Source organism: Sander vitreus, chromosome 13 (assembly GCF_031162955.1).
Source record: "Sander vitreus isolate 19-12246 chromosome 13, sanVit1, whole genome shotgun sequence".
In the NCBI taxonomy this organism is placed as follows: domain Eukaryota; kingdom Metazoa; phylum Chordata; class Actinopteri; order Perciformes; family Percidae; genus Sander; species Sander vitreus.
In genome coordinates, this window is record NC_135867.1 from 2,114,576 (window position 1) to 2,186,664 (window position 72,089).

Consider the following 72,089-nt stretch of genomic DNA (forward strand, 5'->3'; position numbering starts at 1 on the left):
TTCTACAAAGTCATAGCATGGTATGTCAAAGAAAGTGATGAAACAGTCAAAGTATAGTATGTTTAAAAAAAGATTTAAAAGTTATGGTATAGTATATTGAAAAAAAGTCATAGCATATAGCATGTCAAAGAAAGTCTGCAAGAACATGCAAACTCCATACAAAAAGGCCCAGCCTGGACAACACATTCTCACTCCTGTCTCGTAAAATACAGACGCTTGGTCAGGTGCCTTTGGCGTTGTTATTGATGCTAAAAGTCTTCTTTAGCGTCAGATCTAAACACGCTTTATCTAAACACGCTTGGTCGGGACTATTGGCGTCACTTTTGACGCAGTTAGGTTAAGGAAAAGGTCGTGGGTGGGCTTACGTTTCCATGACACGCGGGAAGAACGGGACGGTTGGGTTTAGGAAAAGAAGGAACGGACGGTTGGGTTTAGGAAAAGAAGGAACGGACGGTCGGGTTTAGGAAAAGATGAACGGACGGTCGGGTTTAGGAAAGAAGAACGGGACGGTTGGGTTTAGGAAAAGAAGAACGGGACGGTTGGGTTTAGGAAACGTGACACGCGGGACACAATCCCCGGTCTCCTGGGTGAAAGTCCTGTGTTGTTTGACCCATCCACCACCCCGACCAACCTCCCCTCTGCAGATTTTTGGCCTTTCATACTACTCGCTACCGTTGTCGCTCTTAGTGCTACGTCATCTTCAAACCCCATGAAGCTGCTGCTCTCCCTGGTGTGTTCTACAAACACGCTGAAGGGGGGCGCCCGGATAGCTCAGTTGGTAGAGCAGGCACCCGTATATAGAGGTTTACTCCTCGACGCAGCGGGTCCAGGTTCTACTCCGACCTGCAATCCTTTGCTGCGTGTCATTCCCCCCTCTCTCTCCCCTTTCATGTCTTCATCTGTCCTGTCAAAAACATAGGCCGAAAATGCCCCTTAAAAAAAAAAAAGAAATCTTTGAAGGGCACTTTTTTCGCCGCTTCAGACGCTGACAGCCACTGCCCAAACGTCCAGATTTTACGAGTTCAGAGTGAGAATGGGTTGGGTTGGCCTGGACTGGGAATGGAACCAGGATCCAAGTATGTAGTGCCTACTTGCTTGTGCCAGTTGGAGTAGTGCTAAGCACTAAGCCAACATGGCACCAAATAAAATAACAGGCATAGCTCGGGATCCCCCTCAAAAAATATTTAACATGACAACCCTTCCCCCAATAGAAGTAAAAATAACCGTTCAGGGGGTTGAAAATGTACAGAAAACAAGAACTGTGTCTACTTGTGCTACATCAGGGGATTAAAGAACACAACAGGAAGTGAAAAATAAAGATAGATTTATGTAGATTTAAACTTTGGAGCTTCTGGCTTTAACACGGTCTCATTCTCTGACAGACTTGTTGCGATGTACATGATTCTTAAAGAACCATCCCGAAAAACGTGTGATGTTTTGAACAATACAGGAGAACAATAATTTTCGTTACCACCTACGCCCTTGAAATAAGATACAATCGTCATTTTGTTAATGTTCAATTACACATCACAAAACCTTTTAAACATTTTGTAATTTGTATCGGAGGAGAGACATGTAAATTGCTTATCCATTTTTCCACCTTTTTTGTAGTCCTTGCTTATTTCTTTAATCAAAAAACTCCGGCAGGATGTAATAATGTGTCTTTCTTGTCCTCATCTATTTCATTATTGCTTTCTCTTTTGAATTTCTCATCATTATTGTCTGTTATTCTGCTCGTGAATTGAATTTAGAAGCAACGAAAACCTCCTTAGAGGAACCAATCTGAGGACAAGATATGAAAAAAAAAAAAGGACTCTGGGAATGGGTATTTTCTAAAGGTCACAGTGTCTCTGTGTTGTCGAGGGCCCAGAGCTTTCTGGCCTCTGCTGTTCATAATTTGGCCTTTAAGTTTCCTGCTCCTGATATGAGGGAGCTTGTGTATCTGCCGGTGGCTATACGGCCCGTCAAAGCCCCTTGTCAGCTCGGAGCAGCTTTGAGTGTATTTTCAAATAAAATGCCACCTGATGGCCCCAATTTCAGCAGACAAATGCCCTCAATCTCAGGTCGGAGGCCGGCTCGGTCCCACAGCACAAAGCAGCATTGACTTCTGAAATAAGCAAAAGTTTTTTATTTAATCTTTTTCCTGTTTTCCTTTCCCTCTATCTCCCCTAGATTTCACTACCTGACTGTCTCTCTCTTTACCCCTTATCCTCCAACTCTCTGAGCACAGACATGCAGAAAACATCTGGTGGAAAATGAAAGTGCTCACATTATGCTTTTTGGCGTCTTCCCTTTCCTTTATTGTGTTATATATCTTTTTTTTGTGCACATTATAGGTTTACAAAGTGAAAAAGCTCAAAGTCCACCCCAAAGGGGCTTACCATCTCCAACAGAAAACACTGTTCACAAACTGCTCCAAACAGCTCTATTGTAGTCCAGCCTTTACTTCAGAGACAAACGTGGTCACTTTGTAACGCACGTTATAATGCTCGCCTAGCTGCTAGCATGGCACGCCCTCATACTCTGCTTCTGACTGGCTAGTAGTCCTTACCTAGGTACTGTCAGGGCACGCCCTCCTACTCTGCTTCTGACTGGCTAGTAGTCCTTACCTAGGTACTGTCAGGACACGCCCTCATACTCTGCTTCTGACTGGCTAGTAGTCCTTACCTAGGTACTGTCATGGCACGCCCTCATACTCTGCTTCTGACTGGCTAGTAGTCCTTACCTAGGTACTGTCAGGGCACGCCCTCATACTCTGCTTCTGACTGGCTAGTAGTCCTTACCTAGCTACTGTCAGGGCAAGCCCTCATACTCTGCTTCTGACTGGCTAGTAGTCCTTACCTAGGTACTGTCGGGGCACGCCCTCATACTCTGCTTCTGACTGGCTAGTAGTCCTTACCTAGGTACTGTCAGGGCACGCCCTCATACTCTGCTTCTGACTGGCTAGTAGTCCTTACCTAGGTACTGTCAGGTTACTGAAGAGTTGACAATAAGTAAATATAATTCAACGGTACGGTTATCAACAAGGAAAGCTAGTCACGTCATTGTCCCCAAATCAATATCAAGATGTTTTTTTACGAACAAATGATGAGCCATGTGTAGCCTACTGTCGGCTACACATGGCTAAAGTTAAACAGCGGATGGAATGAGAGATGATCGCTGTGAAACAAACTAAGACTAGTAAGGACAGTCCAAGCATGGAGTCTATCAGCCAAGGTAGGTTTGGTAGGTGTGCCTTTTTTGCATCAATTTATGCTGCAAATGTCTTTATTTATGTAAAAGAAATTATTGTTGTCATGTATTGTTCAAAACTTCTGCATATTCAAAACATCACACGTGGGTTTTTTTTAGGAATCACGTACATCGCAACAACATATCTGTCAGAGAATGAGACCTTATTAAGCCAGAAGCTGCAAAGTTTAAATCTACATAAATATATCTTTATGTTTCACTTCCTGTTGTGTTATTTAACCGCCAGATGTGACAAAGTAGACACAGTTCCAGTTTTCGTGCATGTTTTGAGTGTATCCCCTGCAACCCCCCCCCCTGAAATCTACGCCTATGCCACCAGCTGTTGTTGAGGTGGAAAGAATCTTCTGAGAAAATCCATAGATGATTGGTGAGTGTCCCTTTAAAATACACTGAGACTAATTGGATGATTGGATGGGTCTAGGAAGTCGCTAAACTGAGCAATAATGCATTCAAAAAAAGTGTTCCTTCCTACCAAAGAAAACAACAAAAATACTGCTTTGACTTTTGTTTTCCACAAAAGTCCCTTTTGGTCCCTTATCTCCAACTGTAATCATGCAAAAGACAGGCTACAAACACACACACACACACACACACACAGATACAACTTGTGTAATGTCTATACCAATTAGTCAGCACTGTACAGATGACTGCCTCCGCCCGGCGGCCAATAAACCCCAGAGGCTCCTGGTCCATCTGCGCTTTCCGTCAGATAAGAGCATGTTTCTGCAAAGTGAAGCAGCAACACTGCTGAGTAATGGATGGGTGAATGTGTGTGTGTGTGTGTGTGTGTGTGTGTGTGTGTGTACGCCTGTCATCTTCTATTGAGGACACTGCAGTAGAGGGTGAACAGGACCATATCAAAACTGCATTCTCACTACATTTGCAGTATGTTGGAAAACAAAACCACTGCTTGCATCCAGTAGTTCATGGTGGTGGCTCACATATGCTATGGTCTTTGCTTCAGCCATTGTTGTGTTAAGAGGTTTGTCCAGAGTTATTTCATACTTTAGTATACTCAGGCGGTTCTTATGAACCATTCGTACATATAGCTACGAAAAGTAAAGCACTGCAATTCGTAAGCATTTCACATATTTTTTCGCTGCATGCACCACATTGACTGCTGCTTTATAAGAACGCTGTCGACCGCATAGGGAGGAAGTCGGGGTGGATGTTTGGGTGATAAAACACAGTGCTTTCAACCCTAATCTTAGTTAGTCATTTTGGTGTCTAAACTTAACTCCACAGCGCTGCGAATAAAGGGTCTGACTAGTCCACACAGCATTTCGGGATGGGAGAAAAATGTGCTTTGGTTCATTGGCATTTCTTTAAACCAATCATAATTGTCTTGGGTGGTGCTAAGCGCCGGACAGAGCAACGGTGCCGCTGCAAAATATCCTCGGGAAGGAACTTGTTTTGGTGGAACGTGTACGTTAAAAAGTTGTTTTTAGTCGTGCAACAGAAAACTCAAAATTGGAAAGTCTAGCTAGCTGTCTAGATTTACCCTGCAGAGATCTGAGGAGAAGTTAACCATAGTCCTCAGAAATCCACCGGAGTTTAGAACACCAACGTAAGGGACATCTGGCCGAAAAAAGAGGGACATCCGGCGGAATTTCCGGCGGCACCAGAGCAATCCCAGGAAGTGGAACGTCGTGGGTATCGACTAAAACTCAACTGACTCGGCCCCTGACTGAACCGTCATCTGGCGGTGCTCTGTCCCCGGCTCACAGTCACCTTTTGTCGGCTAAACTCAATTACAACGGCTACCCTGGAGCCGGAGTCATGTGACCAGTCGTAGATTATCATACAAATTGGTGTGCATACATTTGCATACGATATCATACAAACCCGTTTATGAGAACGCGTTGCTATAGCCCATTGGTTAGACCACAGCACCCCTATTCATTTTTTTTGTCGTGACCCTGATGTATTGTAAACCTTTAATGAAGAATATTAAAGAGACATTCACACACCATGCAGATGACAGTAGACTTTATTAAAACAATAAAGACTGTATTAAACCCATACCATTGCATGTAGCACACAGCCAAGCCAGAGAGAAAGTACCTTGATCAGCAATACTTTGACACAATCATATGAATTAACAATAACGTTTGGTGATGAAACTGTCAGGTTTAGGGAAATGGAAGACCCAGAAATGCAGAGACAGCAGGGCAGTGGTGAGCTTGAGGATTTAATAAAATAAAAAGCAAAACGACAAAAAGAGCCCTGAAGACAGCAGGCAAAATAGTTCCAAAATGTAGAGGAATCCGAAAGACCAGTAATCACAAAAAAAACTGGAACACCGAGACAAAGGGGGTCGACTACAAACTCTCAGAAACAATACAATGATCGGGGCGGCCTCTAGCTCACCCAGTAAGAGCGTGTGCCCCATGTAGGCTGAGTCCTTTGCTGCAGCGCAGCTGCCCTTTGCTACGTGTCATTCCGCCATCTCTCTCCCCCTTTCCTGTCTATCCACTGTCACTATCTAATAAAGGGAAAAGCCCCAAAAAATAATCTTTAAAAAAAAAAACAGTACAATGATCTGACAACAGACAAAGACAACACAGAGACTAAATACACAAGGTAACGAGGGTGAAACAAGGGACAGGTGACCAGGGCAGGGCAGACAATCAGAAAGGTGGGAACACACACAAGGCAGGAAGTAAAACAAGACATGACATGGGAGAAACAGAGACTACAAAATAAAACAGGAAACAGAAAACTAAGCAGAAACATGAAACAAACTAAAAACAAAAACTTGACACAGGGACGAGACATGACAGAAACCACAGTGACATGAAATGACCGATATATGATTGCGGATGTGGACAAGAGGCAGCACACTAGTCTTGTTTTAATTACATGTGTTAATCATGCGAATCTGTCTTCGATCTCAAGGCAAACATACAGTATAGACTAATGTGGAGAGTGTGAAGGATACCATAACTGGTACGCACAAAGCTAAAATGGAATGACCTTTTCAGCATCAAATCTGGGTTTGACCGTCGGAGAATATTTAATGTTTGCAGCATCTACCCATTTGATCATTTATTTCTGTCTGAATGCAGAAACATAATGTGTAATTAAAGTCTTAAGTCTAATAATGATTATGGTAAATCTGTCTCACTTATAAATTAAATTCTAAGTATAACTCTAATGTTTGGGAATAAGCTCAGTAAAGAAACAAATCGTGGGCCTATGTACCCCCCAAAGTAGCATCATTTTATTCTCATCCAACTGACTTACAGTGAAAGAATGATTGTCTTGTGCTATGGTTTTGGGAAATACTGGCCATGTGCATAAAAATATATGATGAATATATATGAATCTTTTTCTAATGAGGTCATGAATAAATGAATACACTTATAAAAAGGGGTTTACCTGAATAATAGGAGCAATGTTATTATTATTATTATTATAATTATTATTATTATTATATATTATTTAACTCCGCAGGCTCTATGAAGCCATCCATAAAATATGTAGCCAAACAACAGTAGTAATGTGATAAAGTAACCTTTCTCTCACTGTTACAACTCATCCATTTCCATTTCTTCTTAACATAAAAAAGCTGTTTCTATATGAGCACCCACAGACCCAAAAATGAATTCACACACACACACACACACACACACACAATGTGCAACAACTTCATTGCAGACTTTAAAAAAAATCACCCCATTTACATAGAAGACACAGAAGCGCTGCATTATGATGAGGACAAGAACACAATTATTAAACAGTGAGAGATAAAAAGCGAAGTAAATTGAGGGAAAAGTTGCAGACAGAAAATGTAACATTTGGAACCTGCATTTTTTCCCTTTACACACATTTGGGTTAATGAAAAAGAGTTATTTTCACATACATTAATTTGCAAAAGCAGTAAAATGAATGACCACTGCTTATTGAACTGGATAACTTGGCTGTGAAGTCATTGCCCATTCCCTTTATGACATTTTACATCCGCAACATTAGAATCTGAATCTTAGGCTACATTTACTTTACATTGCTACGTTTTGGTTTCTAAGCGGGCCAAAAGCGATCTCCGTGCAAACAAGTGTTTTTAGCTCCAGTAGAACAACTAATCTCCTTTTAAAGGTCCTATGACATGCTGATTTTTGAATGCTTTTATATAGACCTTAGTGGTCCCCTAATACTGTATCTGAAGTCTCTTTTATATAGACCTTAGTGGTCCCCTAATACTGTATCTGAAGTCTCTTTTATATAGACCTTAGTGGTCCCCTAATACTGTATCTGAAGTCTCTTTTATATAGACCTTAGTGGTCCCCTAATACTGTATCTGAAGTCTCTTTTATATAGACCTTAGTGGTCCCCTAATACTGTATCTGAAGTCTCTTTCCCTAAATTCAGCCTTGGTGCAGAAATACAGCCAATAGAGCCAGTCCCACAATGAGCTTTCCTTAGGATGTGCCATTTCTGTGTCTGTAGCTTTAAATGCTATTGAGGAGGAGAGAGGGGGGGGCAAGGTGGAGAGTGGGGGTGTGGCCTTGACCAACTGCCATGCTTCGCTCATTTGCAAGCCATGATGTCTCTCTCTCTCTCATGGGCGGGCCAAATTATCTGGGTGGGCAAAGCAGAGAAAGGGGAGGTAACCTTTCCCCTTATGATGTCATAAAGGGAAGATTCCAGATCGGCCCATCTGAGCTTTCATTTTCTCAAAGGCAGAGCAGGATACCCAGGGCTCGGTTTACACCTATCACCATTTCTAGCCACTGGAGGACCATAGGCAGGCTGGGGGAACTCATATTAATGTTAAAAAACCTCATAAAGTGACATTTTCATGCCATGGCACCTTTAAACTAACACGCCCAACCCAAAATATCTCATCAACATTCTCGTTTACTGGTAGTTGCCATGGTAACGTTAATAGCTTAGTCTCAGAGAACGAGACATCATGACCCAATCAGGAAGAGAAACGATGGCGTCAGTGTCGGTGCTGCCAAAGGTCTCTGTTTGTGGCCTTTGAGACTGCAACACAACCCCGCAGATTCCAAACCAAAACGGGTCAGAAGTGTTTCCAAATGTCTCCAGTTTAGAGGCTCTGAAGTGCCAGAGGAGTGTGAATACGAGACGTAAAACATATTTGTTTTTAAAACCAAAACGTAGCAAAGTAAATGTAGCCTTAGAATCTCAGCCTTAACTTTGGCACCTCATTTTTAGCATCAGAGTGGACAGCCTCTTTCTAGCCTTCTGGTTAATGATTGGGCTCCTGCAAGATCTCAAAGGTCAGCTGCGTGATGTGCCGCCATGCCTGTTGGATGTGTCTTGAGTCGGTAGTGCGTGCGCAGATGGCGAAGCGCAGGACAAAGCGGCCGGAGAGATGGCAGGGCACCAGGTGGATCTCTCTGCTCTCGGTGATCCTTTTGAGCAGGAGCTCAGTCAGCTGATTGGAGCCCTGAGAGGAGGGGGCAAAGACGAAATAAAGCTCACGTTGTTTGGATCCACAAAAGCCAGGATTTTGGTCTTGCCTACTAGACACTATACGTATACTATAGGTTACATATATTCATTGCCCTTATATGGGCAGGTGTGGGTGTTTATTTTTATATCCTTTTTTTCTACCTATTCAAATACTTGTTTTGTGCAGCGTGTGCACAGGCAAATGCAAACAATACTCCACACACACACAGGTGGGTTTAATTATACAACCAATACTGCACAGGTGGAGTCAATCATCCCCAATTAGCATATCAATCCCAATGGAGGGAGCCCCACCCAATCCAGATCAGGGTTAGTAAACACAAGCCCGGCTGGATGGCTCTATGCCTACAATTACTTCCTATCAGACACAAAAGCAGTGCAGAGATAGTTGGATGGATAGTTGGAGAACTGTAGAAATAGCAAGGATATTTGATGTTTAATCTCTGCACTGCTTTTGTGTCTGATAGGAAGTAATTGTAGGCATAGAGCCATCTCCTGGAGTACCAATGTTAAGTCTGTTCTCGTTCTGTAAAAAACAAAACAAAATGATTTGGGTCCATGTTTAAGTTTACATTATTATGTTTTTATTTTGTTTTATGTTGATTTCATTTTTCTGGTGGGTTTCTTTGGCCTAATTATGTAGTTTCAGTTTGTTTTATGTTTTTGTTTTATTCAATTTTAGATACTAAAAATCCTTTTTCACTGTTTATTTATGGCTGGCTTTGTGTTTACTAACCTTGATCTGGATTGGTTGTGGCTCCCTTTGTTGGGATTGATGTGCTAATTTGACTGGTTATTGGAATTTCGTAAAAAGACCACACTGGATTTATCAAGTAATCATAGTTCTATAACATTGGATGTGGTTACCTTGAGCCTGAAGCAGACCAGTCCCATGATGACCTCGGCACAGATCTCAAACCTCTTGTCTGCTCGTACCAGACTCTCAAACTCTTTGGCCAGGGCCACTTGCTGCAAAAGACAAAGTAGAATTTAAATGTGTTTTTTCTTTGCTAGGAAATAGGAAATCACTTCATCACATGCGTCCATTTCCATTTGGACATATTGTCTGAAAAGGACCAAAAACACTGTTCAAACTGTTTCAATTAAAAATAGAGAGTAAACCAAAAACAGGCTCAGGGTGAAGGGGGGGGTGAAGCATGGAGAAAGAGAGGGGGAAAGGATGGGCATGGGTTTGGAGGATGTGGCCTGGCTCCGCCCTCCTAATTACTTCCGCTCAATTTTCATTTTCCTTCAGTACACTGTCTGGGTTTGTGGTATTTTATTGGGTTTTCTCCACCCAAATCTTTGGCGGTCCAATCAGCGAACAGAGGGAGTGCCTGAGAATGATGATGTTGAGGTCGTGCGCTAGTTTGAGTTGTAGTTCAGTAATGGCGATGGAGAAAGATGCGAGCGAAGCCGTTCGGTCCGTTGTGGCAACGCTGCTGAATATCCAGAAGTTAAAGCCCGAGCAAGAACAATCTTTGCTGAGTTGTGTTGGTGGCCATGATGTTGTGGCCCTCCTCCCCACAGGGTTCGGGAACAGTTTGATTTTCCAGCTCGCTCTGTTAGTGGTGAAGGAGTTGGCTAAGGCTAGCGATGCTAAGCCGACGTCACGACCAAACGTTAGCGATTGGTTATGGCAGATTCTGAGTGGCTCTGGGCAGATCCAATAGTTTTAAACTTCAACAGAGTACCCGCCTTCAAGGAAGATAACACTCTCAATTGACGAGTGTCAATGGTCAGTGGCCAGACTCTCTTTACAAATGAAATGTACCAGAGTCTGGTAGGACCAGGCTAATGGACCAGAGTCTGGTAGGACCAGGCTAATGTACCAGAGTCTAGTAGGACCAGGCTAATGTACCAGAGTCTGGTAGGACCAGGCTATGGAGGATGGGCATTGGAGAAGAAATGTAGGAAAATGTTGCAATAAAAAGAAGATGCAAACCAGACATATGATGAAAAGGATATGCTAATAGAGGCAAAGATGAGGGCAGTGAAGGGACTTTAGTGGTATGGAGGATAAGTTGGGATGAGGCATGGGAGGGAGAAAGGGGATGGCATTTGCCATAAAGACCAGGCATATGCGATCATCAGAAGTTTGTTTTTTCCAGAAACAAAAGAGGAAGCCAGAATGCTCACTACTGTCAGCAATGTGCTAATCCTTTAGCCATTTATAACAAAATGGAATTGGATTAAGTTAATAACACAACAGGATTACCACACTGATATTGCTAATAGCAAACTGCTGTTTTTTTTTTTCTGTTTTTTTTTAAGATTTCTTTTTGGGCTTTTATTGTCTAATTTGATAAGAAATATTAAGACAGGAAAGTGGGAGAGAGAGGGGGAATGACACGCAACAAAGGTCCATGGGTCGGAATTGAACATGTGGCAGCTGCAGTTGAACAGAGTCTACACTCATCTGGACAAGCCTGCGAGCACTGTGAGAGTCATGTTCTTTGACTTCTTCAGTGCTTTCAACACCATCCGTCCGGCTCTACTGGGTGAGAAGATGAGTGCGATGCAGGTGGAGGACCCCATCGTGTCCTGGATTGTTGATTACCTGACGGGCAGACCACAGTATGTACGCCTAAAGAACTGTGTGTCTGACAGGGAGGTCAGCAACACTGGGGCTCCACAGGGGACTGTCCTCTCTCCCTTCCTCTTCACCCTCTTCACCTCGGACTTCAACTATTGCTATTGAGTCCTGCCACCTTCAGAAGTTTTCTGATGACTCAGCAATAGTGGGCTGCATAGAAAAGGGTGATGAGAATGAATACAGGACTGTTGTGGGCAACTTTGTCACTTGGAGTGAGCTGAACCATCTGCAGCTCAATGTGACAAAAACGAAGGAGCTCGTAGTGGATCTGAGGAGGGCGAAATCATCTGGGACCCCTGGGATTATTAAAGTATTTCTGATTCTGATTGTGCCGTGGTACATGGTGCTACCAGGTGAACTACCAGAGAGCCCCACAAATGGGTGGTTTTTCAAAGGCTAACACACATGTTTGTGGAATAATTCTCCATTTTCCCAAAATTGTAAACCAATACCTCACTCTTCTCTGGACAAACGACAAAGACTTTAAGCACCAAATTAAACACTATTCTGATAAATAACTTTAGCTTTGTCTTGTAATGTAGTGTTTTAAAACCAGTGCATGCCTACAAACACCACTCAGCAACATTAAGCACTGGTTAGAGAAATAAATAAATACTATTGAAAAAGTCATGGATCAACAATACCTATGAACTGACTTTAAAGGTCCCATATCATGCTCATTTTCAGGTTCATACTAGTGTTTTGTGTTTCTACTAGAACATGTTTGCATGCTTTAATGTTAAAAAAAAAAAAAAAAAACTTCTCATACTGTCTGTCTGAATATACCTGTATTCACCCTGAAATGCTCTGTTGGAGCGCCTGTCTCTTTAAGCCTCCCCTCCTGAAGAAGCCCAGTCTGCTCTGATTGGTCAGCGTTTCTGGGTCTTTGGCATCTGTATACTCTGCGTCTCTGCATTGCAGCCGGGGATTGACTGTTACGGCACTGTAGCGGCACTTTCTACCTATACATGTATGTAGTATAGTTGTGACATCACAACCGTACAGAAGTCCGGACGGCTTGTTTAAAGGCCCAATTTCTGAATACGGGCTGTGAGCATTTCTCTGTGGATTGAGGATTTTGATACTTTCACAGAATTTATGCATAACCTCGACCTGCTTCATAATCAAAAAAGACATGGATGTCTCACTTTTTACAATATGGGACCTTTAAATGAACTCTATCAGAGAGAAATTATTTGAATTTTAACCAGGAATTTAAGGGCAAAGATACATAGTGGCTCATGCAGTTGGTCTCCTACCTTCCATCAGACTTTTAACACCAAATAAAACACTAAACTGCTATATAACTTAAGCGGTTGTCTTGTAATGTGTCTCCTACCTTGCGTATATGAGCCTGCAGGCCTTGGATTCCATACATACGGAAGACAAACCACAGCTTAAGTGAGCGAAATCTTCTTCCGTGTGGAATCTGCCAATTCTGCAGACGAGAGGAGTGGTTGTAGCTTTAACCTTTTGGAGTTTTATGCTAACCAGAATTTAAAAAATTAAAATGAATGATGATTCATCTTACCCTATAATCTGTGACCAGTCCTGTTGAAAGAAAAAAACTGTTCAGAAATCATTACATTAACATTAAACATGACACGCTAATATTGTTAATTCCGCTTTTTCAAACTATTTTAGGGTCAGTGTGCCTTCTCGTCAGATCTGATAAATTATCGTACAAAAACGAAAGCAATTTCTCCTTTAAGGTTGCTGATGTATTTGGGATTGCCTTCCATTTAAGGCTACAAGTAAAGATTATTTCCATTGTCGATTAATCTGTGGATTATTTTCTCGATGAATCGATTAGTTGAAAATGGGGAAAAATGTCGATCAGTGTTTCCCAAAGCTCAACATGACGTCCTCAAATGTGTTGTTTTGTCCACAACTCAAAGATATTCAGTTTACTGTCACAGAGGAGAGAAGAAACTAGCCCTAACTTTTGTTGACCATGCAACTTTTGGTTTTTCGGAGTCAAAATTTTTCAAAAACGTCGAAAACTACGTCAAAAACGTTTTGGTTGTCTTTTTTTCAACACTTTTGATGCTTTTCCTGATGTTTTTGTCACTTTTTTTGACGTTTGTCACTTTCCGGGCGTTTTCGAAGCTTTTACGACATATTTTGTCACTGTTTCAGATGTTTTTATCGATTTTTTTCTGCCCTTTATTTTACATTTTTGTTGGGTTTTTTTCCCCACGTTTTTGAAGCTTTTTCCGACATTTTGGTCACTTTTTTTAACGTTCTTTTAACAATTTCTTTCAATTAAATTTTTCAAATGCTTTAAAATTTAATTAAACACCCAAATTCAATGAATGTAGTGAACTTATCGTTTATTTACTTGTGAAGAGCTTTGTATGGAACAATCCACATTATTTTTTTTGACAATTTGGTTGAAAGAAACCCGAATTTCTGATATAGAAACTTTTTGAAAATGGGTCAAATTTGACCCAAGGACAACAGGAGGGTTAAGGTCTAAAAGTCACCAACATAGAAAAACACACACCTGTCTGGTTGTCACACAGTCATCTTCATGCCTGTAATCATCTTGTTTAGACTACACACTACATTACATTTTAAAGGGGCGCTAAGCAGTTTTGGCAATTTCGCTTTTTGCTGGCAGGTTTCTCTATAGAGCCCCCCCTACAGCTTCAGAATAGATATTTGGCAGCTCCTATGTTTACTTGTGTCTGACTCCTCTCTCGGTCAGTCTGCCGTTTCCTCTCTGTTCCTCCGACAATGCTTTCCTAGCTTTCTGCTTCTTTTTTGCCGGCTCAGCCATGACGATAGTGTGAAAAACTCCATCGCTACCTTGTTCTTATAGCTAGCTAAGCTACTGGGACCTTGAATTTCCCCTTGGGGACCAATAAAGTATCTATCTAGCCGGTTCCTGTATGTGTGCAGTGCCGTGAAGCAATTCGTTACATCGCGAGACCTGATATCACGCAATATTTCCTAACGCTGAGGCCGCTGGCTCGCCGGCCGAAAGTTGCAAGGGTGGTTTTTCCGCTCACAGGCGCTATAGGGGGGAGCAAGACGACCACCATTCCAACCCGAAAAAAAGTCATATAACCATTCCAATGACTCCGAAGCTGTTCAGTTAAGGTAAATTAAGCTAAAAAATCTGCATAGTTCCCCTTTAAGACGTTGATACGAGGCTTCAGCAGTTATTGTTGAACGGGAAGTGTGTGGATATTGGCACACTAACCACCTTCCTCACAATGTGAACAGTAAACAACATCACAACAGTTTAACATTGTTGTCATGATAAGCAGTAGACCCCAGGTTCACCCACCCTGATCCGGGATCACTGATTCAAATACCTGACTCCTGGTGTTCGTGTTTCAGGTAGAACGGTTGATCACTGTGCTTGAAGACTCCAATGATGTCGTCTCTCTTCTTCACCCTGTTGATAGGTGTTGACAAGCAGCAACATAATCTTTACGGGACTATTTAATAATGCAAAAAAATCTTTTAGATTCACACGGTGTAAAACACCTTGAACTATGACATTTCCCTTAATACGTTTCCAGTTGAACCTTTTTGAATTTCCCTTCAGAACACAAGACAAAATAAGAGTTTACTTGCAAAATATAACGTGCAAAATAATCTTGATTACATTGTATTTTTGTGATCGTTGGGAAATCAAAATCACGATCAAAAGTTGTTTAATTGCGCAGCCCTGATGAAAAGGTTATAACAAAACTGTACTGATAATAAATTGTAACCATAAACTGTGACAAATATAGAAAAATGCATGTTTTGATAAAGTATCTGACACAGTAATAGTTATGCATGTGCCAGAAGACTAAAACAGGAAGATATCTCAATGGCAACAGGTATCATTTCAGCAGTGACTCTGGTTTAAAGCCCAGTTTTTCTCCCTATCCCCGAATAGCACAGCAGCGTCTTCACTTCCTGAGGATACTCAGGAAAAACAACATGAATGCGATGCTGCTGGTGTCCTTTTACAGACCCACCATTGAGAGCATCCTTTCATACTGCATCTCTGTGTGGTTTGTTGAATGTTTCCGCTGCAGACAAAAAGGCTCTGCAGAGAATTATCAAGATTGCAGAAATGATTGGTTGCCCCCTCCCCTCCCTGTCAGATATTGCACTCAGCCGCGCTCTCTCGAGAGCCAAGAACATCATCAAGGACATACTCATCCTGGCCACCATCTGTTTCAATTGTTACCCTCTGATAGGCGTTATAGGTCTATACAATCCAGCATCACCAGATTTAAAAATAGCTTCTTCCCAAATGCAATAGTTTCTCTAAACAAATGTAGTTAGACAAACCCAGTCACTCACTGTTAACTCCTGCACTTCGATACTTGCATTTATCTGATCATTGCTCTTTTACTGTTTTTATTCTGTTTTATATGTCCTGTAAGGATTATTTATTGTATTTATTGTATGCACCCAGTGGAGTAGCGCTCCTAATTTTGCTGTATTGTAAAGTACAATGACAATAAAAGCATTCAAATAGATAAACAGTGTAGCCAGAGCTATACCTACCGAGAAAGGTCTGGCAATGCGAGACTAGTGCTGAGTGACAGACTGAGCCAGAGGTGATGGAAAAAGGTTTTAAAAACACATGTCAAGGTTTGAAATATCTGTTTTCATCTTTTGCAGAGCATGGCTTGTTTTGTTTGCTGCTGACAGAAGGGGCAGATGGGAGGCGTAGTTCTATTTATCATGCAAATGATTGACGTGTAGATGGATATCAGTTTTAATCTTTGTGTTGTCTTCCCGTCAACCATAAACTTGTCCTTTCCGGGTCAAAATTGAAAATTAATTTTGTAGCCACTTTTTGTTGCTGTTTTTGTCACTTTCTTCAACATTTTTTTTATTTTAAATTCATGGTCAATCAACCTAATTTACATGACATTTTATCCTTAATTTTTTAGTTTAAAAAAAGCAGAAATTATGAAATATTTTGACTAATAGTTAAGATCAGACGATGTTGAGTGGATCACAGGCTGGTTTATGTCAAAGTTTAGTCAGGATAGTTGATCAAAAACATTGATAGACTAACTCTCCTTTTGTTAAACAGGTCTTTGTGTCACACAGTATATTAACATGCATAACTTACCACATTGTGGAGCAGTCAAAGTTGGTTAAAAGCCATTTGTGTGGGTTGAAGTTGAAAGAGTCTGCAAACTTTAAAAGAAACAAGAACAAAAAAAAACAGTTATCAAGACGCATTGATGCATTGAAAAACATGACAATTCATCAATTCATGATTTTATTAAATATCAGTGGCTTTCTGAAAGGTCTGCATATATTGTACTGCTGGATATTTTTAGGAAGATATAAGCCCGGAGTGAAATGAAATAACAATTAGTCATAGGAGTTCATTTTTCATGTAACATAAGCACCACAAAAATGTGTCGACCAAAACACTCACAATAATACAAATGTATTTAGCATTACTGATGCAGAAACAACCTTTTCACCAACAAAATTATCTGAACACAAGTAGGCACAATTTATTAGAAATAGAAAAGAGGAACATCCAGCCGACATCTTGCAGAGCTTAAGGAAAATAACCATTTCCTGGCAGGGTTTATTCAAAGAGAGACAACCCTTTCCTAATTTGTTCTCATCTGACTGTGGGCTGTCTTTTGTAAAATACTTTTCTGTCCCAGACGAAATGTCATTTTTATGTGGAAGATGCAAGATAATTTAATAATTATAATATGACCGCTTGGTGAACCTACTGTAGGAACCTAACTCACATCTAAACAACTATCGCTTTGTGTTGTTGGCCAGATAAAATGACAGGGAAAAGAAAAAACAGGCATTTTTTGAAGCACAAAGAGAGATCTACAATATTAGCCTGATATCAGTTCACACACAAAACGCTGTGTTAGTTGTAGTGGGTGACTTACTCTCCGACAAGCAATTAAACAATCTAGGTCATGATTATAATCATAGCGGACTCATGGAAAAAATACATTCGTTATCATCATTTTTTTGTCTTGATTAATTTATTAATGACTCAGCATCATCTGTATTAGAGAAAATAATCACTTCATCTGATGTTTAAAGTGAATAAAATAGCCTTACCATCCTACACATATTCTAAACAACAATTTTGGCTGTGTTATTTTGTTATTGTTGTTAAAATTGCTCTTGAGAAATGTTATGTTACATCTAACAACTGTTAGATGAACGTTATGACTATGGGTTGTCTTGTCGTTCACCAGCAACATGTATCCATGCAGGTGGATGCACACTTCAGGTTTTTGACCACCACGATCAAGGTTGAAATCCTACCATGTTCTAGTGTTCATGCACTTTATGAACGTGCATATTTGTACACACCTCAATGCCATTCAACAAAGGCCTAAATTCTGGACATATGAATGCACTCCCTGCATACGCTGCATCAATGTGCATCCACATATTTTCCTTATTACCTAGAACAGACAAGAAACATAGAGGTTAACATCTGTAAAATAAATACTTTTGTCAATCAAGATTTAAAACTATGATGCATGAATTTCAAATACTAACACATTAATCCATTAATTGAAGTTATTTTTTGCTGGGTATAATTGAAGAATCGTTAAAGCTGAATACTGAAGGAAGTTAATACTGGATATTTGGAAAACTGACTGAATGCATTCTTTTTTGTTTGTTGTTTCTCAATCACACACACTCAAGTGGAATACTTGGTTGCAGGACATTGCAGTTTCTTTCATACTCCCTGACTCCCTCTTGATTTGGATTTCCCTTCCTAGCATCCTAGTCCTTCCTAAATAATAATAAAATAACACCTTTTACAGACAAGGTCACAAAGCCTGATCTTTTCAAGGCTCCATATGTCAGTATAAAAACCTTAAAATGAATCTTGTTGATGATGATCAGTTGTAGATGCTCCAGGGATGATATGCTGAAGCATGTGAAAAAGGAATCGTAGTAGTCTAGCCGAGATGATACTGTATAAAACCGTGAATGATCATCTCTTGCTCAGACTGTGATACAACAGACCTAAGTCTTATCTGCATTGAGTTGTAAAAAGTTATTTGCCATCCAGTCCTTAATAGCCGTCAGACAATTGTGCAAAACAGTCAGTTTATCTCAGTCTCATCAGGCTTAAAATCGACATACAACAGGATATCATCAGCATAACATATAATATGAGAACAAAGTGTTTGTTGTACAGCTAATAAAGCCAACAGAGCTTTACAATCCTTTTCCTGTTGTAAAACAAAATATATATAAATATCTAGTGTGTGTTGATGCGACAGAAGACTCACATATGGGCCCCAGCTCGGTGATGTGATCAAAACCACATGAGGGTGTCGTGCCAAGGGTCGCACACAACTGAAAGACAGACAAATTACTAACACACTGAAGTGCTTTGTAACCCATGCCATTTTCTATTTTCACTCTCACAACAATGACAGTTTTAAATTCACAGTCATTGCAGCTCATGTAACATATTGCTTTTATACAAGCAGACACAGATGTCATTTTTTATTCAAACTTAGATCTGGATATCACTTTCGATACACAGACTATTCAGAACTGCAGGACTATTGCAGCCTCCTGAATATTGTTCACAGATTGTGATCTGTGGGTCCAGCTGAGACAGGAAGTATTGTCCCTAACCAGATAGACATGCATTAGGTTCAGCACTAACAATGTTATCCTTCAGCAGAAGCCTCGGGGTGTGCACAGCGGCATCACACATGTTGTATCATTGTAGCTGTTAACTCAGTGAGCGGTCGTGTAGGTGGTTGTATAAAATGTACATACATAGCAATTAATGACAGATGCGTGTAACTCACTGGAAAAATGTACAATATCTAATGTTGGACATGTATGTGTCTGTCTATGTGTGTTACCACTGTGATGGTTTGATGGATAGATGCTTTTTGTTCTTACATAGAAAGGGATGAGTCCAGCTGCTTTGTCCTCCTCCAGCATCTTCTTAAACATGCCCCCTCCGACAGCATAGTTGTCATCTGTAGGAACCTTCCTCATCAGCACTCCTCCAATCAGAGAAGCCCTCTCCACTGAGCAATGAGCCTTAGGAGGAAATATATGCAACATTTCTGAGAAAATCAATTTAAGCAAATTGTTAGATTGCAGGATTAAATCGCCTCCCGCTTTCAGTAAGAAGATCAATCTTAATGGCTAATTTCACATTCATGAATATTGAATGATTTTATATGGTGAAATTATTTGTTAGAATTTGTTAGTTAGGATGGGATAGTGTTCATGTCAAACCTTATCAAGCCTTAAACCATAAAATGTCATTTTAATGTCAAACACGATTAAACTACGGTCAGGACTTTTTTGTCAAATTTTTAGCAAATGTACTCTTTTATAAAAATAAAAAAAACTACTGGTGGAAAATAAGAGCCTGCACCGACCTCAGAGATTCAATGATCAATGATATATTTCTGATCATCTACAATAGATTACATGTACACCCGGATATATTAGAACGGTGTTCTTAAGTAGAAACAAAATACACTGCTCTCCCTGTAAAGGTCTGTGTGACCCTCAGGAGACTCCCTAACCTAATCACAGAGTCAGGTTGGTATTAAACCTGATCAGACCTAAAGCCTCTGTCTCACTAAATTACTGGAAAACTATTTCACTGTTGCTGATGTTACCTTTAATGATCTGAGTTCACATGGCCAAGTTGTTGGGTAAGACCGTCTACACAAGTCAACATATTTGCAGATAACAACCTCGCCTAGGTACCTTGAATGCCTTTTTTTAACTAAAATAGTTAAGTAATATCTGAAAATAGTAAATAATAAAACTGGATGTGTGAAGTCAGTAATAGGGATGTAACGATTACCGGTGTAACGGTAAACCACAATAAAAATGTTGACGATAACAATTACCGTTTTCATTTAAAATATCATTATCACGGTGGATTACCACGGTATGTAAACCCTGTGTTTAATCCTTCCCAGCTTTATCCGAGTCTCCTGAAGTTGCCGCGCAGGCGCACTGTGTTGCCTAAACATACGTTTCTTGAAGTTGGAATCATGGCGGAAGGAGGACATGACAGCACTCAGGACATTTGTCAGCACTCTAAGAGGACTAAGTCTGAAGCATGGGCATATTTTGGTTATTATAAGAATGCTGGAAGTGTTCCTGACAAATAAACTGTTTACATGCTGAACCCTTGTTCCTTTGATGTTAAAAGTTGCACTTTTGATAAAGTTTTGCCTATATTTTTGTAATATAATAAACACTTACACTTTTTGAAACTATTTCAGCTTGTGTAGGCCTATCAGTGCTTTCTGAACATATTGAACACAATTTTAAAAATACCGCGATTGGTCACTATAACCGTGAGGTTACATTTTCATACCGTTACATCCCTAGTCAGAAATGTGGGTAAAGTTCTGCATTAAATAGGACATACATGTACATACAATTGAAAACAAGTATCTTTTTGTTCTCACTTGCTCTGAGGTATACGCCACCAGTTTGGGGAGGATTTCAGCCTCTGATTGTCCGGGGTTGGAAGCCTGGACTTGTTGGATTGCTTTACAGCGGGCAGCAAGCACTGACATCAGGGTTGCCTCACTGGCTGTGCTCTGTTGGAGAATAAGAGGAAACTTGTAAAGCAATGCCTCTCCACTGTTGTGGATTCAAACCAAACTTGAATGTTGCCTGTATCAGTCTTGTAATGTAACTAATTGCAAATACTTTGTTACTGTACTTAAATAAAATGTTCAGGTATCTGTACTTTACTTTGTTATTTATATTTCTGAAAACTTTTACTTTTACTATGTCCTGTAAGGATTACTTATTGTATTTATTGTATGCACCCAGTGGAGAAGCACTCCTAATTTTGCTGTATTGTAAAGTACAATGACAATAAAGGCATTCAAATAGATAAACAATGTAGCCAGAGCTATACCTACCGAATAAAGGTCTGGCAATGCGAGACTAGTGCTGAGTGACAGACTGAGCCAGAGGTGATGGAAAAAGGTTTTAAAAACACATGTCAAGGTTTGAAATATCTGTTTTCATCTTTTGCAGAGCATGGCTTGTTTTGTTTGTTGTAATGTTTTACATTACATTTCCTAAATAAAATGAATACTTTTACTCCACTGCATTTCTCCTAAGCATCTTCATTACTCCTTAAGGAAGCCACAATTAAGTTCATAATCAAAGGTTTTTACTTTTACTTCTAATAATAAAGTTAATATAATATCAGAACATTAAGTTTCATACAGTAAATACCAGATATTTCAAGACGTTTACTCAAGTAATATCCTAAAAGGCGACTCTAACTTCTACCAAGTTCATTTTCTTGCAAGACACTTTTACTCAAGTATTGCTTTCAAGTACTTTATACAAGACTTGTATGACCTGTATTTACAAAAGCAAAAAAATCAAATACATGGAGTATTTCAGGAAGCAAGCAACTCTGATTTGTTACAGAAGGCTGATCTTGTGAACTTATGTAGACATGACTCAAACCATGGTTCAGAAACTGCATGGTTCAGAAACTGCATGGTCTATTCTTGTGAGTGGCTGATTTACGACAGCAGTACAGAACAAATGTACTGCTGCGCAATATTGTTTTATAGTTCTATTATATTGTTTTATATAGTGCAGTATTGATTTAATTAATAACTTGACAGCACTTAAATGTGTATTCTTAACAAGTTCATGAGTGATTCTTGTGCATTTCCTGTATTTCATCTTTATGAGGCAAAAATATTGGCTGGTAAAAAGCCTGTGTGGGTAGTGGATTTTAAAATCCAACTGCCACAGTGGCTGGTCGCCAAAAAAGTTAACTTTAGGCCCTGCATACAGTTACACACAAACCTTTTGCAAACAAACACACACACACACACACACACACACACACACACACAAACACACACACACACACACACACACACAGACTGTGCTATCAGATTGCGGACCCCATTATGTAATAAAGACGAACACATGCACACACCCGCACACACCCGAGCGTAACCTTTGATCTCACTGGTAGGAATGAGTTGATCACTTATCATTAACCAGCTTTACATGTACAGTATGTTGCCAACTGATATCTCTGATCTTTGTCACCCCCACATTTAAAATAAAAAAATTAAAATAAAACCAAGTGAGGACCTGCATGTTTATGAATGTATCACCAATCCAAAAAAGACTTCACCATGGATGAACTGATGTTGTAAATAAAGTAAACAGTTACTTATTATATCAACAGCTGATTAATATGGTTTAGGGGCACTCAGTTGTGAGTCCTAGTTCATATAAGTATAAAATTGGCTTTACAAATGTTTCAAACCATGCAAGAGTATACATGTTAGCAGATATGGCTTTGACTCCTTGGACTGCCTGCGGGGAGGCATAAAGACACAAAGACACCTACCTGAATTACACCTCCTCCTTGGCCATGAGTCCCGGCTATAAAATGCTCAGGCAGCTTCAGCATCTTCCCCAGCCAATCTAACATCACTATCTCCAGCTCTGTAATGACTGGGTTGGAAGCCTGGAAACACATACCCAAAATACAAATCTCAAAAGTTTTGTGTTTGTGTATAAATAAATAAAGTACAGAGTCAGATACAGAGACACAGCAAAGTGTTTGTTACCCAGGTGAATCCCATTCCGCCAATGGCTCCACACAACATGTCGGCCAACATGGCAGGGTAAGAGCTAGCAGTTGGAAAGTAGGCATAAAAGTATGGGCTGTGCCAGTGGGTGACCTGGAAAAACAGAAAACATGCAATACTTTAAAATAGGGATGTCACAATTCTCAAAATCCACGATTCAATTTGGCTTTAGATTTTGAGATCATGATTCGAATCAATTTTTGATTAAAATATTTATAATATTTTCCCAGCACTGATGGCAGAAGGGTTTACAACAGCAGTTTGAGTTTCTCAGAGTTTACAAGGTGCACGTGAATGCACCATGAAGTCCCGTGCCACACATGCTTTCCGTTCGTTGTCTACATAACTCACGGGGAAGGCAAACCTGTTTACACAATGCGATCGAATTCTCAGAGCATGCTTTTTTCAGTACTGTGTACTGACTTATACATCACTTTTGAGTAGTGTGGATCAACGGAAGTACATTTCCAGGATAAACCTGACGTCCCTCACCTTCAGGTCTCTGTTCCTATTCCTTCACTGCAGCATCACTGTGTATGCAGCTATCATATTGTTTGTGTCATTGTTGTGTTTTTCTAGAGAGTAATACATGAGTTACACTTTACTTGAAGGTATCTACATAAGAGTGACATGACACTGTCATGAACGTGTCATAAACATTATAAACAAGTCATAAACGTTGATGACATAATGCTTCTTTTAGTAAGTGTCATTTGGTTTTTGTCATGACAAGTTAGGGTTAGGGTTATGAGTGACATGACAGTGTCATGTCACTCATGTAGATACCTTCAAGTAAAGTGTTACCAATAAATGTTTTAAATACAAAGTTGTTGCCTTATTTCACCAAGCTGAGCTAATTTTCTCTACACTTATCTGAATGAGTTACACTGTCAGAAGAGCACAAGATAAACTGTACATCTACAACGCCATTGTGTGCATCAAAAAACCCACAAAAATATAAGCTCACCCCTGGCATTATGACCCGCTCCACATCTTTAATAACATCTTCATAATTCTCAGGCTCCAGTGGGGCTTCAGTGGGGATCAGGGAACGAAGATACCCTGGTTTCACATCGGAGTAGACCGGCCGCTGTTCGATGTTCGCCAGGTAGTTGGCCATATAGTCTACCATCTCCTTCCCTCTGCGTCGAAACTCTGCTGCATCCATGGCACCACTGGAATACAGAACAAACACATCATACCTCAACCTTTTTAATGATTTCTTACATAAAATGTGCGTAACCTTTGATCTCGCTGGTAGGAAAGAGTTGCATCATGATGCCGACTGATAACTGAACGTGGTAACGGCCACATGTATGTGTTGCATATTGTTTTTGTCATGAAAATAAATACAACTAAAATGATGCCAAGTGAGGACCTGTGTGTTTGATAATTATTACTCCAAAAAAGGCATCACCATAGATGAACTAGTCTGGCTCAACAGAATTACATTTAGCCAGTCTTATCATAGGTTAGTTTCTTTTCACTTTATGGACTGGCAGGATTAGAAAAGCTGGATAGCAAAAAACATTTCTACATCTAAAACGAGTTTAAAGTCTACTTGTATAGACTGTTATAAACTCATTCTCTCGTAATGCAACGTGCAAAAGGACATTTTCATAAAACCTTGTCGACATCGAGGTACAAATTAATGATTAAGGAAAAGATGCAGCAACATTTATGAGCCTATTTGTTAAGTGCAAAACTGGAACAAGACATACATTGTAGAATGAAGCTGTTGCAGCACTACAACAATACATTAATTAGAATTTAGCAAAACAATATTAACATACAAATTACTGGCATAGTGCATATTCAAATGCAACAACATAGTGTATGAACATTGCTCCTGGTTAGTTCCTTGTCATTCAACGTGTGTTTAACCAGCATGTGTCTTTCCCTTGTTGAGAAGTAGAGCCCTTAACCTTGTCTTAAATAGGATTAGACATGTTTGTGTGTGCATGTGCGTGCATACTTACATTTTCAAATGAGAGTTTCAGATGGTGGATCTTCTCCTCTTCTTTAGTGTCCACAAACAAACGAGAGCGAGCGAGACAGACAGGCAGGTGGTGAGTGTAATTGTGTGTGTAAGCAGGACAAGAGACATTTGCTCCTTTTATCTTGTCACTAACCACCCCCACTACACCATCAGCAGCTGGGCCAGCCAATGGGAACAGGGCTCATGGCTAATACAAGAAATTATTTCTTTATTACTTTTTTGTTAAACTTTTGTATGTTGTAATAAGTTGAAAATATCTCGTTAAAACGTGAAAACATCTTGTAAAAACATGAAAATATCGTGTTATACACGAAAATATTGTGTTATACAAGAAAATATTATGTTATACAAGAAAATATCTTGTTATAACGTGAAAATATCTTGTAAAAACATGAAAATATCGTTGTTATACAAGAAAATAACTTATTATAATGTAAAAATATCTTGTTAAAACATGAAAATCTTGTTAAAACATGACAATATCGTGTTATACAAGAAAATATCTTGTTATAACGTGAAAATATCTTGTAAAACATGAAAATATTATGTTATACAAGAAAATATCTTGTTATAACCTGAAAATATCTTGTTAAAACGTGAAAAAACAACTTGTTTTAACAATAAACTTTTCACGTAATATGGTACGTTTTTAGTGTCCACAAACAAACGAGAGCGAGACAGACAGGCAGGTGGTTTATTTTTTGGCGTGGCAGCAATACCCTTCCGTATACATAGACATATTGCAAGTACATGCAAAACTAACATACAATTACTGGAATCCAAATCCAGCACCTTGGTCAAGAGTCACCGGTTTGATAAAACATTTATTTTCCTGAGAGGATTTCATGAGAAGTCACATAAATAATTGATTAAAAATAAGAAACCCAGCTCATATCCTCTCTGTTGGCCCAGCAGCATCTCTCTGCAGTGGGAGCCATGGTGGAGTTGGTTACATGAAGTGAATTATGTATCGCCTCATTCCAAGCATGAGCTCACCAAGCAACAAGGCAAGAAAACATGCTACCAGTGTTGGGAATTCACTGGAGGAAAGATTCAAATACTCTGGCCTTTGTTGTTCATGACGGGTGAAATTGTGCATAGAAAATATTTTGAACATAAGTGTGTGTGCTTCACAACCTTTGCCACCACACACACGTACACACACCGGGATGAAAGAATGGGAATGTTGTGATGCTTCCTTTCATTTATTTTTAATGTCAGTTGTCGGTCAACGCGCCGGGGCGGCCCAGCGGAGGCCCAGATCGAGAAACAAATAGAAATCAGAAGCTAGTTGTGTGGGGAGCGCCTCAGGGTGTTATTCATTTCCTTTTAACTTTTCCATTGTTTTTCTCTCTCTCACTCTCCCTGTCTTTCCGTGGTGCCAGTGTGCTGTCACAAAATGGTGTTAGCTCCCAAATGAAATCTTCGGCACAAACAGCACAGAGCAGGCCTGCCTGCTGGCCGCCACTGGATGCTTTGCCCTTGAGAAAAACTAATCCAGACACAAAACACTTTATTAGCTCTTTGGACAGCCTCCAACAAAGCCAAACACCTCTTTTTTTCCCCCAGAAAAAAAACCTCACAGTCTTAATCTGTCTGACAGAGATCTGTTTTTAAACTGTTTTCTATGGTTTTATATACAGTGTGATATGCAGTGTGGGTTACTGCACATTATTTGAATATTGCCCAATAGTGGTGATCATATTCAATGAGGTATAGATATTGGACAATGAGAGTAATGATATTGCACAGTATACAGGTATTGCACAGTAATGTAATTGCACCAAAGTCAGAATAACAAGAGAAACACGAAAACATCTCATTTTTTTTATTTGAAATGCAAACATTTTTGGAAGTGAAAAGACACTTTCCACAAATTCATTAGAAACAACCAAATTCAATCTCTTCACTCATACCTTTGGGAATAGGGGTGGGAATCAGGGGTGTCGGACTTGGGGGAAAAAAGGGGACTGTGTACCCAGGGCCCTCATGTGAGGAGGGTCCAAAAAGATGCTAGAATGAATAGCTGTGGATGCGGGGAGGGGCCCATAGAGAATGCCTTTCTACAGGGCCCAGAATTTTGTGCTACACCCCTGGTACAGGGTACCTCACGATATGATACACATTATCTGCCATAATCTAAATATTACTAGATAATCCTATCATGATACATCACAATATCGGTCTAACAATGAATACAAACGCCTATGAAAAGGTTAAGTGCAGGTTTTCTCTCTTTATTTACTGCAAGTCCAAACTGATAGAAAACAGCACATTTCTGCAGCTATGGGTCCAGACTTTGGACTTAAACATGGCTGGGGCATCTGTTATTTTCCTCAAACTGCTGTCCGCCATCCCGTTTAAAACCTCTTCCACTTCAGCTAGTTCACTTCTGTTCAAGTGTTCCTCATTCATGTGTTGAGCGCCACCTCGAGGAGCCATGAAGTAGCCACACTGGGAGCAGGGAAATCTAGTCAGAGTGCCTTATTTTATTTATTTCAATATCATATCAGAATATATTTTAATAATATATTTGGTGCCAGCGTATCAATTCTCATATCGCACAAAGGACAACAATACATTGCGGTAGCAATATTTTTTCCCACCCCTAATTAGGATTAGGAATGAGGGTGTTAACTCTCATGTTGTCTTCCCGTAGACCATGCAACTTTTAGTTTTTCTGGGTCAAAATTTAAAGTTAAAGCCACTTTTGTCACTTTTGCCGAAGTTCTTTGTCGATTTTTTGGGACATTTTTGTTGTTGTTTTGAACAAGTTTTTGAAGCTTTCTCCAACATTTTTTTTGATGTTTTCTCACTTTTCCCGAAGTTCTTTGTCACTTTTTCCATTTGATTTTTTTCTGCAGTTTTTTTGGGCCGTTTTGCTTGTTTTTTTTCCCTACATTTCTGTCACCTTTTTTCAGTGTTCTTTAATCGATTTTTTTCTTCTTCAAATGCTATAAAATTAAACACCCAAATTCAATGAAAGTAGTGAACTGATCAGTTATTTAAGTTGTGAAGAGCGTTGTATAGAACCATCCACGTTATTTTATTTATTTGTGCATTTATTGCGTTATTTTATTATTTTATTTTATTTAATTTGACATTAGGGGTTTCGTTAGCTGCGACTGTCCCTTCAATCCTATGTGTACAGATCGCGGCTAGTTAGCTTCATTTTCGACGTAATTCAAGTATATTTACAGTTTGAATTTCGTCACGCTACTTATATAACATCTACCCCAAGGTCTTATAAAGCTAACAATGGTGTCCGATTTCAATTTAATGCATTTTTGTGAATTTCAGAGGAATTCTAAGAGGAGGCTAGCTAGCTCTCATTGATAGAGCTCCATCCAGCCGCAGGCTCTACCAATGAGACTCGCGGACAAGAGGCGTTTATTTCCCCGATCGTTACGAGTTCGGAGTGAGAACGGGTCGGCCACATCCTCCATCTCCTCCATCTCCTCCTGGGAATAGTTCATCTGGGCTTTCCATACAATAAGAGACAGAAATGGCCAGGGAACTTTTTGGGACTCCAACAGCCAAATACTATCTGTTCACTGTGTTCTGGGTCTTACCCTGGGTCTCCTGCTAGTTGGATTTGTCCAGAATACCTCCTCAGGGTAGTTGAACCACCTAAACCGTTCTACTCTGAGCTTCTATCTTCTCATAACCAGTGAAGGAAGACAATATTGGATCCTGTTTCTTTGTTATTATAGCTGGATTGGCCCTGTATGTAGGTATAGATCAGCAGAACAGCAGACCTGCATTTAAACCCTATACCTTCCTGTTCTGCTTCGCTTAACGCTTTGTTCAAGAACACAAATCATGGGTGCTATCCTGCAGCTCCCATGGGTGCTGAGCAGCACTTACTGTCTGCACTAGCTGGACATATTTAAACTTTAAATGTAGACTAAAAACCTACTTATTCAGTCTTATAATTTTATAGTTTTAGTGTTTATGCTTATTTTAGTGTCTTAAAGTGCCCATATTATGCAAATTTTTTTGTTGTACTGCACATTGGTGCAGCTCCTTTTTTCACCCTGTGTGTTGAGCTCTCTGTTTTAGCTACAGAGTGAGACATCTCACTTCTGTTCATCTTTGTTGGGAGTCACACATGCGCAGTAGCTAGATAAGGACTACTAGCTAGAAGCTAGTGCTGCTAGCGCTTAGCGGTTAGCCACCTCGTTCTCAATGGCAAAATCCTGCTACAACACACACAGGTTCACCCTAATCTACAAAAGAAATTGTATAGAACTACTTAGAAGAAGTCTCCCGGCTAATCCTGCCTTGTACTGACCGAAGTTGGAGAAACAGCTAGCTGATGTGGTATTAGCTAAAGTGGTTAGCACACACCAAATGTTTCGGCCGATGACGTAGACAGCCCTGCCGATGTTGACAAGCTCACCCGGAGACTGAAGGCAGGAGACATTCAGAAACCGTTTCTCACTCAGAACAGCATGGATGGGTTTATTTTCCAAGTTTGTATGCGTTTGGAAGCACCAGAGACACAAAATAACTCCCCAAATCCCAGGAAAAATGTTTTTGTTTTCATAATATGGGCAATTTAATAGACAGTTTTATTTATTGATTTTTATAACGATTTGTATTTATTTTATAATAATTAATATTGTTGTGAACATTTAACTGTTTTTTTTATTTTGAACTATCCATATTTCATCCATATTTTTCTTAGTGTGCTTTGGTCTCTAAATCCACTTTTTCATTCATCTCTGTTTTTGTCGGCTATTGTTCAATCAATGTTCAGCGCTCTGAATTGCATTTTGTTATGTTTTAAAGGCGCTATATAAATTGATTGTCATTGATCGACTGGCTGACATCCCTGCAGAGGAAACAAGAGAAAAGTATGCCGTTACTATTAGGTGTAGAAACTCAAATGAGAAGAGACACTACTGACAGCAGATACGTGAGAATTGAAATGATTCATCCATTCATTCACTGAACCTTTATTTATGCTCGAGAGAGTGTCATTGAGGGGCGACCCTCATGAACAATGACATGGACTCAATTACAAAGTAAAAGAAAGGAAAACAAGAACAAGAAAAAAAAATAAAACCCAAAAAATGAACATAACATCAACACAGACAAGGAAGCAACACCATCATAAGAGCAATAGAAAGCAACTAAAACTTTCAGAATTAATAATTAAATAAATAAATGGTAACACTTTACTTGAAGGTATCTACATAAGAGTGACATGACACTGTCATGAACACATGAACCATAACCCTAACCATAACTTGTCATGACAAAAACCGAATGACACTTATTAAAAGAAGCGTTATATCATAAACGTTTATGACTTGTTTATAATGTTTGACACATTCTTATGTAGATACCTTCAAGTAAAGTGTAACCAAATAAAGTAGGACAACCAGGGTGTAAAATACAATTATGTAACGCAATTACGAGTAGAAGTTTGCAGGTCTAAAATCAGATTTCTAAAATGTCCAAAAGCCACAACAAGTGAAGATTGATGAAGAAGAAATTATGAAGCTTTAATAAACACTGTTGGCAGGTAATTGGATTGAGCAAGTATGGAGCCAGGTGGTAAATGTCATTTGGATGAAAAACTTTGATCATGGGGAGACAAACGCAATCCAGCAGGCCTTCTGTCTCCACGCTCTCAGGATACATACAATCACTCATAGGCGCTGATTTATGTTTTCCTCCGTGGGTGCTCACGGGCACACGCCCCTTAAAAAAAAAAAAAATGGAAATGGACAGCGAACACACACGCCTATTACGGTAACTTGATAATAAAGCTGTATCTTTCAACTCAGGACAGCGCCACTTCTCACAAACACAGATAGGATTGGAGATGAGAAGTTTAACTGACACAGAGGGGAGTCACGTGGCGTTTTCATCCGAGAGACGCTGTGATTGGTGGATGGCATATGGAGCAGGGGACTGACAGTGACATAACCAATCACACCATGACAGACGCTCCACTTAGCACCAACTGCAATGTTTAATTTTAAAGGTCCCATGACATGGTGTTCTTTGGATGCTTTTATATAGACCTTAGTGGTCCCCTAATACTGTATCTGAAGTCTCTTTTATATAGACCTTAGTGGTCCCCTAATACTGTATCTGAAGTCTCTTTTATATAGACCTTAGTGGTCCCCTATTACTGTATCTGAAGTCTCTTTTATATAGGCCTTAGTGGTCCCCTAATACTGTATCTGAAGTCTCTTTTATATAGACCTTAGTGGTCCCCTAATACTGTATCTGAAGTCTCTTTATATAGACCTTAGTGGTCCCCTAATACTGTATCTGAAGTCTCTTTATATAGGCCTTAGTGGTCCCCTAATACTGTATCTGAAGTCTCTTTTATATAGACCTTAGTGGTCCCCTAATACTGTATCTGAAGTCTCTTTTATATAGACCTTAGTGGTCCCCTAATACTGTATCTGAAGTCTCTTTTATAGGTTTTATAGGTTTAAAGGTTCCCACACTTTCTTTTTCATAAATTTATATCAGATTTTATCCCCCTAACCCTAAAAAATGTTGTGGAGGATAGGGCTTAAATTTAACGGAAATGTAGGAAGACAAGACCTAATTTTGAAAATGTCCTAAAAATGTGGGAACATAGGGCTGTGGGAACATGGAGCCTAATTTTCAGTGAAAAAAAAAAAGTGGGAACATAGGGCTGACCCCTTGATATGTACCCCATGCTCTGCATTTTATCTGCACTGGGTGTCACTGTTGCATTACATCTGATTCCTCCTGCTCCACACTGTATGTCAGAGGCTTCAGCAGCAGCAGCAGCTCAAAGAGCGTCACATTTCACAGGACGCGTTCCCTTAACATGTCTGCAAACTCGTCCAACGGATCACATCCCACATGAAACCAGAGACAAAGAAACCAATCAGGCACAATCCCGCCGGGGTATGTGCGCCGCATGTCTGTCAATTCATCAAGACGAATTTCAATATTTCAATCTGTCATGCATGCTGCAGCGCTCAGCTTGGAGCCGAGCCGTGCAGGTGTGCAGCAGGCTGAGAAATAAAGTGCTATTAAAGACTGTTACAGTAAAATTGCCTTTCTGTAATTCTGATACTGTGTGTGTGCAGTCCAATATTTCATTACAGATGTACAATAGTAAATCAAAATGTCCAGGCACACGGCCCTGAACGACAAGCACCACTGCATTTGCATTGATGCCAAACCCCCACAGTGATTCCCTCTCCACACAAAGCCATCTAAAGCTGAATCAAAGTCATGTGAAATTTTGCAGAGTGATTTAGGCATAAAGTAAAAAAAAAAAAATAAAGATAAAAGTTTGAAGCAGTTGTTCCACCTCACCTCCACCAGGCTTCCTTCTGGAAACAGTTTTTGCATCAACACACAACAGAAGACACTAAAGAGAGGCGTCCCTCCCCTTCCAGTGGACTCCAATTCGACCCTATTTCGGAACAAATGTGTATGGTAATGAGTGGGGAGAAACTTATTCATTTTTGATCCTGTTTGAATTGAGCCATGAATTACACATATGATGTTCTTCCGTTTAAAAGAAAGTCTCAGTTTGCCGTAAAACTGTATGAAGGTCTTTTCAGACGCTAAGCGACACTTTGTCTGCGTAGTCGCTTGGATTCAGGGTATCTGAAGTCTCTTTTATATAGACCTTAGTGGTCCCCTAATACTGTATCTGAAGTCTCTTTTATATAGGCCTTAGTGGTCCCCTAATACTGTATCTGAAGTCTCTTTTATATAGGCCTTAGTGGTCCCCTAATACTGTATCTGAAGTCTCTTTTATATAGACCTTAGTGGTCCCCTAATACTGTATCTGAAGTCTCTTTTATATAGACCTTAGTGGTCCCCTAATACTGTATCTGAAGTCTCTTTTATATAGGCCTTAGTGGTCCCCTAATACTGTATCTGAAGTCTCTTTTATATAGGCCTTAGTGGTCCCCTAATACTGTATCTGAAGTCTCTTTTATATAGACCTTAGTGGTCCCCTAATACTGTATCTGAAGTCTCTTTTATATAGGCCTTAGTGGTCCCCTAATACTGTATCTGAAGACTCTTTTATATAGACCTTAGTGGTCCCCTAATACTGTATCTGAAGTCTCTTTTATATAGACCTTAGTGGTCCCCTAATACTGTATCTGAAGTCTCTTTTATATAGGCCTTAGTGGTCCCCTAATACTGTATCTGAAGTCTCTTTTATATAGGCCTTAGTGGTCCCCTAATACTGTATCTGAAGTCTCTTTTATATAGACCTTAGTGGTCCCCTAATACTGTATCTGAAGTCTCTTTTATATAGGCCTTAGTGGTCCCCTAATTCTCTGGGCGGGCAAAACAGAGAAAGGGGAGGTAACCTTTCCCCTTATGACGTCATAAAGGGAAGATTCCAGATCGGCCCATCTGAGCTTTCATTTTCTCAAAGGCAGAGCAGGATACCCAGGGCTCGGTTTACACCTATCACCATTTCTAGCCACTGGGGGACCATAGGCAGGCTGGGGGAACTCATATTAATGTTAAAAAACCTCATGAAGTGACATTTTCATGCCATGGGACCTTTAAAAAAACTAAAGCAAAATGTGATCCATTGATACTGCCTTCACAAACACAAATAGTAAATTCCACGTTGTTCTCTGCAACACTTTTATCTAAAGTCAATAGACAAATGTGGAGTGTGAAGTGAAAGCAGGTCTTTAAAGGCACAATCCCCGATCCAGATGTAACAAAAGACCCGCGCCAAATCAGATAGAACTAACAAATAAAGAGCAGCTGAAACAAGTAATCTTTCCTCTTTAAATATATAATTTGACAGCTGATGAGGCCATCACAGCTGTGTGCTGTGATGCACTCCCTCCAGCCAATCAGAGTTGAATGTTCTTAGTGGTCATAAATCGGTCCGGATTCAAATCAGCTCTTTAAATGTGATGTACACAGTCTGTTTGTGAGCTAATTCCGTCCAGATTTTCACTCTGTATTTACAGCGTTGTCAGAGTGGCAGCTGCACCTTCTCTGTCACTGGAATTAGGTCCAAAGTCAAAGGAGCTCATGTTTGTTTCTTGCTGTTGCTGCGGGGAAAGTCACCTGATGCCCGACAACGCTGGAGATCAAAAACTCTACGGTCATAAAACGGCCCATAAACACAGAAATAATCAAGGGAGGACGAGGCGTGTGTGTGTGTTTCTGCAGAGAATATACTGAATGTGTGTGTGTGTGTGTGTGTGTGTGAAGTCCTGTTGGAACATAATTGCCCACTCCCTGCCTTAAATTCACTAAAGCTAAACTCTGTGCTGAGCCAAACCTTCTTTATTAACAAGGAACATTGCACCTCTATCCAGTTAATGAAATATTGATTTGGAAATTGTATTGTAAGACGACGGAAGGCTTTTAAAGTGCTTAGTGCCTTTGCTCGGAGCCGACTTCATCAATTATTATTTTTTAATGGTATTATTTGAAAACGCTCCTAAAGCAAAGAGCCGCTTTCCCCGGGCTTGGCGTGCACTGTGTCCGTGATTAGCTTCATATTTCCGTACCGAGGGAAGTCGGGGCCCCCGAATGGCTGCATGTTTTTTTTAATGAAAGATGTTGGCATCAAACTGAGTTTCATAATAACGACGACAGTGGGACATTGCTGATTTAATGATGTGTTTGTTCCTATGCCAGTCAAGCTGCAAAAAGAGAAACAAAACATTAAAAAAAGAACGGAATTAGTCATATTTCCAAATGTAGTTCACAATCGTCGACTCAGTATAATGGGATTGTATGTCTCTGGTGTCCGAGCTGGGCCAATTTTGAGAACCTCATGAATCAAAAATTACAAAAAATTGAATGTGTCTGCAGTGTAGTATCCATCTGTACAGTACAGATAAGAAACTAATCCAAAACCAAAATGGAAACCGCTTGGTGCCTGAATTTGGTTATTTTGGTATCTGTGTTGAGCAGCAGACTTTGGTGGACCTCATGACTCAAACTGTGAGAGAAAACTAACCATTGGAGTGGATAAAAAGCCAATAATGTTTACAACAAAACAAACACACAGTACTGCACTATTTACTTCTATTGTACTCGAGTGGCGCCAATAAGATATCTATCAGAAAGATAACATCTCACAATTTTGTTTGTTGCCTACAAACTACAGTATATACATGAAGTACTCAGAAACATAGGTCATTCTATGATTAGGGTTAAATTATTCGAAAGTGCTACTTACCTGGCAATAAATCTTTTTCTGATTCTGAAATGACCATATGCTTGAACAAATACTTTGCTTAAAGGTGCAGTAGGTAAGCCTTGTAAAACTAACTTGCAGATGATGTTGTATCACACACAAACACCCCAAAAATGGCACTGAAAAGGCACATACCTACCTTGATGAGTACCTGCCAGCATGGATTAAGTATTTATGCAAGACATTTTGTTGAAGTAAAACAGCTTTGTGGCCCGTGTTGATGAGAGATGTGCGGATGAAGCCTCTCCCTCCCCCTGCCTGATGTGCTGCCGCGATGATGCCTGCTTCCTACAGCTACTCTGAACCATCAAACGAGGCTTTACTAAATGTGTGAAAGAAATTAATATGTAGCCTTTAAAAATAAAAAATAAACTCCACTGTGGTGTGAAATATTGCAACATTAACCATTGTGTTGTCTTGTCGACCACGCACATGTTGTCCTCCCGGGTCAAACGCTTGACGTTTTTGTCGCTTTTTTTCACCAGCACCACTAGTTTTAAACTTAACCTTGGAATTCATTGTCAATAAACCTAGTTTCTGAGTCAAACATTATTTTGACTAATAGTTAAGATCAGAGGAACATATGTTGATGGATAATCACAGACGTAAAGTTTAGTCAGGATAATGTCTTGACCCTAACCCTAATTCTAGCCCCTAATGACACACCAACCCGACGGTCAACCGTGATTGGTTTAAAGAAATGCCAATAAACCAGAGCATGTTTTCTCCCATCCTGGAATGGTGTATGGACTAGCCAGACCTTCCTCCGCAGCACTGTGGAGGAAGGTCTGGCAAAGCGAGACTACAGTTTACATGACCAAAGCGGGTACAGAGTGGCAACTGAGCAGCTTCCCAGTCATTGGCTAGGCTTTAGTGACTCTGGGAGCCCCAGTGTGTGGATTAGCAGGAGGCCATCATGGGTTATTACACACAGTCCATCAGAGCCGTTTGCATTCAGCCGACCAGTAACACACGTCCAGACTAATCAACACCATGGGCTGCAACTCACGCTTCACTCAGCTCCAACAACGCTTCACTCAATTGAAATGCACAACCCTATTCACACTCCAGTACACTTAGCCCAGCCTCTGTTTTCGCTTCATGCCCTAGCAGCCTTCCACCATTTATTTACCATTGCAGTGCATGCTTTAATCAAATTTTGTCCACTCAGAACAATTGGCTTCTTTGCAGTGACACACAAAATACTAAAGACAGAATGATGAACAGCAGCGAGCAAACTTTTTGGTATTGAAAAAACGTTGCTGTGACAGCTGTGACATTATTTATATTGTTTTTGGTAAAAATCTGGACCCAAATCTTTTTTCTTGCATCAGATGAAACTGAAAAGTGTGTAAGTGTAAATTTTTTTCTGTACTCATCTGGTTGAACTTTCCACATGGTATATATTCTATTAGGCTATGTACACACTTGCCGTCATTTTTTAAGCTGCCAGAGTCTGTTTTTACATTATAATCCTATGGAGTAACCAGCGCAAACGTTTATTTTTTTCTGCAGCTGCAAAAAACAGTGGCCGCGGGTCTGACTCCAACCTACGGCCCTTTGCTGCATGTCATTCACCCTCTCCCTCCCCTTTCATGTCTTCAGCTGTCCTATAAGAATAATGGCCTAAAATGCCCTACATCAAGTGCTTTTTTTTTTTTTTACAGTCGACCAATGACAAGCAGAGTAGCCAGACCTGTCGTTTCCATAACAACAAGAAAAAATGGAGTCGGAGCACAGCGAGTTATATGATATGACTGGGTGCTCCCTGAACAGGGAAATCACTTTGTTTTATGTAACCTTAGTAGCACCACTCTCTCTCTCTCTGTTCTTTCTCTAGCTCGCTCCACCACTTTGTTTTAGCTAACGTTAGCACCTCTAGGATACTATAGTAGCAGTAGCTGTTCTTATAGCAACAAAAGACGCTCTCAGCTGGTTTTTGGAACCCAATTGCTGCTAGCTTCTCTAATTTTTATTTATTTTTTACTACAAAAGCGCCCGAGTCAACTTTTTCTTGTCAAAAAAGACACCAAGTGTGAACATAGCCTTAGGCTATGTTTATTATTATTAGTGTGTGAAATGCGATCCACCAAGTCCGCGCGCCTGCGTAGAACCTTCCTTCTACTTGTCTCCCTCTCCTCCTCCTCTCTCCCTCTCCTCTCCCTAGTAGCGCGAAGCGAACAACAAAAGCTGACAATTTTCTGGACAGACGAGGAGGTGGAGTCACAGACACACACACACACACACACACACACACACACTCGCACAGTGCGTTTTTACCCTTTAGACGGGAACGCGACGGTGGAGCATTTTTAAGATTTCCACTTTGGAGGGCGTTTTTAAGCCTCAAAAATGCCGTCGCCGTCTAAACGAAAGGCACATCTGATAAAATATTTTGTCGTTTTCACCCGCAGGCATATTCGTGTAAACAGGGCCTTAGTTGACATTTTGGGCACCAGGTATAGAATGTATTGTATGAGTGGTATGTCTGTGTTTTTGTGTCTTCGCTTTCTTTAAGAAAAAAAAAATACTGTCTCTTTTATATTTATTCATTCACCTGTTTTGCACTTTTGCTTATGTTTTGCACTGAAAGGACTGCATCCAATTCCGTTGTGCATGTACAATGACAATAAAGACTATTTTAACCTTTGTGTTGTCCTTTGAGTCCAAAGGACCTTTGTCCATTTTGTACTCACCACACTTTCCACATGATATATGATCTTTCAGGTGATATTTCAGTAACTAGGTATAGATAGATCCAGTGCAGGATTTAGTTGTTGCACTGGTTTTCAGTGTTCTGTGTTGTTGTTGCACAGGTTTCTTCATCAGTGAACACAGTCGCATCTCTCTGGAATCCAGAATGAAGGTAAAGAATGTAGATTTAATTGTACCACTTCTGCTGCCATTGTTGGTGGTGAGGGAATTAGAGAGACAGCTACAAATGTTCCTCTAATTCCAACAACTTTCTCCAACTCTGCAGGCTGTATGTGTGTGTGCTCTCACCTACAGGACCACCACCGACCTCCTGGATGTTCACAAGAGCCCGATGGAGAACCAGATGTTGTTGTGTTGCTACTGCAGAGTCACTCACATTTGCATTCATCATTATCCCAACATCCTCACCTCCACTCCTCTTAGACAATCAAACATATGGGCTGCCTTGTCTGCCACTGTGCCAGCAACAAATGCGACGCCCGCCCCGCAGTTCATCTAGGTCCCACATGATGAAACAGCCCGAGCCGCTGATCTCCCTCTAATTTAATGATAACTATCACCTGTTCTCCGCACGCGGCACCCCACTCTAGATGGGGTGTGAGTAATAGGCCTGTGCCTTTTGCTTGATTAATTTGATTGCAACATTTTTCACTGTCCCCTCTCCAGTGATTGCTCTGGCACTACAGGTGCTGGGTTTCATTAATTACGTCCTTAATTGGTTTGGAAATGTTGCAGGCAAGTTTGTTTTGGGGAAAGGTGGTGGTTTGTTGCGAGTGGCAAAACATCTCAGCGTGCTTCTCCCACTTAAAAAGATAAATGAACCTCATCTTTTTTAGCAGATTGTGGCGAAGATTCCAGGAGGCATCAAAACTCAAGGACAATAAGCTGCTGAGACTGCTGGGTGTAAAATGGAGAAGTCTGGAAACTAATATACATTCTTGTCCACTCTTGTACTCCGTGATGTGTTTGATGTATTATCTAATGGCTGCAATATGACTCCAAATAACAGAATGCTGACATGTAAAGACCACAGGAGTTTACCTGCCGACTGGGGATTCATTTGGTGGTGATCGATTGTTACTGATTGCAACTCCAGCATGTTTTCCAGAGGTAACAGCTGTAAAAAAAAAAATACACAGCTGTGTGTTTAGCATCAAACATAAATTGTATCTCTGTACGGATGCCTATTTGTTTGGGATGTTTGTTGTGTGGGGGGGGCAACAGGGGTCAGCGGGAAACGATGTGTGATACCCCTGAGGGACGGCTACAATGTACAAAATGAGTTCAGTTAAGAGGAGACACTAGCTAACACTTGTGCTAGCTCAGCTATGTGTGACGCTTGTCTTGTGCATCTAATGCATCTAATGCATCAATCCAATCGGATGGTCCGGTGAATGAATGAACAACACACAGCACAGCAACACGATCCACACTAGCCCAACGCAAGTAGCGCATTGGAACTGACTGCCAAGCTAACTTATGCGTATGCTTATGTGACGTAAGCTTGTGTGATAGAATTCCACATGCAACGGCCATGTTGTTAATTTTCACGGTCACCTTGCTCGAACATGCATAAGCTTCTGCTAGTGTTAGTATCATAATCCTTATACACTTAACATAGCAGCAGCCAAGGGAAGTTACTCATTTTAAAACTAGGAAAATCTGCCAACCACCGAAGGACAAATTCAAGAGGCATTCAATAGTAAACCATTCATTTGTCTCATATTTACCACAAGCTACTTTCAAATTTCACAAGCTTTTGGCTGGCTGGTAGATGGTGCTAATTCCCATCAGCTGTGACATTAGCTGCTTAGCAAAGTTAGCTTATTTCACCTGTAGTATCTTTACTCGTTGATGCCTGGAACTTTTCCGTTATTTTGGAGCATTTGGCTGCCTCCTCCTCCATCATTTTTTTGCTTTTGAGTCTGACCTTCTCAGCGCCACCTTTCCTTTGGCTTTCCATCATTAGACTCACACACTGTCTGTTAACGTTACCGATAGACTTCCAGACGTGACGGAAAAAAAGAGGTCTGCGATGGCTTTACGTCATAGGCCGACCAGGGCTATGCCATTTGGGGAGGAGCCACTCACTGATCCCCCTATATTTCTGAAAATCCTAGACATGGTTGTGACCTGCACTTCGTTAGTGCTTTCTGATTAGCCTGTGTTTGTATTGAAATGAGAGGCTGCTGCGGCCCGCCGTACGGGTTGAGCAGAGGCTGCACAGTTTGACCAGCGGGCAGCGGCCGCACACCAGGCCGCCGGATGGTGTTGCTAAGAACTTGCAATGTATGTATGTATATGTTATCGGACTGGCCCTCGTGGCCTCGAAACACTACCGGCCCACTGGGAAAAGTCCTGACTCTCCCGATTGCCACTCCGCCACTGACTGCTGCCATTCATCTGCATGTACGGCACAACAGAAAATCTGCAAACCTTCCCTTAAGTTACCAGCTAACGCTAGTGGTAGCTAGCTAGCTTGGTTACATTTTTCAAAACTAATCTAGATGCAGTCTAATTGCAATTTGTCTTTACATATTATGACAGTCTTTAACATTAGATGTGAGATGATTGTTTTAAGATGTGAGATGGTGTCAGACTGTAGTCTTTTCAAAGTTTGTATAAAGTCTTCTAGTGTATGGTGGGCACTAGCTGTCCGTCAAGAGTCTCCTGTAGCAATGACAACGCTGAAGATGCTCCAACATCTGAGATTTGTCATTTTAGACATTTATAATACATGTATCTACTATTTTAGTCATATATTACACTACTTTTGCAAACCTAAGACATATTTCAAGCACCAAAAACAATTCGTCCACATGAGTAAAGGTATATTTTCACAAGAGATTTGAAGAATTTCTAAAAGTGGACTTCAACGTTTCAGCTTTAGGGCCAAATGATCTCTTTACAGATTGTTCTAGGACAAATTTGGGCCTCACTTACAGAAAGCTGAGTTTGTTCCGAACATTTTGATATGAAACACATGGGCATCAGGTTATATGCAAATACCCTTAAAAGGTGAATTTAATAAGATATGAAAAAATTGAGGAAATGCCCGTAGACCTCAGAGGGTTTTAAACAAAATAGTGTGAAAAGAGGGCACTGTGTAAGGAAATCCCTTAAGGAGCAATTCTGCTGCTTAGCAAATGTTACTTCAATGAGTCCAGAGTCAGTGATGGTAAAATTATTAACAGCTAACCAATTTATAAAAAATAAAAAAAGGAGGGAGCTTCTACAGAAGGAAAATGCAGGACAGGATATCTAAAAATGAAACTAGTGGTGAACCCCAGAGGGGGAGAGGAGGCTAATAGCAAAGGTGCAATTCTTAGTTTTGTATTTATTTATGCATATCATAACTTTGCTAGAGGTACAATTGAACTGTACATACAATACTGTCATATAGTTAGCTTTTTTATGATTCTTTAGCTCTTATAGTAAAATAAATGTGAAAAGAGAAATTATTCAGTGTTTTTTGTTAGGAAAAAAAGAGTTGCACACACAATAACATTATCTTGTGAGTGTAAATTAAATCAATAAAGACATTGTGAAAATGTATAAAAATGTATGATGGGATATACATTCTGCCATCAGTGGAGGCTTCTTCGCCTTCAGCAGTGGTGACAAACAAAGGCGGGTCATGATCACTTTTTAAGATTCAAACAGGTGGCCAGTTGGACACACACCTGCAGAGGATGCTGTCATGCTACAGTTACATGTAGGGCTGCAACTTATGATTATTTTCATTGTCGATTACTTTCTCGATTAATCCATTAGTTTTTTGGTCTCTAAAACGTCGATCAGTGTTTCTCAAAGCCCAAGATGACGTCCTCAAATGTCTAGTTTTGTCCACAACTCAAAGATATTCAGTTTACTGTCACAGAGGAGAGAAGAAACTAGAAAACATTCACATTTAAAGGTCCAGTGTGTAACGTTTTTAATTGTTCATTATCAAAATCTGTGTTGCCCGTTCACAAACTTGTCCTTTTTCATGAATATTTACCACCACCATAAATTCCAAGTATTACTAATGTCTTGAAATTTTACATTTGCATTCGCATGAACTGGGGTAGACGCTCCATATTCATGCTCCATCTTGAAATACGTTAGCCGGTAAGGGACACACAGGACATACTGCTCCGCCTTTCCCGTTTCGTTGTCACATAATAAACTCACAGGTGCTGCCAATGCTGCTAATGGATATCGTCGCTTCCCGGCTCCGGCAAGTTAGAACAAGGAAACTTAGAGGACCACACGTTTTCGAAAACAAAATTTCTTCTTCGCCCAGAAAAAGAAAAAGGATATTAAGAAGAGCAAGAGACCGGTGTCATCATAAAAAAGAGTGAACATTGGAGCTGCCTTCCAAAGATGGAAAGACCTGATGAAGGAAAAGGGGATTAAAAGAGATGCCAAACGGCTACCGTAGCTGTAATACGTACTTTGAACTGCGTGGTGCGAGAGAGTTGATTGCTATATATGATCTCAACGCTAGATGGTAGAAATTCCTACACATTGGACCTTTAAAGAAGCTGGAGTCAGAGAATTTTTACATTTCATAGAAAATGACTCAAACCCATTAATCTATTATCAAAATAGTTGCCGATTTAATATAATAGTTGACAACTAATCGATTAATCTTTGCAGCTCTAGTTACATGGCAATGTTGGTATCTTTGTTTTGTTTGCATGTGTTATGGATTATTGGTAGCTCATTGGGAAATAATGGGGGGTCAGGTTCAAACCCTTGCAGTCGGTCGTAAAATGCACCAATGAGCAAGTGCGAAGACGGATGACTTTGGGAGGCGCAGATTGAGATTGATTTTTCTGACAATCTGGTGGTGATCAACATGTAAGACATACAGCACCAACAGGGCCATAAACACAGAGCTTTGGTTATATGGGGGGGATGTTTACTCTAAGGGGTTTTTTTTAATGCCAAAAGCTTGAGAGTGATAAAGGTTTATATGTGGTTTGATTGCCAGGCAGTATTTTTCTGTCATTATTTGAGCAGGCATGTGGGGCATCTCAACAAGGGAGTTGAGCTCAACCAAATCTCTTTAGAGGATCTGCCTCTCCTGTCCATGAGATTCTCTCCCCTCTCTGATGTTTACCTAAATATCTTCCTCTTTCAGTCCCCCTCTCATGTTTTTACAAAAGTTGGTCAGGGTGGACTCATTTTGATTAATTTGCAGTAATACGAATTGCCTCTTATAAATCAAGCTTTACACTGGATAACAGCTAGACTTTTTTAGCCCCATTTCTTTCAAAAGTCCCTTTTTGACGTTTTAAGTAACAGTTCATCTTTTAAAACCTGAACGACGACCGCGAAGAGCGGGCTGGTGCAGACCCTACAGGAAAGGCGCAGGAGTGGCACAACAGAGCGTGCTGGCCACCTCGATGAGGGTGGTACCAAAAGCTAGCAGGCCCGGCTTGGGAACGCGAACTGAAACAGCGGCTGGGTGAGTCAGTTAACACAGCACAAACCCTCTTAGGTAGGAAAGTATACAGCTTAGGTCTCATTCTCACGTTAAACGCAACAAGCAGGGAAAGGAGACAATATAATTAATGTTACCAGCTAGGCTAGCCTTTAGTAGCTGTGTTTCTTTGTCCTAGATGACCACGTTAGATTAGCGTACCGTCACACTATACAAATGCCAGGCGTCAAATCTGGCATTTAACTGATTTACCTCCTCAGCCACAGACTTTGAAACAGAGAGGTCAAGAGTTACTTCATGTTGCATTGTATTGCAGGTGCTGTCATGTAGGCCTCATTTATCTTAAAAAACATTATTGCCACTTTAAGTCCACACACTTTGCTAGTTAATCACAGTATCAGTGGTGCATTCAACCAAGGCTTGTGTTATGTTTGCTCTGCAGTGCCCTGCTACGTCCTGCTACACCCTGCTACGTCCTGCTATGCCCTGCAGTGCCCTGCTACGTCCTGTTATGCCCTGCTACGCCCTGTAACGCACTGCAGTGCCCTGCTACACCATGAACTACTACAACTACTATTTCTAATCATAGTTCCATTATCTTTATTGTGACTATTATTGCCACTGTTCATCACACCCCCAACCGGCACCGTCAGACACCGCCCACCAGGAGAGAGGTTTCTCCCTAAAAGGAAGTTTTCCTCACCACTCGAGGTTTCTCCCTAAAAGGGAGTTTTTCCTAAACATAATATATGACAATTTAAAGAAGAGAAAAATACACGACCAGGCTCCATTTATCTTGCTACAGTGCAAAGTATTTTGCTTTCTTTGATGTGGTTGAAAAAGGTAAAATTATGCATTTTTTCTTTTGAATATAAATAGGGGCAATTAGTGCTCTTGAAGCTAAAAAATACAAGAAATAAGAAAAGAAAAGAATATAAAAGAATAACAGAAAGAAAAAGTAAAGGCCCGGTAATCTCTTGTTGTTACGGGCTCTGAATAATGTTTTCTCCCTGATTCTGGGTAAATATCTGGTATATTTTGCCTTTGGATATGTTTAGCAGCCATTACCTTGTTTTCAGCTGAGAGGGACTTGTGTGTTGTACTGAGCAAAGTCATTCTTGTTCTTAGTTTACCGTAGCATGTCGCCATCAAAGCGGCTATTTGTGGGTATGCCATTCAACGGCACAGATAGTCCTCTAAGGTTGAAAAGGACGTTCTGGGGAGCTGGTTTTCATATATACCTGCTCCTCTCTCTCAAACCCAGCAGCTAACAACAATCAGATCAGCTTTAACTGCTAACCAGCATGCATCACAACAGCAGCAACCAACCAGAACTGCGACACTGCTGCTGCTGCTGCTGCTGCTGCTGCTGCTGAGCAGCCATTGATTTCTGTGAGTTTTGTCCGTCCTTCTGTAAAGCTGCGCCTGTCAGACACAGTCTAAGCAGCGATGACACCCCCCGTCTCCAGCAGGAGCCTCCGTGGAGCCTGCCGGACTCCAGCCTGTCACAAGCTGTTTAGGGGGCGGCGGACGACGCCAGCCTTTAATCAGCTTCAGGGTCTCCATCGCACGGCTCTCGCCCGCCAACAAGCTGATACAGACAATCCAATCACCCACAATGCCCATCAAAACACGAGGATCTGGTTCCACTGCTGACTTTTCTGGTTGTTCTCTTTCTCAGACGCTCCTGGGAATAAAGCCGTGGAGTCAACCACAAAGTCAGTAGAAATTAAAAGTAAAGGGAACTGATTGGTTTTTACAGGGGGCTTCTATCTATCCTAAATACCCCCTCCTTTCCTGTACTATTAATAATACATTACAACAAAAGTATTTTCCCTAGCTTTGTGGAAGACTTAGGTGCGCGTATTTGGTGAGGAGTTTAGGCATCCTTCCTTAAGAAAATGTTGTGTTTTTCAATAAAAAAAACAAAAACAATTTCCCCATGAATTTTGTGCCTCTTTGTGGGATTTTGTCTCTTTGTAGTCGTGTTGTGTCTCTTTTTGGTCATTTCTGTTTTCTTTGGCGTTGTTTTGGGTCTCTGTGGTCATTTCTAGTCGGTTTGTGTCCTCTTTTGGTAGTTTTGTGTCTGTATTTCACATCGTTTTAGACCGTTATTTTCTCAAATTCTGTGTCTAAAATGATGGGAAAAGCTAGAGCTATTTAACATATAAGCAGTAGGAAATCTTGTGGTTTTGATAATAAGCTTCCGACGTAGGGGATTATAGTATGGCCATTTCGGATGCAGAGTTATGAGGTTATTGTAAAGTTGATTGTTATGCTCCTTCTCATCGTTCTATTCTGAGGTATTCATGGAAAGACAAAACTAAAAGATTTAGCTCATTTTTAAGTGGCGTTTTCTTTGATCTGCTGCCTTAGCCTGGTATCCCAACGCGGCCATGGAGTTCGTGAATTACACCACCTTTGTTTTAAAAAAAGGTGGCCTATGAGGACTTGTTAGCTTGTAACTGGCATTGGCTGACAGCTACAATGAGAGTCTGTTTTCACTCTGAACTGACAGTCCGCTCTGCACTGCAGGTTTCAGGTGGCTTTTGCATATTTAACAGTGACTGGCTTTCGAATCTGTGATACAGGATACGTTTGAATCTCAGATTTCAGGGTGCACAGATATCTCCGCCCTTCAGAAGAGGAATGTGAAAACACCTCTCTAGTGACAATGTCAGTAAAGTCCTGATCAAGACATTTTAGGGCATATTAACATAATAAAAACAATTTCTTTTCGGTGGAGGGGGACTTTAACTTTTGCCACAATACAATGCAACGTCATCATGCATTGAGCAATGTGCGCCAATCCTGGTAGGTTAACTGGGGACTGGCTATTTTTCCAACGCTCCATTGTTCCAACCTCTCAATAACCCGAAAAATTCCCTTTGGTCCTACAGCCCACTAGTCCGACGTCCCTTTGTTTCGAAAAAAATAAGCCCTCTTGCTCCGACATCCCATTGTTCCGACCATATAGGCTTTTGTGGATCACCTCCCATAATCTAAAAGGGTTAGGGTTAGGGGTTAGGTTTTTTTGGAAACAAAGGGACATCGGACTAGTGGGCTGTAGGACCAAAGGGAATTTTTCGGGTTATTGAGAGAGACATGGCACCGGTTACCTAATGTCATGAATGGCAGTTATACAGGTTTCATGGGAGTCAATTATCGTTGTGACAACTTTTCATAGTTATAAAATCCCATCTCATACTATTATAACGTGCTGTGCAGTGTTTTGGTGTCTGAGAAGCCCAGCAATCGTAGGTATTTTACTACAAACCAGACTATCTGGATGGTGTTTCATTGTTTTATCCTGTCTCTACTATTGAATAAAGGCATGGTTGCCATGGTCAAACAGTGAGCTACAGCATATTCCGATCAATTTAACTTAAATTGGACCAAGGTTGCACAGTGTTTTAGGAAATTTCTTTGCACCTCTGTTTCATATTAATTAGACACAGCAATGCAACATGGTGGAAAGCAGTGAGCTACAGCTGTAGGCAAGAGTCCACTGATGCATTCAGCAGCCACAGTTGACTGTGCTTCATGCTATTTGATTTTTATTGTTATTTTTTTTATGTATGCTCTATTATTGTTGTGAGTGAATGAAACCAAAAACAAACCAAGTGTAAGAATCTAAAACATGATGTCCAAAAGCTTAGAAAACAACACACAAAGAAAGCTATATTATGATTAAAATGTAATGTAATTATTATTCATATTCCGAAGTAATTGTCTCATTGACATTTCTTTCCTTTTGGAATTCCACAGAGATCGGGTTGTAGTCAGCACCTCTTGGTCTCAAGGTTATGCTGGCGTTCAGCTCTGTTGTTTAATAAATCGGGGGATAATGTCATTGGCTGACATCGAGTCAGGGAGGCACTCAAATTACTAACACTCCAAATGTATTATTTCAATCAGAGGACTCTCCTCTAACTGAGTGAAATAATGGAAGGATGCGACGCAGAGCTACTCGTGTCGTCCTCTTCTTTTCTTCATTATTTCTTTTTCTAGTTACTTCTGGTTCTCTGATGAAAGAGTCTCTTTCCTCAAGTTTGCCCTTTCCTACTCTCACCCAGTCTGCTTACTTTTTGTATCTCCTTATCTGTCATGCACTCAGCACATGGTTTGAACTGCCTCTCTGTGCCATAATGTACTCAATTTGAATGTCTGATTATACACTATGGTACATACGTGTAAGATAATTGAGCCCCTTTTCCCCCCAGAATGGCACCTTTGCAAATTATGTCTTTGCAGATAATATCTGTAATCCAGGACGAACTACATCGTCCTTTTAGACAGTTTTTTTATTTTATTTTTTTTACTGCAGCTCATGCTTTATAAGCATTATTGATTGCATTGGGATTGCATTGGGATTGGAATAACGCAAATCTTGCGGTTTTAACTTTGGAGAAGTAAAATGTGTGTTCAGATTGAACTCAACAAGCATATTTTTGAGGCAGTATGGTTGCATACAAAGTCAATGAAAGAATGCAATTAAAAGTGAACAAACACAAATGTGTTCAGGGTGGTGCAAATGTCATGGTTGTTGTTTTTTCTTGTTTTATTTTGTCAATTCATTCCCTGTGTTTTACAGTTTCCCTGTAATTTGTTCAGGGTTATGTGTTACCCGTGTTCTTTCTGTGTTCCCTGTTTTGTTTTCCTAGTTCCATCCTTCTGTATGTTTTCATGCTTCAGTTTCTTGTTTTACTTTGTAGTCTCTGTTTCTCCTGTGTCATGTCTTGTTTGACTTCCTGCCTTGTGTGTTTTCCCGCTTTTGTGATTGTCTGTCCCGCCCTAATGTGTTCCAGCTGTTCACCAGCCCTCATGTCACCTGTCCCTCGTTACTACCCTCGTTACCTTGTGTATTTAGTCTCTCTGCTTTCTTTGTCTGTTGTCTGAATATTTTCTTTTCTTTTTTAATTTACTCATAATTTTTTTTCTCTATCCATTAAAATGTGAACTTAACAGGGTAATGTTGTTGCATACTTTGATACAGTAGGTGGCGGCATACACCTAAAAGTTGGTTTGTAGTCAGCCATTAAATAAAAAAGATGTCTATTGTCCGATCGTTGTCATTACGTATCTTTTCCTGTGCCATTTCCTGCGTCCTTTCCTGTGTCTCTTCCTGTGTAGTTTTATTCCTAGTGTGTTTGGTATTCCTAGTCTTCTGTTTCCTGAGTGTTTTGGATTTTTGTTTGGATATTCCTTTTGCCAGTTGTTTGTAGCCGTTTTAATTTAATAAACATTAAAAACCTTCACGCTGCCTTCTCTTCTTAACCCTCAGCATTTTTGTGGCCAAGCCTGCACAAACCCTGACAGCAAATTGGGACACATTCAATGGGTACGTTTACATGCACACAAATGTTCTACTATTATTCTAAATATGACAATATTCCGAATTTGATTCAGGTAATGTAAACTGCATATTCTTGTTGGATATTCCGAATAAGGCCTTTTTTCCGCATAGAGCATTTTCCAATTAAGACATGTGGGATATTCCAGTATTATTTGGGTTTTAGAAGCATTCTTTGGACATGTATACAGCGCATTTGGAATATATGTCTCAATCTGGGTTTTTACCGCAGTTTACGGCCTCTTGCCCGTTTACGGCTTATGGCCAACTCTGCGCGTTGCTATGGTTACTGTACACAAACCAACTAGCCAACTGTTTGCAAGGCTGCAGACCCCATAAGAAGGAGAAACACAGCTACTTTTAAACATTATCAAAGACTTGGACATCAACAGGTTTTTGGATATGCGCACACATAAGCCATTTTCAAGAAGCTGGTTGAAGGAATTTAGAATTCATTTTATTTAAACAGGGACAATGCACAAGTTAACGTTAACCTAAGAACAAGGAGAGATGCATTGTACCGGGTTGTTGCACAAGTGCTATTTTCCGCCCGTAGTCCCTTGGCAGGTCAGTAAAACAATAAAAATTCCACGCAAGTGAAATACAAAACATCAAAATATACAATTTTACAACCACAGTCACACCTAATTTATATATATATATATATATATATATATATAATAAAAACTATCATGTGCTCAATCGTTCCCCCTTCCTAAAACCAACCTCCTCATAAATGTGTACAATTTTGTTGTGACAGTAACCATTTTTTTGTCAAACTTGAAAAGGTTTGAGGATTTGTACATGTAATAAGGTGTGTGGGAAGAGTATTCCACTGACTTATGGCCACAAAAGAAAAGGATGATTTGCCAAACAAAGTTTTGCGACTGGGAATATTGCACTCTCCTCTAGTGGCTGACCGAGTAGCTCGTTTTTTTCTGAGTTGAGCATAATGCATCTTTTTAGAGGAGGAGCAACAGCATTATGGATGATTTTAAAAAGTAAGCAAACATTTGAATGCATTATCAAATTTCCAATATTTTAAATATTGTACATAGTGATTATTTTGCGGTGGTGATATTGACGTGTTTTTTTGTCATGGATCTTAAGGGCTGTTTTATATAATGATTCAAGTGGTCTTAAGGCTGTTTTACCTGCCTGAGACCAACTTGTCATGCAGTACAAAAAGTGTGGAACAATCATTGCACTGAAGTAGGTATTTGATGCCTCAATGGTAAGAGAGTTTCGTATATGTTTGAAATTTATAAGGTTAAATTTCAGTGTGCTACTCAGTTTTTTTAACATGTTTTTGAAAGGTAAGAGTTGGGTCCAGGGTAACACCCACATTTTTAATTGTATGCCCATTTACTAAGACTACAGGAGATTCCGTAAGTTTGCATCTATTTTTTAAAAACATGGTTACCATCTTTTCATTATTCAAAGTGAGACTGAGAGAGAGTTGTGTAGCCATTCAACAACCTTATTCATTACATTTGTTAATTTTAAAGCAACCTCTGTAGCATTCTTCCCATGAGTGTACATCACAGTATCATCCGCATACATTATTAAATCAATATCATTACATACGAGTGGAAGGTCATTTATATATATACTAAAAAGCAGCGGCCCTATGATTGACCCTTGAATGAAAGAGGGAGACTGTGTTTGCACGGTCCAGGGGGACTGGTGGCCAAAGACCAAACGTCATTAGATTAGGCAGTGAGGGAAGGAGGCTCTTTAAATGTGCATGTGGCACTTATTCATGTGAATCATATATTAATTCATTTTAATTCATTTATAAACCCCTGGACTTCAATAGCTCAGATGTGTTTCAGCAAGATTTCTGCTCATGTTTACATCTTTGTGCACATTCAAAATATAACTCCTCCCATCTGTGTTCTCTGTGATTTGGAGAGTTGCAATATAGTCTGCTGTGCATGTTATTGCTCCGCTGATATGGTAGTATATCATTCAGACCGTCTGACAGACACAGAGGCCCATTTGGGTCTCAGGTCTCTGACAAAGTTTAGAGGTGGCTGTACGCTGCTCTTCATCAGAGGTAGAGCACGGATGCAACGCGTCACTGCCCACAGCAGAGCAAGTCCACTAAAATTAACTGAAGTTGCTACACTTACCAGCCGCGCTGCTCACCTCTATTTTTACAGAGAGAGTGGACACAAAGCGACGGACGGGTCTGTATTTATACTCAAAGCATACATACCGAAGCGGAAATGCGCCTGGGATGGCTTGTGAAGAAATGTTCTCACATCGCAAATGTGAAAACATTTCGAAAATTCCAGATAGGGAGCGCTCTTGAACCCCCTCACCGTCTCTGAAAGCATAACTAGTCGATCACGAGTGGCTCAACAGGTAGATCTATAGATAATCTTATCTTTCAGGCATTTGATCGACCGGGTTGACACTGGCGTGTGAGCGTGTGAAACCAATCAAATGCGTGTGTCTCACGGCCAATGCGTGAGAGTTGGCAGCCCTGAGTACTTGATACTCAGTTGCAATAACTGCAGGTTAATGTAATATTTATGATCCCAGATTAAATCTCTATGTCATACCTGTTCCATTGTCTGACAACAGACACAGAAAAAGAAATATGTACTGCAATATAAATGAGGACAACAAAATCATGTATTAAAATACAGGACCGGTAATCATAGAGAGCAGGAGGGGAACCAATGTTTAATGGGCTGAGACTCAGCAGAGTAACTGGCCCGTCGATATGAATGTTCACATCTCAACAAACATGATACAATAATAAACAGCCATATAATGATATAAAATATATATATATATTTTTTTTTTAGGGGTCCAAGCCCGAGTCTGCAAGAACGGGCAATAGCAAAGCTATGCCGTTCTTACAGCAGGGCTGTAGAACCCTATTGTTTTTCTACTGATTTTTATTATTCTTCTCCGCCTAAAACTCCGACTAAAGCCTAAACCGTACATGGTGGGGGGTTGGCATTTTCAGGAATGGTCCAGAACTCTGCAAGGACCTTAGGCGCAACAATTGACCCACTTCCACCACTAGGTGGCGCTATAACGCGTTTGGCCCTATAACTCCCACACCGTACATTCAAAAACCATACATCCACGCGTTCCCTGGATCCAACTGAATCACGTGATATAGGCCACGCCCATTTCCGCCTAAACTTTTATGTGTGAAAAATCGCGATTTATGAAAAACCTACTTTTTAGAACTCCTCCTAGACCGTGCGACCGATCGGCACGAAATTTGGCAGATAGCATCTCCAGATGGGCCGGACAAAAAGTTAATAAAAAGAATTTTGATAGGATAAAAATTGCAAATATTACGCACAAACAAATTTGTGTAGCTAACTATGAAAACACCAACTTTGCCATATCTCGGCCAAAATAAATGCCATCAACGCCAAACTTTAGATTCTTGTTTACCATGACCCTCTGAAGGTCACCCACGCGTTTTACAAAAATTGGCCACTAGGGGGCGCTACAAGTACAAAAAGTTTATATCTCAAGAACCCCTCATCCGATTTTACAAAATGTGTTGGGTACCATCTAGGGCCACTCCTGAGGTCATCCCTAGAGCACATGCAATCAACACGAAACCACTCTAAGGCTCTGTACTAAATTTGGCGAAGATCGGCCATTAGGAGGCGCTATAATCAACTTTTACTCAATGTTAATGGGATATTTGCAATGGAAATGTACCACAGACCTTGCAGCTCACACTTCTCAATATTTACTGATGTTTGCCTCCTACCGTTAGGTTTCGGTTTTCACTTTTGCGTGCTCCTTTGGTTTTTTACAATAAACAAACTTCTTAAGCCACCTGACAAAGTTTCTACAACCTTCACAGTGGATGAATGCAACTCTTTTCTTTCACTTTTTCAATCCAAAATCAACACCGTTCATAGGCGCTGATGAAAATACTGAGCACCCACGTGTGCCAGACTGCCAGTAGGCTAAATTCATTTTTCAGTTAAACATTGCAGTTGGTGCTAAGTGGAGAGTCTGTCATAGTGTGATTGGTTATGTCGGTGGCATTGATTCTTAATTTCCCACGAAGCTGATCGCCGTAACATGTCTGTTGAACTTTTCATCTCCAATCCTATCCATATATCATTGTTAAAGGTAGTCTGTATATGCGTGGAGGTGAACTGTTGACCGCTATGTTTGCAACGGCGACGTACCGCAGACCTCGAGGCTCACGCCTCTCAGTATTTACCGACGTTTGCCTCCCTGCCTCCCAGCTTCGGGTTCCGCTTTTGCGCGCTCCCCGGGGCGTCGGGGGCGACTGGTGTGGGTGGCTTGGGCCCCGTCATAACTATTCTATTTTTTTTTATATTTATAAATTTAAATATTGTTTAACCATGTGCCATCTCTGATTAAAAAGGTCAGATTTCAACTGTAATGATGCAGTCATTTTTTCCATCATATAAATCTGTTTTAGTCTCCGTTTCCATTCAGTTACAGTTGGTGATTTCACAGACCTCCAATTAGCAGTAATGTTTTTTTTTGGCAATTAGTAGTAATACACGTAAAATATATCTTTGGTCAGTATTGAAAACATCAACTGATATAACACCCAGCAAGAAAAACCGTACATTTGAGGGAACTTCTCTTTTTACAATTTTCTCCATCTCTTCTTTAATGTTTTTCCAATACGCAAGGATTACTGGACAGTCCCAAAATATATGTGTATGGTCACCTGTTTTTCCACATTGTCTCCAGCATAAAGCTGCAGAGGGGTCTTTTACAAAATTTGAAATAACCAGGAGTATGAAAATAACGTATTTTAATTTTCCAGTCAAATTCCTTCCACTGTTGACTATTAATTCCCTTATGGCACCTATAACAGAGTTTATCCCATAACACATCCTCTATTACTATATTAGCTTCTATTTCCCACTTTTCCTTAATATTGTAGGTTTCCAACCATGTCTGTTAACAATCTTTTATAAAGATGGGAAACATGTTTACCAACAGGGAGGCGTTTTTCCAAAATTGTGATAAAATATTTTTCTATGCCATTTGGGATTTTGCCAATTCTTTCTTTTTCCTTATGGTTTGTACTGTAATGCCTACTTTGCAAAGATCTATAAAAATCACTTGAGGGAAGATCAAATTGTTCCTGAAGTTGTGTGAAAGACTTTAAGTGTGTTTCTTCAAAGAGCTGATTAAAAATAAAGAAGTCTTTAACTGCCCATCTCCTAAAACCAAGGTCACCCATTGAAGGTGGAAAATCACAAATTACCCAGTATGGGCATCACTCGAGAAATTGTTCCAACATCCTTAAGCATTTTCTTTACTTCTGCCCATACCTTTATTGTATGTTTTATCCATTCATTTTCAATCTTCATTTTATTGACATGTTTTAGATCCATAGAGGGTAGGGCCGACAGTTGTGCACCCTTAACTTCCCCTTGCTCTATTTGAGTCCACTTTGCTTCCTCATCTCCACTGATCCAAGTTACTATTGCTGCTAGTTGAGCTGCCCAATAATACAATTTTATATTTGGCAAAGCCAAACCTCCTTTATTTTTAGCCAGATGAAGTGTTTTAAGTTTAATTCTGGGTCTCTTGTGTTGCCATATAAATTGAGAAATGAATTTGTTTAACATATTAAAAGTGGAAATTGGAACTCTTACGGTCAACGACGAATAAAAATAGGAAACGTGGGAGCAGGTTCATCCTTACGGTCTCAACTCTGCCAAACAGAGACAAAGGAAGAACTTCCCAACAAACTATATCACTCCTCATTTGATTAATTAGCTTATAATAGTTTGCCTCAAAAAGTCTTGTAGTTTCAAGTGTGATATTAATCCCCAAGTACCTAAATCTTTGTTTAGACCAGTGGAATGACACCATCTCATTTAGTTGTTTAGGCCATATTCCTGATATCATCATTGCCTCTGACTTATTGTGATTAATTTTGTATCCAGAAATGTCCCCATAATCATTTAGGCATTGCATTAGTCGAGGTATTGAAGTAAGGGGATGTTTCATAAAGAGCAGAATATCGTCAGCAAAAAGGGAAATTTTATGAACTCTCCCCCCACCATCCTCAACCCCCTCAATCTGGACATCCTGTCGTATTGCCTCCGCTAGAAGCTCGATACTGAGAGCAAAGAGAATGGGTGAGAGAGAATCACCCTGTCTTACACCTCTCTCTATAACAAAAAAGTCAGAGCAATGACCATTAACTCTATTTTTTGATTTGGGATTCTTGTACAACAGCCGAAACCAAAAGGTACATTTTTCACTGAAGCCCATCTCGATTAATGTTTGTTCTAAAAATTGCAAATCTACCCGATCAGCATCTAAGCTGAGAAGCATTGACGTTTGAGTACCCTTTGCCATGAGTGACTGCAGGTTTAATGCTCTCCTTATATTATTTGTCCCTTGGCGACCTGAAATGAACCCCGTCTGATCTGGTTTTACTAATTTCCTAATGTATTTTTGTACTCTAGTTGCTAAAATAGATGTTAATATTTTATAATCCACACACAGGAGGCTAATAGGACGATAACTAGAACACTGCAATGGATCTTTTCCTTATGCAGGACTGTGATGATAGCCTCAGACCATGACTCTGGAGGGTTCCCTGAATTTAACACATAATTATATAACTTATATAACTGAGGTCGTCAACAAACACTTTATAATATCCTCCTGCAAACCCGTCTATTCATGGCGTTTTGTTATTTTTTAATTGAATAATTGTTTCTTTCACCTCCTTTTCTCTAATTGGCTCTACTAACGCAGAGGCTTCATCCGCCGTCAGCTTGTCTAATTTAAGATTGTTAAAGAAATCAAGTATTTTTTCTTCTTTCAGTTCCTGATGCTGACCCTTATATAATTGTTCATAATATTTGGCAAAGGTATTTGCTACTGCTTTTGGAATAGTTTCGACATCGTTGGAATGAGATTGTTTAATTTTAGGAATTGTTCAACTAGCTTGTGCTTTCTGTAGTTGAAATGATAATAACCTGCTAGCCTTGTTTCCCAATTTGTAGTATTTTTTATCGATAAATCTAAGGGCCCCCTCTGCCTTATAGGTCAGAATCTCATCTAACTTGGCTCTTATCTCTTTAAGTTTATCAAATACTTCTTATTTTCCGCTTCGTTTATGTTCATTTTCTAATCTCTTGATTTCAGTTTCTAATTCTACTTGTTTTTTAAGTCTGTCTTTCTTTAACTTTGATCCTATAGATATTATTTTCCCCCTTATTGTGGCTTTTCCTGCATCCCATAAAACAGTAGGTGAGACCATTCCATTGTCATTCAAAGCAAAATATTCCATTATTGCTGACCTTATTTCTTCTCTTATATTAACTGTTATCTGTTATCTGTCAGTAATGAAACATTAACTCTCCAATACTTCATACATGGCTCCAATCCCAAATCAAGTGTCATTTGTACTGGGCTATGATCTTAAGTGGTTATTGGCTCAATAACACAGTTTTTAACTCGGTATGTGTCCTTTTTGGACACCAAAAAATGATCCAACCGTGAGTAGCTTCCATGCACTTGTGACATAAAGGTGAAGTCTCTCTCTTTTGGATGGAGGTGGCGCCAAGCGTCTATCAACCCTAATTCCTTCATCATATACATTAGACTTTTCGACATTGTGCTTTGAGGTTTTGAGGATGATGGTAATTTATCTATTCTATTATTCAGTACGCAATTTAAGTCCCCCCCCATTTAAAAAAAAAAGATCTGCTACCAAATGTGCGAGCTTTTTGAAAAATTGTGGACAATCTTCATTTGGTGCATAGGCATTCAAAAGAGTTCATTTAAAACCAGCAATCCTTCCTATGACTATAATATAATGACCCTCTGTATCCTGGAAAACCTTTTCACAATGAAAGTACACAGACCTACTAAATAGTATAGCTACACCTCTCTTTTTACGTTTCCCATAAGAGCTACTGTAAACCTGATCCACCCATTCTCTTTTTAATTTTTGGTGTTCTGTTTCTGTTTCTGTGAGTTTCTTGAAGTAAGGCTATAGAGCACTGCATTTTCTTCAACTGTCCCAGTATCTTTTTTCTTTTAATTGGATTGTTTATTCCTTTTATGTTGTAGGTTATTAAATAAAGTAATGCCATCATTGTATTTAAACTGATTCATGTAACACAGCCTGAACCTCTCATAAGCAGCTGCTAGACAAAAACAAATAAAATAATTTAACTCCAAATGTACCAAGTTAAACAAAAAAAAATTTGCAACCTGCCTCAGATAGAACAAAACAATAACATTATGAACATAGAACAGAACTTCGTCATTTCCACTAAGACACAGAGAATAAACTATATATCCCCCCAGGGATAATGGGACAGAGAGTGGTGACCTAATCCCTCTGTAGAGAAAAGCACCCAATGTGCAATAATGACCAGTATTACACTAGCATGTAAGAAAGGTCTTAGTGAGTGTGAACCACTCATGTAAACATCGAGAGTCCGTCAGACTTTTTCCTTTTTCTAACCCTTTGTGACAACTTAACTTTTTTATTTTGTATTATGCTATTATTGCTTTCAGTCTATGCATTGTTCATACACACTCAACATTATGTGTACCTTTAGCAGCCATAGTCTGAAATCAAACTTTTAGTGTTATACACCTCCGACTACTCATCCTCATCCTCCTCCTGAATCATAGCCTTCAAGTCAGCTATCGCCAGCACGTTGGTTCTCCTCCTCTTCGCGCTGATGTTCCATCCTCCAGTTAGCTTCTCCTCAATGCGTTCTTTCTCTCCGCATCTCTCTCAAAGTGTCCGCGGCGTTTGTCAACGAGGGAAATGTTTTTTTCTCCCGAGTCCATCTTGACTTTCAGTCGTGCTGGATACAGGCACTTTGCCTGAATGCCCCTCTGCTTTAGCTGCTTAACGACTGCGTGAACCTTAGCTCGCTTCTTTTGTAGCTCAGGAGAATAATCTTGATCGAAGAAAATCCTCTTGTCTTGAAACATCACCTTTCCTTGGCTCCATGCTTGCTGCAAAACAATATCCTTCACCGCTGCGTCGAGAAATCTCACAATGATTGATCTGGGGGGGAGCCGCTGGATTTGTCGGTTTGGACTTAAGTGAGCGGTGCGCGCTTTCAATTTTAATGTCCAAATTAGGTGGTAACGTCAGTACTTTGGGAAGCAGGGCTTTCACAAACGCAACCACGTCTCCATGTTCGCTCTCCTCTGGCATTTGAAATATTCAAAGGTTGTTTCTCCTCAGCCTGTTTTGTAAATCATCACAAACAGCTGTGAGTTGTTTTTCGCGTTGAAACAGGTGCCGTATCACACGGTGCTGCCTGCCCCCGCATCTTCCACATCGCTCACTCTCCCCTCCAGCTCACCGATCCTCTGCTGGTGGTCACCGAGCTGCTCCTTAATATCTGTCACAGTCTTTGCCAAGCGTTCAAGGGTCTTTGTTGTTCGGTTATGTCCCTGACTGTTTTCTTCGCAAAGTTTTCTCATTTCTCATATCAAAGACAATTCGCCCTCACGTGCTACCTGTTCCTCGCGGCTAGTAGCATCTAAGCTAGCGCTGTTCGTGCTCGGTGGTTTATTGTCGATTTCTTTCAAATGTCCTGGTTTTCCTTGTCCTCTCGTTTTCGATGTGGTAGTCATCTTGTTCACGGCTGTTTTCCGCCCTGAAAGCTTTATATATCTGCAGTTGTCACTGTTTTCTAACTTTTTTTCTGACGGAGCCTCGTCTCTAACCTGTTGTTCCAACCATGACGTCACCGGAAGCCAAAAATCTTTATTTTTTGTAGCACTTTCAGGAGTCACCCTGACTTATCGGGTATATTCACTGGCACATTTGCTCATAATAAAATCAAAACAATATTGAGGTTTAATTAATTGCACAGCCTGATGAAAACATAGTTAGAGGTGGTTGGGAGAAAATAAATAAAATTCTCACAATCTCTCCCTACTCCCCTTGTCTTTCCTTCTTTCTCTTATTTGCTCTCTCTCTCTCGCTCGGCAAATTGTGGTTCCCCATGGCTCTCCATTTCAATTAAGCAATTCAACTGATTGCAATTACACACTGTCAAGGGCTTTTATATCAATTAGATTGAATAACAATTTTAATTCAATACCACCGCTTAACACATTTTCTTCCATTTCATACAATATGTTGGGAGTCGGTTGCAATTTTCCTTACCCAACTGCCATGATAGTTATTTTTCCTCCTTTAAAGCATGCTGCTTTTTTGTCTTCCCTGCAGGAAGTCGAGTCCGCAGGAAGAGTGCTTCCTCCAAGTTTAGCCACGGCTGATCATAATAAAGCGTACCATGATCCATCACGAAAGGGCAGTGTTTCCCCGCAGGATACACTATTATCTGAGTGACATTTGCGCCCTCATGCTCCCAGTTTGCTTTCAGTTTCTAGCTCTCACCTACAATCATCTTCATGGTCATCTATTTAAAGCAATCTCCATAGAAAGGAAATAAAATTTCGCCGCCACTGTATGCTTTCTGCTGCTTAGTGGGATCCAAAGCATCATGACAGCCAAAAACCCCTTTCAGACATTTCATTACGTAAATGTGATGGCAATTTTATATGTCATCTCATGTTTGATAAGCAAACAAGACACTTTTCCATTAATAGTCACAAAGGCAATCATATTTAGGAATTCCTGTGAGATTACTTTGAAATGTGAACTGACTATCAATATTGTTAACTCACTATTGTCACGATGAAAGATTAGAATTGCAGTCATGATAACTTTCGAGAGACGTAAAATCTATAACCTATTATGTGATCCTAACCCCTAAATTCGACCTACCGCATTTGCGCAGTGTTCTGGCAGAGCCGCGGCCGCCGGAAGCAACCAAGACTATGCTTGTGATATCACCAGCTGAACGCAGCACGTCCCAGAAGTGTCCCAAAAGCTGCTCTCCGCTTTGATCCGCTAAAAATGCGCGTTAGGTCTATTTTTGGCGGAGCCACGGGGGCGTTGCACAGGCTGGGCAGGAGGTGGAAGGGCTAGAGCATTCGATTTTCAAATTTATTCAAAATAAACACCCTGTACAGACTCCCGATCGTATATTACATCACTACAATTTTTAACAACTAAAACACAGCCACAAATCTTTGATCCACGTCGTTCGTAACTGGAGTAAATGGAATAAATCATTTTACCATGGAGACTACTTACTTTTATCGTAGAAGCACAAATGAGCAAAACAACAAAAACTACGAGTCAGGCAAGCCACTTCTAGGACGCTACTGGTGTGGTATGGTATGGCTCATTGCAGACGACGGAACAAAAGCACGGAGCATCTAAGCCTAGTGGAATCCCGGCTTTATGCTGAGTTTTAAAAGGCATCTTACAAGCCTTCAAACTCATTGCTATTACTTTAACTGGCCTTCCTGGATCATATTTCACGCGTCACAGGTGCCTGATGCAACTTACCCTCACCAACGCAACCCTTGCAAGTTGTTGCTTATGTGCATGATGATGAGTAACTTAGAAGTCTGGGTGGGGCTTCGGAGCTAGAAGCATAAAATCTTTCCTCTTCTGTCACTGACAAAAGGTCTAAGAGCAAAATGTGTCCAGTCCAGGTTTGATGACACTGACCTTTTCCCTGGCCATGTCCTGAACTCAAACCTGAATTTCAGATGAGCTCATGTATATTCAGTCTCATCGCCCTCCTGGTGCTCTGGAGACCATTGACTCATCCAGAGCACCCCCACCTTCTACTCCCCATCAACAACAGACTGACCACTGAAATAACAAGACTGAAAGTCTAATCCCTGCTTGTGGCTCTTACAGACTGCACAGTACTACAGTGTTTGATGGACCGAACAATTCATAATCTTGCTGTTCTTGGTGCTGTTTAAGTTCATTTCTGATTCTGATAAAGCATGTGATCAACTTGAAGTCTTGGCCTGATGGTGGTGCTAGAGGAAAAGGCCAGGGTTGTTTACTTAAACCATTAGGGTTCATCCTCTGAGGAGCCTGAATGTCTACAACAAATCAGATCATTTATTTAATCTTTGCTATACGTTGGGGCAGTTCCCTGCTTTGCCTATGTGATAGTCTAGTCTTGTCAGGGGTTCATCAAAATTGTTAGGATTCATCCTCTGTGGACAATGAAGATCTAATGAGAATCTCATAGTGATTTTGCAAATAGACAGGGACACACAGAGCAGACAGATTGACTAACCTCAACCTTAGGGATGTCACAATTCTCTAAATCCACGATTCGATTTAGCTTTAGATTTTGAGATCACGATATTCAGATCAAATATTTATAAAATTTTTCCAGCACTGATGGCTATGCCACAATAAAAGCCACTAGATGGCAGAAGGATTAACAACAACAGTTTGAGTTTCTCAGAGTTTACAAGGTGCACCTGAATGCACCATGAAGTCCCATGTCACACATGCTTTCCGTTCGTTGTCTACATAACTCACGGGGAAGGCAAAATGTTGCCACACGCAGGAGGAATTTCCAGTTCTGTTGTTTCTCAGTCATCTCCGACTTCGGCAGTGGCCATGGAGTTTGGAAAAGTGCAGCTGCAGGCTACCGGTAAGCTAACTTTTCCCTGTGTCTTTAGCTGCATGCTTCCGCCAGGAAGCTACACTGTATCGTCTATGTGTGTTTTTTTTTCTTTGATGATCGAAATTGAAAGCTCATTTTGATCGGTTTTTGATTTAGAATCGAAATTGTGACGCCCCTACTCACCATCACCTGCTGCTAGTGGTCCAAAAAAAGTTAACTTCTTGTTTTTCCCTATTGAGATCAACACAGTAATGTGGAGCAAACCCTCTTTGGCTGAATGGGTCAGCATAAATCGATTATTGTGTTTATATACATACACATAATTGCTGTGTACTGTAATAATTCTCCTCTCTTTCAACATATCTCTGTGTTTGTCACTCTCTTTGCAGAGGGGCGGACTTGGAATCCACAAATGATATTCACAAGAATATCCTCTGAAAATAAACGACCTGTTCCTTTGAAGGGGAGAAGAGATGGTATGGTCTCAGCGGATGATGTCAGCAAGAGGAGGTGTGACCTCTGGGTCTCGGAGAGTCCACTCTCTCTTCATTAACAGTCAGGTAAATATGTTATCATGGCCCAAGGCAGCTGCTCACTTCCACCTGAGCAAGGAGCCTGGGATGCCTGGGGCAATAATGAGTCCAGCATGTGAAATGGGTTCCAGTCCATGAAACCATTTCATTTGTAGTATTTTGTGTTTGTTTTTCACTATTACAAACTTTCTATTCCAAAGTTTGGCCCTTCAGTATTCCTTCACTCTGTCCAACTTTTTCTCCTTCGCTCTTCATGCCTGTTGCCCCTCTGCCCTGTCTCTCTTGCTCTGCATGTGTGTTTTTTACTCTCTTTTCAATCCCCTTGTTTGGCTTTTCATTTTTTTGCCTTGGTCGGTCGGGCTCGGCTTGGGATCGGGCTATTGTTATGGAAAAGTAACTTTCTCTATATGAAACAACTAGGACTGCAACGATTATTTTCATTGCCGAATTATCTGTTAATTATGTTCTCTATTGTTGTTTCTTGTTTGGTCTCTAAAATGTTTATAAAGTTGTGAAAAATGTTGATCGGTATTTCCCAAAGCCCAAGATGGCGTCCTCAAATGTCTGGTTTTGTCCACAACTCAAAGATATTCAGTTTACTGTCACAGAGGAGTGAAGAAACTAGAAAATATTCAGATTTAAAAAGTATTTGTTTGTATTTGTTTCCTTAAGCTGATTAATCGACTTTCAAAACAGTTTGTCAATAGTTGACAACTAATCGATTTAATCGATTAATCGTTGCAGCTCTAGAAACATAGAATACGTGGGTGTTTTATGAGGAACAGCCTTTTTACAAACGTCATTTGGGACATTTGACTGTTTGTCAATGACTGTTGAAGCAGTTCTTCTGTTATTAGTGTCTGGCTCCATGTAAGTATGTTTCTCTGTGTCAACAATGCATATAAAATATGTGTAAACATTGAACCTTTAGAACATTGTAAACCGAACCCTGCTTCGTTTTGCTTTGTTCTCCGAGCTTGAAACTGCTTTCAGAATCAACTCCCAGAGATCAAGCCAGTAGAGGATAGGATACGAACCACAAAACAATCGGGATCATGACCTACACATAGAGCCTTTAATTGTGATAAGATGAATGGTAATAAACCAATGTAACATTATTTGTGGGACACTGGACTGAACCATCAATGTCAAAGCCACTGGAGACACTCAAGTGGCAGGCATTAAAAATATTGTCCTGTGCACAGTATGGTGAATGTCTTCGACCTCACATAATTGGCTCGTCCTTCCTGACTGTACCACGACGATCAACGACCTTAATGGTGCCTGATGACACACTAATCCGGATGACAGCGTTAAGCGGCTATATAGGCATCACCTGCTCGCCGAAAAGCCACCAGACATTTTCCATTTTCCAGCAAGAAGACAGAGTCCTGAATTTGATTCAGTTCTGACCTCTGCTCTCCTGCCTGTGAGTCACACACACATGAGTAGAGGCAGGGGAGGGAGAGAGAGAGAGAGAGAGAGAGAGAGAGAGAGAGAAAGTATTCTGCAGTATCTGCTGTACTTGTAAATGTGGTTCTGGGGCTTAATAGTGGACTGTCTGGCTCAGTAGTCAGTTCAGTGACTGTAAATTAATTTCAGATTTAGCAGCCATTCATCAGTGGCACATTTGCACAATTGGCATTTGTGTTTGCTGGTAATGAGTGTTACAAGTGTAAAGTGTAAAATAAATGTAGTGTCTGTCATGTATGTAAGTAGGCCTTTACACATTCAAGCATTCAACTTCACCCTTTCAACCATTTTTTTTAAAAACATTCCTACATAAGTCTAATAAAAAAAAAAAATTATTCAAATAGAGAAGCAAAGTCCCTCCCCTCCTCCTGGACCCAATGGGACTATATATGGAGGAAAAATATGTTATGTTGTGAACGGGGAGACACAAATACATTTTTATCCCATTTCAATTGAGCCATGAATTACACATATGATGTTGGTCAATTTAAAAGATAATTTAGCAAGTGAAGAAAGTCTCAGTTTGTCGTAGGTTTGTAGTTTTTTGTGAAACCATTTTGTGCACTACATATCTCGTCTCCCACAATACAATACATTCAAAGTGTGACAACACCAAGAAGTGCATTTTTTCCATATGCATAAGCAGGCAACTGTGGTTAATAATAATAATAATAATAATAATAATGTTTCGGATAAATCTCAACGTCAGAACGGGCTATCACTCACACAATGTATGCAAGCCCATGCACGCACGCACACACGCACGCACTCACACATACACACACACACACACACACACACACACACACACACAATTAACATTGACATATTTCTTTATTTAAAAATTAAAAAAAACTGTACTGAAATGCTTGAATGGGGGCATTACACAGTTATGTAACGTGGCTATAGCGCCCCCCAGGCCCCAGTGTGTGTGTGTGTGTGTGTGTGTGTGTGTGTGTGTGTGTGTGTGTGTGTGTGTGTGTTCAGCTATTCTGGCTGTAAGCAGGTGCTCAGGTGTCCTTGGTTTGAACTTGACACTAGCCTCATGAATCAATCTCCACTCCGGGGTTATCTGCCAGTAGTGTAGGCAAGTGTGTGTGTGTGTGTGTGTGTGTGTGTGTGTGTGTTGCTGTGTGTGTACTAGGCAGGTTAAGACTGGCCAGGAAGGTATTAACTTCTGATTGATTCATTTGGCTCTAATCCACCTCCCAGTGAAAGGTGCAGCTTGCCCTGCTCCTTTTCGAAACATTATTTACCTGATATTCTCACAAACCTCAGTGCTGGACGTAAAGGTGCTAAAAAAAAATAATCTCCTGCTTGTTTTAGTCCCTCTTGACTTTTTATTCATTTTCGAGTCATGACAATCCCTTTAGCCAACTGTACTTATTGTTCCTGCAACCTTTTATTTCAAACATCAAACATAGGACCCGTAGATGAACCATTTCATTTTTAAAGGGGTTAGACACATGACAACTTCAACAAGTCCTCCAAACCATACGACGACATACAGTAGGTTGTTAATTCCTTCCCTCTAATACGACCCTCAGGATTGTTTTCCGTCCTCATTTCTAAACCACAGAACGTCATTTTCACGGTTTTAAACGCATCGTTAACGTTGTGAAAAGGCAGTTTGGTTATGTTTAGGCACCAAAACTACTCAGTTAAAGCTTTAGTGCGTAACTTTTTGATATTAATGAATGTCCGTTACAATGAAGCCATTGCCAAATAATAAGACAATATCCATCCATCCATCCATCTTCATCCGCTTATCCGGGGTCGGGTCGCGGGGGTAGCAGCTCCAGCAGGGGACCCCAAACTTCCCTTTCCCGGGCCACATTAACCAGCTCCGACAATAAGACAATATAAGAATCTTTATTGTCATTGCACATCAGGTATACAATGAAATTTCAGTGCTTCTTCGGCCAGTGCATAATACATATAAACAATAAAAGGAGAGAAGTAAGCAATATATACATAATTTACACATCACAGCGCACACACACTTTATGAATTCAGGGACCTGATGACCCAGGAAAAGAAACTGTTTGGAGGAAGGGTGGGGTTGGTGCACGATCACTGCAGGCTTGTATCATGTGGACGCGCCGACAGTGTTGTTGTCATTACTTAGAATTCCTCATGGGGGCGACAGAAACTACGCACTATAGCTTTAAAATCAGACGTTACTTCACTTCCGGTCACGTACGTGATGCTGAACGTGACATAGCTCCATTTGTTCCGTAGTTAAACTTAAAAAAAACAAAGACACAAACAAACAAATCTCAGATGTTAGTTGGATTACTGCTCAGTATGAACTATCATGTTTGATCATTTCAGAATTCCCGCAAAATGCCTTTTGTTTCAATTTTGTTTACAGGCGAACACAAATTATACGTATAATTTATCATACATCTTGAAAGCAACTATTCCCATCAAATAAATCTTCATTTTCAAATAGACCTGGTTGTCCTGAAGAACAAAATGTGCAATACATCCACATTTGAAGCTGATGAGAGAAGTTGAGAGGCTAATAAATGGAAGTACAGTACAAAACAAGGCTTGTGAAAGGGTTAAAAGAGATCCCTCCAGGTGCTGTAAAGGCAGCAAAACATAATTTTCCCTGCAACATTTCCTTTCTGCAGATTTCCAAAGTGAGGACTGGTGCAGCGAACCAGAGTCTGATAAACTGAATGGAGCTAAACTGATCATGTGGAGGTGTTGATGATGCAGGTTGTATTTTTCTCATCTTGACTTGCTCTCACTGAGAGCAATTAATAAGAAAGATTGAGGGAAAAAGAGAACAGCAATTATGAATAATTAAATGGTGTTTGTGTGTGTGTGTGTGTGTGTGTGTGTGTGTGTGCGTGCGTGTGTCTGTCTGGACAGGTGATTATAACGAAATCACATTTGAATGTGCAGCTTGGGTCAGCAAGAGAAAGAATGATGAAGAGGATGAGGAGAGAATGGAGAGGAGGGTGGAAGTTTGAGAAGACGAGGTAATGAAGAGTTCCCCACTGACAACTTCATCTCCGTGGACTGAGATGGAGAGAGGTGGCGAGAGGCTGTGATGCTAATGAACACAGTGAGCAAGACAGTCTGACAGGGAGCATGGCATGATTCGTTTGACTGACAGGTGTGAACTGGGAGTGTGTGTCTGTGTGTGTGTGTGTGGGGGTGTGTGTGGGCTTGTTTAACTATATTCGTGGGGGGTCCAAAAACCGGGAGTCCAGTATACTTGTGGGGTCCTGACAGCTTTGTGTGTTTTTTTTTTTAAAGTATTCTCACAAGGCTTCAGTGTCACAACACAACCTTCCTCTGGACCACACACACACACACACACACACACACACACACACACACACACACACACACACACACACAGGTTTGTTTCACTATCTTTGTGGGGACCCGTCATTGACATAATGCATTCCCTAGCCCCTTACCCTAACCTTAACCATCACAACTAAATGCCTAACCTTAACCGTTACCCTAACCCTAACATTTTTAACATTTAGGGCAAGGGGCTAGGGAATGCATTATGTCAATGACAGGTCCCCACAAAGATAGTGCCACAAACCTGTGTGTGTGTGTGTGTGTGTGTGGTCCAGAGGAAGGTTGTGTTGTGACACTGAAGCCTTGTTTGAATACTGAAGCCACAACCAAAATATGAAATCCTTTAGATGAATTATTAAAGCGGAGGTGAAGCAGACTTTTTTTATTGAGAAGATAAATTATATGACTTGAGGTTATACATGAATAAATTGCTAATGAAGTATGTTCACAAATCCTTATATTTTTATGACTGGTCTGTTTTATTGGCTGTTTTGTGAAGCACTTTGTAAAGTGGATTTTCAAAGGGCTCTCTAAATAACGATTATATTATTGTCACGTCATCATCCACCTGTTAGTTTCCATTGGCTGCCGGGCTAGGGTGGGTGTGGCTTACCTGCATCAGAGAGTGAAAAGCGGAAATGAAGAAGACCGTAGAGAACGCATGTTGCGGTGGAACAGCTCAGTGACAGACTGATGAAGAGGATTGTGTTTTAGGACTTGTCGTGACGTTTCCCCGCAGAGTTTGTGTTAATGTTACGTCCGCGTTTTGAATGTCATACAAATGATCACCTGAGTGTCCTAATGCTGTTAGACGCTGCCCGGACTGACGAGGGAAGAGGGAAGCTGAGGACACGCCGAGCCTAAGGACGTCGGGTGGGCCTCTAACCTTTACCTTCAGACGATCGGCTAAGCGTCTAGCTTTCTAGTTTTCAAATGCACAAGTAAAACCAAGCTCTGGTACTGTACTGTATAATCCTAGACGTAACGAGAGTAATCAAGTTTCCCCAGGGTTGGTTATGCCTTGACAAATACTGACTGCTACCTTAAAATGATTAAATATTTCGGTAACACTTTACTTGAAGGTATCTACATAAGAGTGACATGACACTGTCATGAACACATGAACCCTAACCCTAACTCTAACTCTAACACCAACTCTAACTCGTCATGACAAAAACCGAATGACACTTAATGACAGAAGCGTTATGTCATAAACATTTATGACTTGTTTATAATGTTTGACACGTTCATGACAGTGTCATGTCACTCTTATGTAGATACCTTCAAGTAAAGTGTAACCCCGTTTTTCTCTCATACAGATGCAAAACAGCTTTCATTCCTGTTTTTGATGTATGTGTTTAGGCACATTTTAACCATACCAATTCTAATTGGTGTGCAATAAAGATATAGAGGAAACATGTGTAGTATTTAGGATAATTACTGTAATCCACAGATCGGAAAGGTTTCAATTTGTTCTCCAAAATTCATTTCCTTTACATTTATAAATCGCCTGATTACACATAATAAAAAAAAAATGGGTTCTCTTCTGAAAAAAATTTGGACAAAAGTTAGTAATTATTCATTAATTTCCTGATAAGTGTTCCTGAATGTGCGTCGTTATTAACATTTCCCTGGTTCTTTTTCAGCAGCCTGACTGGCAGTATTACATAAAACACACCCCACTTGGTGCTCTCCAGGACGTGAGGCAATTAAAGAACAGTATTTCTCTCTCTCATGAAGTAGGTCGCGCCTAATTGCATTTGACGATGAAGAGCGGGAACATACTGTGGCAGAAATGACATGCAAGGCTTGTCACAACAGCTGTATTAATAAACATAAAGACAACTTGCCTGTGGAGTTTGTCTTTGCTGTGTCTTCTGACAGCACAGACTGCACATGTATTTAGCTCTTAACAAATTAAAAATACAGATAATGCTTTTCCTGAATGTATAACTTTTTATATTGTGGAAAATAAATCCCGTTAAAGCTGATTTATTTAGGGACTAATGATATATCCCCCTATTGGATTAAGAACAACAAGGCTCAGCCATTTTCATTTCCTGTTTAACTAAGAATGTTGCAGTATGGAGTGATTAAAAAAGTGCAGTGTGGTACCTATTTAACTGAGCTACGAAAAAACAAGCTATCTTCTTTTATGAATGTCCGCTTGCGAAGCACACCTCAGTGCTGTGTTCTCAGATAACCGTTTCTTGTTTTTTCACCCTTAATGGACCCTGGTTGCAAACGGGGTTTTAGCTTGCAGGCAATGGAAATATTAATGGCAATGTTATTATGATTAGATGTATTAAACTTGGTAATTAGGTTATACAAAATGGTTTTGTCTGAAGCTAAATAGGTATTAGAGTGCCTTTGTTTATAACTAATCACCTGATAAGACTGATATTGACTCACCCACAGTTACAACTGGCTGTGCTTTTGTCTTTTCTTCTTTTATTTTCCTATTATATAATCAGGTGAAAGTTTCATGTAGGTTGTGTTTGAAATCTTTTTTTTTTATATAAACAAAGATACAATACAAGCAACATAAACAGTAAAAGACAACAATGCACAAAGACAGTAACTAACACATTTACAAACTTTTAGTGTGAGACTTTGCTGCTTTCCTCTGTTTTACATCATAGCAAATTGAAAATTAGATTTGTAAAAGTTTTTGTTAATGTGTTGTACTTTGTTGTTCTGTGTCAGGTTGATGTTGGGAGTGTGTCACCTCTCAACCTATTGACAGATGGTTTTTTTAAGATAAATAGCTATTGTGCCACTGTTGTCTGTCCTCTGACTGTTCTACTATTTTTGTTCAACATAAGATGGCCATGGTGGGAAAGTGATGGCGAGCAGCAGGTGGCTACATGGCTCCATTATTTGATCTTTGACCCAGACAAACACAATTGGTTTCCAGGCAGCGTTTCAACGGCTATTATGGCGCAGGGCTTTCAAAGAGGCAGAAAGTGAAAGAAAACAAACACAGGCTGTGCAAAGAGGCATTGTCAAGATCCACTTTGATTTGCTTGCTCATATCTGATGACTCATTGCTCAGTTGGGTTTTAGCAGGAAAAGCAAACATAGTAGCACAGCCGGGGTTCATGGTAACTGTAAGCTTTAGCTTATTGTGTGTCATAAACCTGACTCTAGGTCATGAATAGTCTATATCGGCGACGTTTCATTTCCGGGATTGTTCAGTTGGCACCGAAAATTCCGCCGGATGTCTCTCATTTTGGCCGGATGTCCGTCACTTCCACTTTCCTTAAAAAGCCATTTTGCACTGCGGTCTATTTATGAGGACTATGGTTAACTGCTCCTCAGATCTCTGCAGGGTAAATCCAGACAGCTAGCTAGACTATCTGTCCAATCTGAGTTTTCTGTTTTTTGAATGTACACGTTCCACCAAAACAAGTTCCTTCCTGAGGCTATTTTTTAGAGGCCCCGTTGCTATATTGACCAGCTAATTCCAATCGTCTTGACCACCAAGACGATTGGAATTGGTTTAAAGTGCTCATATTATGCTTTTTGGCGTTTTACCTTTTATGATATATATATCTATATATATATTATTGTTATATATCTTTTTTTGTGCATGTAATAGGTTAACAAAATGAAAAAGCCCAAAGTCCACCGTAAAGAGACTAACCATCTCCAACAGAAAACAATGTTCACAAACTGTAGTCCGTCACTTTGTCTCACACGTTATAATGCTATCCTAGCTGCTAGCGTGGCACACCCTCATACTCTGCATCTGACTGGCTAGTAGTCCTTACCTAGGTACTGTCAGGGCACGCCCTCATACTCTGCTTCTGACTGGCTAGTAGTCCTTACCTAGGTACTGTCAGGGCACGACCTCATACTCTGCTTCTGACTGGCTAGTAGTCCTTACCTAGGTACTGTCAGGACACGACCTCATACTCTGCTTCTGACTGGCTAGTAGTCCTTACCTAGGTACTGTCAGGACACGCCCTCATACTCTGCTTCTGACTGGCTAGTAGTCCTTACCTAGGTACTACACATGTGCGACTCCCAACAAAGATGGAACAGAAGTGCGATGCTTCACTCTGTAGCTAAAACAGAGAGCTCAAAACACAGGGTGAAAAGAGGAGCGGCAGCAATGTGCAGTACAACAAAAATATGGTGTTTTTTGAAAATTAAACCATGTAAAACTATTCTGATATAACCTCTAAATACAATTATGAACCTGAAAATGAGCATAATATGAGCATTTTAAAGAAATGCCAATAAATCAGAGCATGTTTTGCACCCATCCCGGAATGCTGTGTGGACTAGCCAGACCCTCCTCCACAGCGCTGTGGAGGAAGGTCTGGCAATGCAAAACTAGGTCATGACAAACTGGGAAGACACACAAGATGCCAATAATTTAAGGTATTTCTTACTAATAAATACATGTACAGTATAAGGTTCAACTAAATACAAGTGTGAATGTTGGAAAAAATCATAGTATGAAAGACAAAGAGACCGATTTGCATGACCACAGCAGCAGAAAAAGATCAGAATGCAATGCAGCCATAAGACTGGCATGACTACTTGGTTTAAAGTTCAAAGAGTATCCATTTATCTTCAAAAACAATGTTTATTTCTAGACTTACTTTAACATCTAAATGAAACAAGACAAACTGATAACAGCACTACATAGATAACACCTCTTTAATTAGCTTGAAACAGATTGCTAAGACAGACTGTTGTTCAAATTGTTTCCTTTGCTGCTTTATAGATGTAGATAGTTATGTGCAAATGTGTTCAAAATGCACCAGGCTAATGCATTTTACCACTGAAATATATTTAAAATCTAAAGCCCTGCTAGTGTCCCCTAGAGGATACATTGTCGACAACAACCCACAATATGAAAAGTGTGACGGATATGATTACCGGTATGTGTGCTCAATCCTGCATACTTATCTTTTTAGTGTGCCTTTGATGCAGACTGAAATATTTCGGCAACTATGGATTGCCATTAAATGAATGTTCCCTGGAGGATGATTCTTATTGACGTTGGATATCCCCTGACATTTCTTCAAGCACTTGTGTCTTGAGTGAAATTACTCAAGTATTGAATCGATTGGCATGAAACGCGTGCAGCCCCCTCGGTATAAATTATTATCAGTTGGCAATCCCTGTGACGTTGCTTTTATTTGTTGCATAAGTTGCATTTTCACGTCAAAATGTGTTTTAACAGTTGACCTGATGTTTTCTTTAGGTGCGCTGTTATATGATTTTAATAGACACCTGCAAGAATTATTTATACAAATATTTACCAGAGGCCATAAACACACGGGAGACCCAGGACTAGGTGGAGGGATTATATCTCTAACCTGGCCTGGGAACGCCTCGGGATCCCCCAGTCGGAGCTGGTTAATGTGGCCCGGGAAAGGGAAGTTTGGGGTCCCCTGCTGGAGCTGCTACCCCCGCGACCCGACCCCGGATAAGCGGATGAAGATGGATGGATGGATGGATGGAAACACACATTTCTTTGTCAGTTGGTCGGTGGGTTCTTCATTTCCTGCCCATGCGTGCCTAAAGCCATTCTGAGCTATAGAGGTTTTTGAGGATTTCCAGACTTCATCTTAAATGTCATGGGTACACACTCTGCTGTGCATTGTAAGCATT

At 40.3% G+C, this 72,089-nt stretch overlaps 1 protein-coding gene across 1 annotated transcript; it reads right to left on the reverse strand.

Moving 5' to 3' along the window:
• Positions 1–5,224: 5,224 nt before the first annotated feature.
• Positions 5,225–24,988, reverse strand: LOC144528043 (aromatic-L-amino-acid decarboxylase-like). The gene is made up of 14 exons (XM_078266449.1): positions 24,894–24,988; positions 23,882–24,089; positions 22,894–23,007; positions 22,671–22,790; positions 20,734–20,868; positions 19,190–19,333; positions 18,559–18,625; positions 17,621–17,715; positions 16,386–16,453; positions 14,614–14,696; positions 12,822–12,841; positions 12,630–12,728; positions 9,562–9,663; positions 5,225–8,668 (listed from the first exon to the last, which is right to left on the reverse strand). The coding sequence occupies exons 2-14, from the start codon at positions 24,080–24,082 to the stop codon at positions 8,468–8,470; spliced, it is 1,449 nt and encodes a 482-aa protein (XP_078122575.1). The 5' UTR covers positions 24,083–24,089; positions 24,894–24,988; the 3' UTR covers positions 5,225–8,467.
• Positions 24,989–72,089: the final 47,101 nt, after the last annotated feature.

Bases quoted from the DNA above. Each gene is read 5' to 3' on its own strand.
- LOC144528043 (XM_078266449.1), bottom strand. From the start codon at position 24,082: ATGGATGCAGCAGAGTTTCGACGCAGAGGGAAGGAGATGGTAGACTAT. The intron at 19,334-20,733 runs GTGAGAACAAAA...TTTCCTCCTAAG, and splicing joins TGGCGTATACCTCAGAGCAA to GCTCATTGCTCAGTGGAGAG. The intron at 9,664-12,629 runs GTAGGAGACACA...TGTCTTTTGCAG, and splicing joins TGCAGGCTCATATACGCAAG to CAAGTGGCCCTGGCCAAAGA.